The following is a 72,089-nucleotide window of genomic DNA, read 5'->3' as shown; positions in this document are numbered from 1 at the left end:
CTGGTGATAAAGCTGTATATAAAGTTAGTGATATGAAGTTGACAAATATAAAATGATGATCTTTCGTCCCATGAGGCAAAGGTACAAGATATGCAGAAGTAACTGGCAGATCCTCAGAAAGTTACTTTGAATTCTCTATGCCTAAACTGGTTTCTAATAATGAATTTAGAGTACTGAATATGGAAGACAATGAGTTCAAACCTGCTGCAGAATATGAAGATTCTGGCCAACCTATAGAAACTGACTATCTTGAGAATTACGGTACTTCCTCATTCAAACAGTCAGCTCTCAGACAACAGTCCATGTATCTGAACTTGTGCTGAGAGTCTTTGAAAAAGCCTTCTCCTGACAGCAGTGCCTTGGCCAGTAATGTGCTGCTACCGAGCTGTACAAAGTAATGGGAAAGGGGGCAGGGTACCGCACAGAACCATGTATTGTCAAAAAGTTGTACAAAGTTAAGGGGGAGCTGTATGAAGCCATGGAGAGAAATAAAGTACCAACCAATCAGCTCCTAACTCACTTTACATACTATTTGGTTGGTGTTTCTCTCCACTTTATACAAGGCTTCATACATTTCCCCCATGGTACTTAAAGAAAACAACTTGCCCTGTTGATCAATGTATTGGAAATAAAGAGAAAATGGACAGTATCAACCTCCTGGGAATACTTGCAGTCTCTGATGCTGCTTCTTTAGTTCCCGACATCACAACCAGTGTGTGTACTGCAGATCCTAGCCTCCAGACGTCTGATGTGGGTGAAATCATTGAGGATCATAAGTACGGCCAAAAAATGTGGATGCGGTTATAGAGAACATTGGGCTAGAGGCTCAAGAAAGAGAAGTGAAAGTTTAGAAATGGATGAAAAAGCACAAAAGACTTTATCTAGAAAATGTTAAAATGCAGGAAATTCTGGCTTAAGTTTTAAATCACAATCAAATAACTGCTGAAGAATTCACGTATACATACCAAGTTCTATAAGGTCTAAAAACAGGAAAGACACAGGAAGTTGGAGAACAAGACCACCAGGTGACAGTGGTGGATGGCCCTAATGAGGAAAGTGAAGAGGGACTTCACCATGGAAAAGCCTTGTCCTAATTCTCTCACCCCAAGGGTTGTGAGCTGGGGAGGGGGATATGTAGCAGAATGAGGCTAGGTGGTGTTGGAGAACCACTGACTCTATGCTATGAGGGTGGTATGATACCACATAAGTTTAAAAATGGATGAAACCACACTGACCCTGATAATCCACTCAGTGTGGATCACCCACTTGGCACCGTGCTAGGGAGAATTTGGATTTCCCCTGTTTCAGCACTGAAAGATCCTTGAAATATCTGCCAATATGTCAGCTGCTGCCAGATACAGATGTGTCCACATGCACCTCTCTTCATGTCACACCCACCAAACTTCTTACTCACATTACTAAAGTGACAGAGGTACTCTGAATACTTATGCTTCCATTTCATGCTCCTGACGGAGGTGCTAAGCAGCACAGAAACGCGTTGAACCCATTATGGAACTTCTCTAGCATCACATGTTGCAATAAATTCTGTGTATATAGCCTTCAGAGGATAAACTGCTATTTGTCCTAAAGCGAGTCCTATTGTGAGTATATCATTGCATTACATCAATCTACTCACCAGGGCTGTCTTAACAGCAGTGTGGGCCCTGGGCAAAGCAATGCACCGGGGTCCCTACCCACCCATTCATGGGAAAAAAAATGTACTGTCTGGGTAATTGATAGGCTACAGCTACCTAAAATGACATATATAAAACACAGGCGCTGGAGCGCTGGTGGTTGCTCCTGGTAACCAGGGGAGTGGAGTTGCAGTCAAATCATGTGATGTACCTACAATTTTTTTTATACACATACACACATATATATATATATATATATACATATGTACAGTATATACAAATATATATATATATATATATATATATATATATACATACATATATATATATATATTCACACACACACACACATATATATATAGATATACATATATACAGTATATACATATATATATATATATATATATATTTACACACACACATATATATATTGTGTACACACACACACATATATATATATTTATATATATTGTGTACACACACACACACATATATATATATATATATATATATATATACATATATATATATACTTTTTAGTCAATTCCGCACTCACTTTAGAAAGATAAATGCTGGGGTGCAACATCAGATTGTGGTTCAGGTAAATCCGAGAGACCACCGATAAATAGGGAGTTATTTAGGGGTGCACTCACCAGACTTCAAACAGGAGTTCAAAAGATCAGCTTTATTCCAAACAACGCTATTCCTACGTTTCGGTCCTCTTGGGACCTTTGTCAAGGTGTATTAATCAACTACATACAACATCCTTAAATACCCCTACACCCTCCCCCAAAGACAGTACACAAACATATATAAAAAACAAGACATGGACTCATTTAGAATTACAACAACCAGCATCCCCATAATAATAGTCTGCTTATCCACGGAATGTATCACCGTAGCTTACATCTCTCTGGGTCCAGCACAATTAGCCACAACCGACAGCTGAAAGCTGCGGGCGGCGTCTCCATAGCCCACGTGGTCTGCGCATAGGGCTGACGTCACATCCCGCGACCAGGGGCATGTAACATCTATAGCCAATCATAGTATCACACACAACGTATCACATAGCCCAGTGCATGGATCCAAACAGAGATTATGTAACCTAGCAACCCAGTGTGTCATTAAACAATCCCCAAACATCGTGGATACATAAGGCAGACATCTACAAAATATACATAGGGTATGTGTAGCTGCCGATCACAGTATTGTTTCTAAAACATAGCTATAACAAGCCAAATCTTTTAACAATTACAAACACGTGTAAATGCATGTATAAAACAGAACATGTGTGAATGCAAAAACCTCAGCAATTATCAATATTAATTGTCATAGGCACCAACTGTAGAAGAACCACTGTAGAAAAATAAAAAAAATAAAAAATATAATAATAAAAACTAATAACCGATATCCATATCCACAATAGTTCCCAATCCTCTGTATGTTGTTATTAGATTATTGAGGTTCAGTTCACTCCCATTTGTTATTCGAAGCCTATATCACATCACGTGATGATTTTCAGAGTGCACCCCTTATAGGAAGATGTTATAATGGATTGCTTCGTTCAACCCTCTGGGCCAGATGGTATCAAGTTTAAATATCCACATAGCTTCTTTACGTAGAAGTAGTTTTGCTCTATCACCTCCCCTTTGCAACGGTGGTATTCTATCGATAACCATACATCGTAGGGAGGAGAGTTGATGTTTACATTGTGAAAAATGACGGGCAACTGGTTTATCAGATACACCTGAATCTAATGCCAACCTTATGGTGGACCGATGGTTTGCAAATCGTTCTCTGAATGGACGGATAGTTTTGCCAACATAAACCAAGGAGCATGGACAGATCAATATATATATCACATAATCCGATGTACACGACAATCGATGTTTAATCGTGATTTTCTGCCCATTATGGGGGTGTGTAAAATATGTACCAACATTCATGCTCCTACATGTGATACAGTTCAAGCATCGAAAACACCCAATTTTAGTGGCATTCAGCCAACATTCCTTAGTCTTGTCCATCAGCATGTTAGGACGCATTAACATATCCCTCAGGTTGGGTCCCCTCCTATATGCAATGAGAGGTCTTTTTGGTAAAGCTTTATTCAAAGCGGGATCAGTCTTAACCAGTTCCCAGTTCTTCTGGATCACTGCCCTAGTGGCATAACTTCCAGTGTCAAAGGTTGTCAAAAACACAAAATATTTCTCATCATTAGTGTTCTTACGTGAATTACCATCTTTATAGAGGTTGCGAGCTCTTAGAAGGCATCTATTGATGACATTGGGATGGTAGCCTCTATCCAGAAATCTCTTCTGCATTTCAAATAGCTGTACCTCCATTGTTTCAGGGTTTGAATTATTCCTCATAACCCTGATAAATTGGGATATAGGCAAACTTTCTTTAAGAGGCTTTGGATGGTAACTATTATAGTCTAAAAGAGTGTTACGATCAGTGGCCTTCCTAAACAGTCGGTGCCCATAACCTGAGTTGGTAGCGAACACAGTCACATCCAAGTAATTAATCTGACATTTATCATATGACATAGTGAAACGGATAGGTGTCTCTAAGCTATTTAAACAATTAAGCATCTCCTGCATAGAACATATATCACCATGCCACAAAATGAACACATCATCTATGTAGCATTTATAATATGCGATGCTACCTCCAAACCTCGGGTAAATATATATCGCTTCTCATACTCGTCCATAGAGAGTGTTTGCATATGCAGGGGCGATGTTACTCCCATCACAGTACCAGAGGTTTGGAGGTAGCATCGATCGCCAAATCTAAAGTAATTACATGTGAGTGCTAACTCAAGTAGTTCCAGGAAAAATTCAATCGGAGGTAAGCCATGGTGATGTGACTCCAAAGCTCTCTTAACGGATTGTATACCTTCAGCATGTGGTATCACCGTATATAGTGAGCATACATCCATAGTTACAAGTAGATGGATATTAGTATCTATCACCAGGGACCTAAGGTCTTTAACAAAATCCCCGGTGTCCTTAATATAACTTTGTATATGCTTCACACACGGCTGCAAAAACGTGTCCAAAAATCGTACAACTGGTTGGAACAGAGACCCCCTTGCCGAAATAATAGGTCGGCCAGGGGGTCTCTGCACACACTTGTGCACTTTCGGCAATGTATAGATTATTGGGCAAATTGGAAAATCAACATGCAAATAATCGTAAACACTCTCTGAAATCCAAGATTGCTTCAATGCCCCCTCAAGTACACAATCCAATTTGTTTTTAAATTTTACAGTGGGATCAAAGTCAAGTAGTTCATATGTATTATCATCAGCTAGTTGATTCAGGATCTCCTCGTTATATGCAGAGGTGTCCTGAACAACCACGGCTCCCCCCTTATCTGCCGGTCTTATTGTAATAAATTTATTCGCCTTCAATTCATCTATCGCTTCTCTCTCCAATCTGCTAAGGTTATATTTGACCAATCGATTTTTTTGCAACATCTCCTTAACGGAAGTATCCATCATTCTAGAGAAAGTTTTAATATTATGATTGACAGATATAGGATCATAAGTATTACGTTTCTTAAAAGGAGTCTTATTCCCTACAGGGTTAACATCTCTAAATTTTTCAAGCAACCTCAATTTGCGAGCAGTACTGTAATTATCAACATTGTATCTTAATCTATCAAATTTAACAGTTGGTATAGAAGACAAACCTCTAGACAATACATTCTCTTGAGCATCAGTAAGTGCCATAGAGGAGATATTTAGGACTTTACTCGAGGGATCTTGGGCGGTTTTCTGGTATTTTTTGGTATTGCCCCTTCTTGGGTGCGGTCTCCTATGGTTACTAATCCCGGGTCTACCTGGGACCTGGTTGTAACCCGAGAAAAAGGTTGATATTTCCTCATCTGTGCGTCAGAGTTCTCCCTATCAGATGATGACACCGTAGAATAGTCATCATACTGACTGGGACCCCTTCTATTATAAAAATTTCTTGGTCTCCTTGTGGGTGTCTCAGTACCCACTAACCACCCATAGACTCTATGATCTTTATAGTCTTTGTCTACCTTGTCAAGTTTATTTATTTTAAAGTTGACCAGGTCATCCCTATAACGGTCACATTGTGTTTTCAATTTAAGCAGCCAATCCTCAGATTTATCACTCTGCAAAACAGGCTCAGTTTCAGCACGGGCCGCACTCAATTCATTCCTACCATTTTTAAGTTCAAGTCCTACCTCCTCTATAACAAGCAATAAGAGGTCAAATGAACACCATCGGCTGCAAAAGAAGTCCAGGAATGATGATGTTCGTCTATGTAAGATGACGTTTAGCCTCTTTCTGAGTTCCGTTTTTTTGGAGGGAAAAATCCGAACTCAACGTGCAAACTCGAACCTATCTGAGCCTGCACATCCCTAATATATATATATATATATATATATATATATATATATATATATATATATGTGTATATATATATATATATATATATATATAAATGATGACAGCACCCCCATTCCCTACCAGTCACTGGGAGGCTTGCTCACCTGCTCTTCTGCGTCTGCTTGGGTCATCTAGTCAAGCCACTCAGCCAGTCCTCTCACTCCCTGTTAGTGTCTCCTGCTGTAGTAGAGTGCTGGTCGAGCCAAGGGGGCAGACATGGCCACGCCCTCTTATGGGGGAAAAAAAACAAACACTTTCTGCAGCGTGGTGCGGCATGTCCCTGGGCTGCAGAGGTAACCATCTTTAGAGTGGCTGTGTGTTACGGAAGGGGGGGGGGTGGGGGGTTACGAATGGAATGCAGTACTTTTAGAAATAGCTGTGGCTGCAGGGCTCGGGTTGGCAGGCCCCTTGAAGTTTTGGGCCCTTGGGTAACTGGCCAACAAGTCCAATGGAAGAGATGGCCCTGCTACTCACTGCATACAGACAGCTGGTTAGCGGCTAGCAGCTAGCTACTGAGAACCGAGAGGAGCAGCAGTACCTCACTCATCTAGACCACTTTTCTCAGCACACAACCTATAGAATAGGAGCTCGGGAGGATCAACTTTGCATCTGTACAGATCATCTCACACTGACTGTGTTTCTTAATAGAGACGTGTAGTTACGGTACTACAAATACATTTGGAACGGAGCTCCGGAGCAGCGGTAAATAATTACCAACAGCAGCAGTTACACCAGCAGGGCTGTTTTTTAGACCGAACTGTGGATCTGCAAATACACTCGCAGCACAGTACTTGACCACTCAGGATAACTATCCAACTCTACTTTCCTGGTTAATAAGAACAACCACCAACACTTTAAACAGCACCTTTATCATACTGAAATCCTCTGATGACGGTAATAACATCTGTTCACACCGAAGCTTAGGTTCTGGATATTGGAACTCTGACTGTGTTTATATCTGATTTCTTTTATTGGAGAGTACGTTTTATTACTATGTTGCAAGACACAGCAAACATATAGCAACATAATTACTTATAGGTGTGTCAGACAATTTCAATCTTTTACATTGCATTTAGGTGTGAATTTTATGATTGATATATTTTATAGCATAGGCCAGTGGTTCCCAAACTTTTTTGAATCACGTATGAATAGAGTATCGGCATTGCTATCATGGCAACCCTAAGCCAAAGGTTTGTTACTGAGAAATTCAGAAAAAAATGTAGTAAAGTGAAGTAAATTGTGCTTACCTGTCATCCTTAGGGTCAGTTATGTGGTGGTGGACAGGTTTGTGCTTCTGTTTGTCCACATATTTACATTACATTGACCCTAAATAATTTGATTTGGTGCTGGACCACCAACCTGAGGCACCCCTGCAAGTGTCACGAAGCACCCCAGGGTGACACAGTGCACAGTTTGGGAATCACAGGCATATGCCTATTATACTGTTTTATTTAGTATGTGATAAGTGTTGTAATAAACATTGAATTGATTATACAGTAACGAATTGTTGGGTAATAATTATAGGTTTGCACAGCCCCTTTTTATAAACAGATATCCTTGAAGAATAATACACAATTTTTCTTTGTGGGCAGCTGCAACCAACTCATTACCCACACACAGAACACATGGTGAGCGCCAGGGTCAGCTTCATTTCTATCTATGTTACTTCCATTTCATGTAGCTTTTGTGTGCCACTTATATGGTGCACAATGCAATTCTATACTTCATTTTCAACTTATCCTAAGTACCTAGGACGCTGTAAGCAAATTTGTGTGTGCACAATTCAGGGAAAAGTATTAAATTACAGGAATCGCTACCCGTGGTGGAGCGTCTTAGTTGAACCATGAATCTTGCGCTATATGGTGCAAAAATGCTAGTGTACGAGGACGCATCTGTACAATATATATTAAATCTATAAGCGTTGGCAATAGGTGAAGACCAGAGACTGACCCCCCTTGGTTAAAAAAACATAAAGAAAACAAAACTAAACGTATCATAAACAAAAACACCCCATAAAATTTAGTCTCTCTATATTCAGGAGAACAAGCTGAATATTTTTTCTGATACGTACATGGCATTTCACTAACTGAGTTAAAGTAGCTCCAGAAGAGACAGGAGAAGAATTAAAATTTTCTTTGCTAAAGTTAACCTGATATTTTAAGCTGTACCTGTAATGACCAAATGAACAGAAACATATTTATTACTATTATTATTATTATTATTATTATTATTATTATTATTATAGCGCAGCATATTCCTTTGCGTTTTACAATTGGAAACAACAGTAATAGAACAAAACTGAGTAATAACAGACAGACATAGAGGTAGGAAGGCCCTGCTCGCAAGCTTACAATTTATAGGTAAATGGGCATTGATACACAAGGATAGGTGCTACCTATTGCATAATGAAGTGGTTTCCAAACTGGGTGCTGTGGCACCCTGGGGTGCCTTGGGGCTTTTGCAGGGGTGCCACAGGTTGGTGGTCCAAAACCAAATCAATTTATTTATGGTCCATGTGATAGGCAAAACCAGAGCTGGTGGCTGCCAATTATAAAATATATGGACAAACAGAGCACAACCCTGTCCACCATCACCTAACTCAACCTAAGGAAGGTATAGTAGCACAATTTACTTAAGTTAAATATTTTGCTAAATTTCTCAATAAAAAAACATTTGGCCTAGGGGTGCCATGAAAAAAATGTTGATACTCTAGAGCACAGGTATTTAAACTCGGTCCTCAGGACCCCAAACAGTGCATGTTTTCCAGGTCTCCTCACAGAATCACAAGTGAAATAATTAGCTCCACCTGTGGATCTTTTAAAATGTGTCAGTATTGACTGCTGGGTGAACTGGAAAACATGACCTAAGGACCGAGTTTGAGAACCACTGCTCTAGGGCACTGTGATTCAAGAAAGTTTGGGAACCACTGGCATAATGGTCCAGCCGGATTGCAAAGGTTCTTATTAATGGGCTATTTGATATAGTTACACAGGAATGTTGGTCAAGGGTCAGGAGGAAGTGAAAATGAAGAAAGAAAAAATATGTGAGGTTATGTGTGGACTGTAAGAGGGGATGTAGTTAGATAGGGAAGTTTATGGAGTTTATGTGGGTGGTTCTGGAATCTGATAAGCTTGTCTGAAGAGGTGAGTTTTCAGGAAACGCTTGAAGGTTTGGAGACTAGCGGAAAGTCTTTTGTGCATAGGAGGGCATTCCACAGAGTAGGTACAGTCAGAAAAAAGTCCTGTAACCGTGAATGGGAGCAAATAATGCATGTGGATGAGATACACAGATCTTGGGCAGAGCGGAGAAGTTGGGTTATATTTTGAGAAAAGCAAAGAGACCTATTTTGGTGTGGTTTGGTTTATAACTTTATGTGTAAGTAAAAGTGTTTTTTTTGCAATATATTTTTATTGATTTTATAACAAACATTGAACTAACAGCAGATGGAAGTCCGGTATCAGCAAAGTATCATCTTGAATAAGTACATACAGTCAGGTACAGAAATCAAAGTAGATGGTTACAACTAAATACCAAAGGTGGACTATACAATATACAGGAAAAAAAAAGAGAAACTATGGATAAAGACAGCACAAAACAAAAGGGGGAGAAGGGGGAAGGAAAAAAAAGGACAGGAAAGAGGAGAAGCATCATGGCTAATGTGCCAAGAACTCAAACCAATGAGCACCAGGTAGAACAAAGGCCCTCATTCAGAGCCGTTCGCTATTTGCGTTCGTTCGTTCAAAAACAAGGGGTGGCTATTCAAATGATCCGTTCGCACATTGCAGTCTGTTCACACCTCTAAGTCTGAACGAGCGAGCAAAACATACGCTCTTTTATTTCTTAAAAACGCCCCCTGGCCGCTCGCACCATACGTCATGTCCGCTATTTATTAGATTAATCGAGTACATCGAACAGGATATGAACTGCTCGCTATTCTTGTGGTTGGTTTTTTCAACCGCTATTTTGCGAGCAGTTCTGAGTTAAAAAAAACCAAATGATGTGGTCATTGACGCTGCTATATTAATTATGCACACCCATAAAACGCCCGTTTTGACCTTTAAGCACGCCTGCGTTCTGATCTCCACTCCCCGTTTTCAAGCACCTTCCCCTGTTACCACCCACATACGCCTCCTTCTGTCACTCAAAATAGCAGGCATTCGCTATATTGCATACAAACGATTTTCGGCCGCACTGACTGGTTCGCGCATGCGTACTAAAAACCGTACGCATGCGCAGATGTGCGAACATCCCTCGGAACGAGCGTACTTCCACTAGCGAGTGGCTCTGAATGAGGGCCAAAATTCCTTATTTTTCTCCACTCCGAGACGTAAATTCTCCATAAACATATATAAATCTATCCTGGTAAACAAATCCTTCAAAGAGGGTGAGGCCGTGGACTTCCAATGGCCTGTAATGCTGTAATGACTGCCTTTGCAGTGCTATGGAGGAATTTGAGCAAAGTCGCTAGGGGGCCAGGGTATAGATTTAGGAGCCAAAAGATAGGGTCAGGTGGGACAGCGCAAACAAGACTGATGCGGAGAGAGTAATAACTTTCTCTCAAAAGGGGCGCAGGGATAGGCACTCCCACCAGATGTGTAAAGGCGAGCCTTCCGCAAAGATGCAAAGCTAGCAGCTGTTTGGTACAGTAGGAAACATTTTTGCTAAAGTTTGGGGACACTTATACCAACGTGAAACCACCTTATATTGAGTTTCTATAACTGAGTAGCTAACAGAACTAGTAAAGGAGTTAACAAAAATCTTATGCCAAATCTGGGGGGTTAAAAGAGACCTGCAATCAGTGCTTAAAGTGGTCGTAGAGAAGTGGTGGAACTCACCGCCCCCCTTGTTGCTTTTTCAATAAAGGGACAGCACACGCCGCAGGCGCATGCCAGAAAAAAAGGACTTGGTCTCAAAAGAAAGGGGCATGGTCACACAATAGTATTTCCAATTCAAATTACGGCACACAGCACAATCTTGATTCACATTACACCACATAGTAGTGTCCCTTATTCATGTATGACACACAGCAGTGCCCCTTTTACACAATACCCACAATTGTGCCCCTTATACACAATGCCCACAGTAGTAGTGCCTCTTACACATAATGCCCACAGCAGTAGTGCCTCTTACACATAATGCCCACTGAAATGGTGCCCCTTATGCAGTGCCCTCAGTAGTGGTAGTGCCACTTATGCAGTGCCCACAGTGGTAGTGCCCCTTATGCAGAGCCCCCAGTAGTGGTAGTGCCCCTTATGCAGTGCCCCCAGTAATGGTAGTGCCCCTTATGCAGTACCCACAGTGGTAGTGCCCTTTATGCAGTGCCCACAGTGGTAGTGGTGCCCCTTATGCAGAGCCCACAGTGGTAGTGGTGCCCCTTATGCATAGCTTCCCTAATGCAGTGCCCCCAGGAGTGGTGCCCCTTATGCAGTGCCCCCAGTAGTGGTAGTGCCCCTTATGCAGTGCACACTGTGGTAGTGCCCCTTATGCAGAGCCCACAGTAGTGGTGCCCCTTATGCAGAGACCCACTAATGCAGTGCCCCCAGGAGTGGTGCCACTTATGCAGTGCCCCCTATGCAATGCCCCCCAATAGTAGTGCCCCTAGTAGCAATGCCACCTGTAGTAGTGCCCCCAATAGTAGTACCACCTGAGTAATGCCCCCAATCGTAATGCCCCCAGTAGAAGTGCCCCCTAAGTAGTGCCCCCAGTAGTAGTGCCCCCTCAGTAATGGCCCCAGTAGTAGTGTCCCCTAAATAATGCCCCCAACAGTAATGCCCCCAGTAATAGTGCCCCCTGAGTAATGCCCTCAATAGTAGTGCCCCCAGTAGTAGTGCCCCCTGAGTAATGCCCCAATAGTAAGTCCACTGAGTAATGCCCCCAGTGCCTCCTGAGTATTGCCCCCAGTAGTAATGCCCCCTATAGTGAAGCTACTTAATAAAAACCCCAAAAAACTAATATTTACCTTAAGCCCCGCTCCAGCATCCGCTGCCGTTTGGTCCGCGTGGCTGCTCCTCTAACCATGGGAGGTTCGTCATGACATCTATCCCATAGTGCACTGCGGGAGCCGATGTCTCTCCCATAGTGCACTGCAGGAGCCGACGTCTCTCCCATAGTGCACTGCGGGAGCCGGAAGCTGGAGCTCAGGAGTGAGCTCCAGCCTCCGGCTGCCACTAGCGCTGCGGGGAGGGAGCCGGGCACCCGCTGGTAACAAAATCTCAGCAGGCACCCTGCAAATGAAGCCTCCCTGCGGCGCCGGACTAAGGTGGGTCGGAGGAGGTGGAACTGGTTCCGTCTCCAAATAGAAGTGACGGAACCCAGCTCCGCCCCGTTCCGGCCCACTTTAACCCCTGCCTGCAAGTCACGTTCCCAGTCATCCAGAAACTTGGAGGGTTCAGAGTAAGCTTGTTCTATAAGTAATTTATAACATGTAGAGAGGAAATGTGATTAGCCAGGCATATGTCCTCAAAAAGAATCAATGGTCTACTGCAGGCTAATCGTATTTTACGGCTTATAACAAAATGTTTGAGTTGTAAATGACACCAAATCTCAGCATCCGGCAATGCCCATTTGGACTGTAGAGAACCGAAATGCAGCACCCTCCCAGAATCCACCACATGTCCGACCCGTAAAACACCCTGCTGTACCCAAGTATGAAATAGAGAGCTAGAGGTATCTGGGAGGAAGTTGGGGTTGCCAAAGTGCAGGGTCAGAGGTGAAAAGGAGAACAAATCCAGGGATGCCTACTCAGTTGTCCCACCTCACCAATGTAGGTCCTAGTGTGGGATGCGCTAGGATAGGCACCCCGGATCTCCACGGATATACCAAATGAGCAGTAGGCAGAATGGCCCTCCAACTTTACCCACTGTCTAGCATCCCCTGACGTTGTCCAGTCCATTATTCAACCAAGAATGATAACGTCATAATATGTGGGAAAGGGTGAGAGCTGAAGTCCCCCCCCTATTGCTTACATCTAAACAGGATGGCATGCTTCAAACAAGGTTTTCTACTCCCCAAATAAATTCCCTCACCAAATGATGTAGCTCATGAAACTGTTTGGGGACATGGATAGGTAGCAACTGCAGTAAATATAAAACTCTGGGCAGAATTTTCAAGATACTAACTCGTCCCAACCCAAAAAAAGGATTTTGCACCCCAATTCCCAAGTAAGGGTCTAAAGTTATCCGCAAACAACTCCAAGATACCTAAGGCTAGAGTCATGACAGGCAAAAGCAAATGATTGTTTCAGCATATACACAGAATGTGAGGGCGCTGTTGAGTTTACAGCAATCAATTTTTAATAGTTTACCTTAAAATTAGACAAAGCGCCGAACCTCTGAAATTCTGCTAAGAGATTTGGGACATAGACGACCATGTTGGAGAGAATCGCCAAAAAGTCATGTAAGTAGAAGTATTTTATATGGTACAAAACCAGTAACCAATAGAGGGACTGACAGAGCAGATCAACAGATGATGAACGTTTGGGAAGGAAGATCAGCCTCGCATCTGCATTCAAAATGGATTGTAGTGGTGAGAGTCTGTTTTTGGGAAGACCAGTATGGAGTCTATTGCAATAATCAATGTGGGAAACAATGAGTGCATGGTTTAGAGTTTTGCAGTGTCTTGTGTAAGATATGGTTGTATTTAGGATATGTTTTTTAGATGTATGTAACATGATTTGGAAACAGACTGAATGTGAGGAACAAAAGTCAGTTCAGAGTCAAGGATGACACCTAGGCAGCCGGCTTGTGGGGTGGGGTTGACTGTCAAGTTATCAACAGCGAAAGAGATATCAGGTTGGTAACAACTATAGGCCGGTGGAAATACATTCTGTTTTAGAAATGTTAAGTTTGTGGTGGCATGTTGACGTCCAAGATGTAATGGCAGAGAGACAATCAGTGACACGGACCAATACAGATGGTGACAAACCTGGGGAGGATAGGTTCATTTGAGTATCATTCGCCTACAGATGGTACTGAAATCCAAAAGAGCTGATAAGTTTAGCAAGATACGTGGTATAGATTGAGAGAAGCAGAGGACCTAAGACTGAGCCTTGCGGTAGTATTTCACTTTGATATAAAAGAAATATGTATTTTACTCTACCGCTAAAATACAACACAATCTGCCTTGAAAAAACAATGTAAAATTTAGTAGGTTACACAAAGCAGTGACTTTCTGATTAAGACAAACTGTGAAAGGTAATTAGGTCATGAACACTTAAAATATCCCTGGCCATGAAAGGTTAAGGTGTAATATACAAACTCAAAATCCATTATACAATAACAACCCAAGCTATACAATTAAATTACCTAGAGCCTGACCTAGAGAAGCTTCAGCACACACAGGGCTTGATCCCTTTGGGATAGGGATGGCCATCATCCATCAATGATTCTAAAACATCAATGGTATATAGTTGATGTTGAATACCTTTATCATCGATGGTGGAGAACCAGCCCTGTGCAGCCCCTGGCTCTTACACAGTGTATTTTGTTCCGGGAATGGAATGGCCCACCTCCTGGACAGACTCAGCTGTCCATCAAACCGCATTGCCAGCCTTTCTTTTGTGCATGCTCAAAAACACGAATGGTAAAACCATTAATGGCACTACAGAAAATAATTACCCATCGATGGTTTGTGCCACCATTGCCGTCGATGGAAGACACACCGATGGCCATCCCTAATGGGGAATAGAAGAAAGAGCAAGTAAAACCATCTTGCATTGCAGGTGGGGCAGATTTAAAATGTGCAGAAAGATGTAGATTTGGGAGGAGTGTGTCCAACCTGACATCTAAATTGCAGCGTAAAGATAAAGCTGCCCAGCATTTGTGGGCTACATGCAAAAGCAGCCAGTATTTACTCTGCATGCATGCTAAAAAATTATGAATTTGCAAACCTTGCATTGCAACATGGTTTGTCCAGGTACACAGTTATATGCTCTACTCTATTCCTAACTATGTATCAGACCCGATATGCTCGGAATGAAACATATGTGCTTTTGCAGTTATGCCCCAAAACATGAATTGTTTCTGTAACCCACAGGCTTCCTTCCACCTCCCATATGTTTGGCATCTTCCTCTAATCTATTTTGGAGCTTCTCTCTGCTATTTAGAATACTCCACTCTAATATCACTCTAATATCTTTGTACAGCTTGTACTACACATATACCAACACTCTCTTCCAGGTGTCTTCAAAATCCAACAATTAATGGGTAAAACTCTGTATCTTTCACTGAATAGTAAATGTCCCTCACTCCGATCACTGACGAGGATCCTAATAATAGGCTTCGGGTTTTTGGCTCACTAGTGTCTCAGGGGCCTAATCTTTATAATTTGTAGCCGCACCACAGAAATTAGGTATCTAACGTGCCCTGATTTGCAGCGGCAGACACCAATGCAATGGAGCAATTCAGTATTGATCCAGTGACCGGACAGCTTGCGAATTGCAAAATTACACTTATTATTAAAACCAATTCCTGTTCCTTATAGGGAGGAAGAATAAATTGTTCTTCTTTCTAATTGTAAAGCACTGTGGAATATGCTGGTGTTATGTAAATAACAATAATATCACAAATTGTTATTATCCCAGTAATGCAGTGCTAAGTGCACCCCGGAGAACATGGGAACCATCTACCAGTATGTTGCAATGTAGCACTGTAAGCCATGTCTTTTGTTATAGTTATTTATCTGTAGAGAAAATATATGTGTAGCTGCAATGCTCTCAGTGAGCCTCATGGAACCTGATCATTCTGACAGCTACACTTTTAGAGGTATATTTACTAAAGTGGGGTTGTTGTTTTTTAGAAATGGAGTTGTTGCCCATAGCAACCAATCTGATTGACACAGATTGCAAAAGTATATTTCCTGCACCTGCACACTTATATACATGTACTACACATAGAATGTACTGTATTATCAATAAACCAGGACCATAAAGGGGCTGTTTCTGAGTTGGAAGCAGCAACGATATCGGATGCAGCGGAGCAGTTTTCCATCTGCACGCGTGTCTGAGTAGCACCGCGCATGCGTCCTGATTTTGTACATACAGAGTCGCAGTACAGTTTTCGACGCAAAGTAGCAGAAATGTGAAGGTTCCTGGAAGGTGACTGGGAAGTAACAGTGGGGCAGCTAAAAAGATGCACAGAGATGTTGGGGTATATGTACTACAGTGCAGGTTTTTAAAAATGGAGATGTTGCCCATAGCAACCACTCAGATTCTACTTAACATTTATTTAGCACCCTATAGAAGATAATATCTAGAATCTGATTGGTTGCTATGGGCAACATCTCCATGGCTAAAAACCCGCACTTCAGTAAATATATCCCATTGTGTCTTATGGGAGTGTTGAAGGCGTGACGCGGAAATTGGTTGTGAACTAAGGCCTGTATTCGATTAGAAGCAAAAAGCCGAGATCCGTGAAAAAGTATCGCCGATTGCGAGTTTTCGCCGGGCGAAAACTTATCTCCATATTCAATTTCATCTGCTTTTTGACGTTCGTGAAAAGTCAATGCAATATAATAGGCGAAAAAGATTCACCTCTGAATAGCAGGAGAAAAGAAGTGCAAAATCTTTGTTTGGGGTGCAAAGGTGGGGAAACCACTCAGAACCCGTAGGACAGCCCCCCAAAGGATAACTACATCAAAAAATCCCTAAAAAAAGTGAGGGACACCCCCAAAAAATACTTTGAAATTGGGGGCGAGAAAGTTCAAAGTGGGGTACAAACATAAAAACTAGCAAATTAGATCTTAGGGGGTCTGCAAGTACGGGGGAGGTGTTCTTTGATTGCAGGGGTTTGCTGCCGGTGAGTTGTTTATGCTTCTTATAACTTCACTTTAGCCACTTTTAAATATGCTTGCACCCATTTACAGGTACCCCAAATTTGACAGGATTACTTATTTTCTCCTTACAATACTGCTTTATGCCATTATTCACCACTTGTGCAAAGACGCTAAATGGTGGCAATTGTGCGAACTTAAGTACCCCAAACAGTTTCATTAGGGTTAATCAGGCACTACTACATTGATCCCCAATGTTTCTGCATCTTTTTTGGGGGGGGGGTTCAGGCTGATTTCCCCGATTCTGACACCACTTTTCGCCTGTTCTGACTTCGCGTGTCTCCGTGTTCGCGTCTTTTGGAATTGAATAGGGCAAATTGTGGGTACGCGCACGATAAGTTTCTGCGGCTAAAATACACGATGTAGGTGAAAAGTCTGGCAGGTGAAACTTCATTGTGTACGCGAAACTAATTGAATACGGGCATGTGGGGTCTATTTACTAAGCAGTGTTAGGAAACAGAGTGAAAAGTGATAAGGTGCCAGCCAATCATCTCCCAACTGTCATTTTTCAAACACAGCCTGTGAGATGACAGTTGGGAGCTGATTGGCTTGCACCTTATCACTTTTCACTCTGTCTCCTAACACTGCTTAGTAACTAGACCCCTAGGTCGCTGAACCGCTCACATAGCAGCCATACTCAGCTGGAGAAACTGCACCTGCCATAGGGATGGGGCAACTTTTGATGGTGCAACCGATGGTGACGTCTAAAGAGGCACCAAACGGTATTTCAGCGCCTATGGAAACATCACAATATTCCTATCAGAACACCCAAACCAGAAGGGACAGATACTGTATGTCCACCAAGGCATCAAAGCAATGAAACACGCTAATCAGGAATGACCACAGGAGAACACTACTTACTCAGCTTATTTGGGAAAGGCGAACATCAAGAGCACTTTGAAGGTTCATTCATGTGTTTTCCATGAAGCAGCACTCACTAACTGACAATGAGGGGTATATTTACTAAAGTGCGGGTTTTTAGAAGTGGAATTGTTGCCCATAGCAACCAATCAGATTCTAGCTGTCATCTTCTAGAATCTAATAGGTTGCTATAGGCAACATCTCCACTTCTAAAAACCCGCATTTTAGTAAATATACCCCTGACACTATCGGTGGTCAGGTGTCAGAAACACAATTAAGGAAAGGAAGACTTCTCAAACCTAGAACATGGGAATTGGTTAGAGTTTAAAGTCAGCACACAGGACACAAATAATGTACATACCAGAGCTTTATTTCAAATATTTTGTACCTCCACAGTTTCTTCAGCCTGTAAATTCTAAATTTGTCTAAGTACCTGTAGGGCTTCCATAGTTTTGGTGTATTACCATGGCATTATTCGGCCCCCCCTCAAATTTTCATATGAGTTTCCAGCAACATGGTAGTCTAAAAGCTCTGATATGTTAATTTGTTACTGGACCTCATCAATGTCCACCCATGGTCCCAAGTGCAGCACCCTGTTCTTCTGAAAAATATATAAATAAATATAAGTAAACATTTCCTTGCTAGTTCCACCCATGATAAGGAGCACATATTTGTTTCTTATGCAATTGATGCCTTATCAACATGCTAATCGACATTTTAATGCATTCATTTCATACACAACCCACTTATTCTCACGGGAATGTGCTTTCTGCCACTGTTATGTCAATAGAGCTCAAGACCAGCAATACAATTATATTCATCACCGTAGATGGCAGAAGAATGTTATTCTAACGCATTGGTATTTTTTACAATAGGGTCATTCCATGTCAAGTGGACCAGGGGCCCCCACTTGACCATCTCCGATTTTGATGAAATTTTGCATGAAGGTTGGTATATATGTAGAACTAACTTTGGTAAAGTTTCTGGTCACAGTATGTAATAGTAGTGGAGTTGTGGCCCTGGCAGTGCAGGTAGGTGAAACTGTCACTGACTCCATGGTGCACAATCAGCGATGTTCAAGTAATTGCTGTGGCAGATCTATGAGAGCTAAAGTTGTGAAAGTGCACAGGCTTATACAACTTTTCATGCTGGTTTCCAAAATAGCTACCCCAAGGCTTACTTACTTACTGTGATAATGGGGCCTATTCATTAAACCTAAAAATTGTCTAGAGATAATTAGGTTTAGAACTCTCATGGAGTTCTAGCTAATTATAGGTGGAATCATCATTCCTCCTCTCCATAAGTATCTATTCCGAAAAGCTGTCATTTTGCGATGACAGCTTTTCGGGAAATAGATACTTTTTCCTGCCTACACTACCTTATCGCATCTGGAAACAGTGCTGCGCATGCGCTATTACATCTGTAGAACCAGCGCATGCGCAGCACTGCCTACAGATGCGTTAAGTTTGTGTACCCCCCCTGATCCCCCCCACCCCCCTACGCTCACCTCCCCCCCCCACGACTTACCTGTCCGCACAGCAGCCTCCGGCTCCGTCCTGCTGGTGTGTCATGTGGTTTCCCAGCAGACCACATGACAGATTAAAAAAAAAAACTTTTTTTTTTTCTAAACTTTCTTGTGCTCTGCTGGGGAGCACACATGTCCGACCAGCCTCCGGAGCCTGAGGACGGAGCAGAGTGCCAGAGGGACTCGTCGGGGGACCTGCACACGCGGATACAGGTAAGTCGATTCTGCTATTCGCCACCTCACAGTGGCGAATAGTAACTGCATCAAATTCCGAAAATTCATAATTTTCGGAATTTGATGAATACCATAATTTCCACATCCCCATACTAATGTATGGGGAGTGTGGAAATTAACGCAGGGAAACTTAGCAAGGAGATATCTGTGATATCTCCTGTGCTAAGTCTGTTCATGAATACCAAAATAACGTTATTTAAGGAAAATGTCCTTAAAAACGTTATTTTAGTGTTGATGAATAGGCCCCAATGTCATTTAAAATTGCTTTAACAAAATCGTGCGTTAAATTTTCTGCCATCTTTGAAGTCCAATAGCAAAAAAGAAGCATAACTGATTATCTTGAAACAGCAGTCATTAAAAAGAGCAGATTTTAATCTACAACATATATTTTTGCCTCTGAAGGGAGAAAGCGGGCTTTAAAGTTAGGTCACTTTCGTTTTACGTACTTAATATTATGGACAACGAGGAATGTTTAAATGGCTCTCACTATTGAGCGCACACACAGCACACACACACAGCACACACACACAGCACACACACACAGCACACACACACAGCACGCACACAGCACACACACAGCACACACACAGCACACACACACAGCACACACACACAGCACACACACAGCACACACACAGCACACACACAGCACACACACACAGCACACACACACAGCACACACACAGCACACACACAGCACACACACACAGCACACACACACAGCACACACACAGCACACACACAGCACACACACAGCACACACACACAGCACGCACACAGCACAGTTTGAATCTTGGAATTAGGCACAGCTATACAACTTTTAGTGCTCATTTTAAATATATTTATTCGGACTATTAAAGACTAATATTTTTTGTTAAACTAAGATGAAAGTTATAAAAAAAAAAAAATCGGCCACGACTACTTTTACAAGATTTAGGTTAAATTGTTTATTTGTAATAAAACTTTACTGTGACAATAACTTAGTGCAATCATAGCTTGATTTGTATTTGTTTGAATATTGTTGCATATACTGTTCATATTATTACATGTTGTGTCACTGATATGTTTGAATTAAATATTAATATTTGTGAAACTTCTGAAGAGCATCATGATGTATTAGTCAGTTTCATGCACCCTCATGGTCCAGCTCAATCATTTTACTGGCCACTGATTTCTGTTGGGTTGCAAATGAGCATATTATTGTTAATATTCCTGCACCTTCAGCAACGTCAATGGGACGACAATATAGACTGCTGTCAGAAAAATTGTTGAGCCTTGATAAAAAAAATTCTGCTGCTATGAATTAATCAAGCAATAGCTCTGGCTTGGGAACCATTAAGAAACCCAAAATCAGGCTTTGGATCCTTGGCAAAGGCACCCAATTTTAGACTTTGGATCCTATGGAAAAGAAACCCAATTTCAGCAGGCTTGGAATCCTCTGGTAAAGAAACCCAATTTTAGACTTATGATCCTGGGAAAGAGACCCATCATGTTGTTGCATGGCTTTCGGCATGGCCCCTAGGCGATGGGGTTACCATTTCTTTAGGAAAACCACCATGGACCAATGCAAAACATTAAAGTTTTATTGCAAATTAGCAATTAAAACAATATCTTGTAAAAGTTGTCATGACCGATTTTCTTGACAATCTTAATTTAACAAAAAATATATGTCTTTATTAGTCCAAATAAATATTTTTAAAATGAAAACTAAAACTTGTATAGCTGTGCCTAATTACAGAATTCAAACTCTCACTGCCTTATAGTGAGAGCCATTTAAACATGCCTCGTTGTCCATAATAATAGTACTGCATAACCCGAATGTGACCTAACTTTAAAGCCTATTTTCTCCCTTCTGAGGCAAAACGCCTATCCAGACAAAATATATGTTGTAGTTTAAAGTCTGCTCTTTTTAATGAAGGACTTCAAAGATGGAGGAAAATTGAAAGTGCGATTTGTGAAAGCAATTTTAGATGACATTATCACAGGAACTAAGTAACTTTAAAGTCTGTTATTTTATGATTATATGATGGTATCTACTTGGAGAGTTAGCTATACTAATGTCATCCTTTGGAGATATGGGCTACTGAATTCCAGGAAAAAATGTACACACTGGATTTTTTGGCCTACTTTGGCCTCATACTGTCAAAAAAGTACTTTTTTTGTAAGCCTTGAGGAGGCTATTTTGGAAATCAGCATGAAAAGTTGTATAAGCCTGTTCACGTTCACAACTTTAGCTCTCAAAGATCTACCACAGCAATTACTTGAATATTTCTGATTGTGCACCGCAGAGTCAGTGTCCATTTCAACTATCTCCACTACCAGGGCCACAACTCCACTACTATTGCATACTGTGACCTGAAACTTTACCAAAGTTAGTTCTACATATATACCAACCTTCATGCAAAAGTTCATCAAAATCGGAGATGGTCAAGTGGCCAAAAAGCATATACTCAGAACAGACAGTTCCAAATATTATAGCAAAAAATTTGATAAAGCCCCAGTTTGGAGGAGTGAAATGCGTCAGTGGACTTTCTGTTTTGGACCCGTTGATATTATCCTACTGCACTTGATCAATTAATTCCACATGTGCCCATTGAGACACGGGACCTGCGGTCACGCTGGACACTAGCCGGCTTTTTGGAGTAGAGGCAGGATTGAGACACGTCCAGACCAATTTACTGCTTCTGAATACAGAAGCTGCTACACTTCCGTCTCTCTGGAGCTGTCTCCATTGCTGGGATGCGGCAGGATCATCTTAATACAACTGACACCTAGGAGCGACTTTACTTCCGTCTCTTCAGAGCATCCTCCAATGCTGATACAGTCTCCATTTGTCCGGGTGTGAACCAAGCGACAGTAAGTTACTGTTTGCCAGGATATTGGATACATGCAACACAGTATCTGATAGTAACCATTCCTAGCAAACTTGGTGAGATTAAAGACTTCAAGTTACAGAAGTGGATAACATGGAACATTAGATACCCTATTATTCACATCTTTAGATCCACCTCCTCCAGCTATTTTATTTTATTCATCCATATTATTATATGAATTTAATCAATTTAGTTGATGTATTTACTATTAAATTGTGTATTTATAATTATTTTTTATATGTGATTATCTCTGTTGTTTAAGTTTTGACTGGTCATATTGGATTTATCAGTTTCAGTAAAAATATACTTTTATATTATTAATATTGTTCTAGTGTTGATTTGCTTATATCAATTCTCTTAGAAATTTATATTGTTTATCAGCGCAGGTATACACACTATATATCAAGTTCCAAATATTACCCCGGAAATTCCCTACAAAATCAAGCAACCACCTCCATATTATATATCCAGAAGGTGTAACCTCACATACTTACTCAACAACAGAATTATCATACCTAGACTGTAACCATCTGTGCCATATTCGGTCAAACTTAGATTCAGCCTTAGATTCAGCCTTTTTTCATGAGGTATTGTATTATGAACTAATGCAATCCATTTTTGGAACTCAGGACCAGTAGTAGCCATCCATGCTCTTGCAATACAAATTTTGCCAAGACACATAATTTAAGAATGTTTTGTCTAGTCTAGTGTATCTGTCAAACATATCCTCAGCCAAGGTAGCCAGAATACAAACCTCCAGAGTCAAGGCAGATAAAGGTATACTGGAAGAGGCAATAACTAAAATCACCTGACTCCAGAAACTATGCACCCTCGGACAAGACCACAGGAGATGCCAGAAGTCACCCTGACAATTTCCACATTCGTCTGCTCTACCACCAATTTTAAAAAGTTGTGTAGGGCTGAGATAAGGTTATGAAGTATAAATAGTTGAATTTGCTGGGATCTAATAGCTGCCGTAGATTCTCTTGGACTACCAAGGGCCATAGACCAATGCTCATCACACATGGGGCCAACTTCTTTTTCCCGCTTTTGTTTAAAGCCGGCTAGATTAAATGAGTGTTGGGCATTCATCAAATATGTATAAATACAATACTGACCTATGAGCACCAAGAGACATTAGAAACAATTTAAGCTCAGGGTCCTGAAAAGAAGGGGTTACAACCACAAATTGAGCATTCAACGCATGTCTAGGCGGCAGATATCCGTAGACTAATTTAGGGGGAGATTAAATTCACAGTGTATTTGTGTAAAAGATTTTAACATGGTAGCATCGTAAATTTGTCTCAGTGTATATCCCTCTACTACCCTAAACCAACCCAGCATCAAAGGAGGATTACTCCGGTAACGCCTTAGCATTCCATAAAGGGGTATCTGGATCAATAGCTATGAATCCCAACAATTTGTGAACCAATATCCACATTTTTACCGCTTAGTGAAGCAACTGGGGCCCCTGGTTAAGTATCCTACTGGCAAGAAGGGCCTGCAGGGGGGTATGTCTCTGTTATTTTTGTAATATTTTGAGTTGGAAACACGTTGTTGGAGAGCTAAGGGGAGCGGCAGTGAACTTTGGAGGACTCCTACATGCCTGGAGCCCGGGAGAGGAGCACACATTTACATATAATGTAGTAAGGCTCCTTACACCTCCATATTCGGTACGCCTCCCCACCAGCAACTGGTGCATTATATCTTTCCAACCTTTTTTTTTTTTTTTTTTGGAAGAACCCTTTTTAATATTACACTATAAGGAACTGCTCTATGTGTTTTGTTTGAGGACCCATGAGGTTCTAGGAGCCAAGGTAGAAGCGGCCCCATGGAGTTTATCTATATGCATCTACACAAGAGATTACATTTGTGAGTCACCTGCACTATGGGCCTGTTTCAGAGATGTACTCTATTAGCATTGTCTTTAGATGCAGCAGCAGTGCTAAAATATGAAGCATCTTGTGTAAATAGACACCTTCTGACAGCTTCTGTGATCCTCGGATGCAGCATCAGAGGATACAGCATCAGATCACTCTGCAAGACCATCGGTCATCTGAGTAACCTTCAGGATGGCCAGGTGTTTTCACTCACCTGAAGCCAGTGCAGCTGCATACTAGGACACAGCAACTGGCTTCAGCAACGGGGGCACCAAGAGTGGGGGGGAACGGGTACTAATTGCCCAGGCTTGCTAGATGGGCCCGGCGGGGGCCTGGTTTTGGCACCGCCCCCCTTCCCTCTTTCATCAAAGCAGCCCAGCACATGCTGCTGTGTACTGGGCTGCACTGGGAGAGTGCTCACGGCTGCTAACAGCCACAGCAGTCTCCTATGCCTGTGGGGAGAGCGATCACACTGATCGCGCCCCCCACTGGCTATGCGCTGGGCTGAGGGGCTCACAGCACCACTCTCCCCAGCATGCAGCAGCGCTCTGCATGCTGCAAAAATGTTTGTTTTTTTGTCTCCTAAGGGGGCGTGGTCACACCTCCCGCGATTAGGTCACACCCCCTTCCCCCTGGCTTGGCCCAGCTGTTGTCACCCCTGTTCAGCACACCCAGAAAATGTACTGCGTCCATGTACTGCGAGCGAGCAGAAGGAGATCATGTGCAGTACAGATCCTGTGCATGCGCAGACTTTCAAACTTAGAAGTTGTAAGCGAATCACCGGGTTTGACTACAAATCTGATGCAGCCCGTATGTTCCACTTCCCAGAGTGATAGCTGTCTACACATTGGAAGCCATGTAAGTTCCAGCCAATCAGCTCCTACAGTAACTATCATTTTTCTAACAGATGACAGTTGGGAGCTGATTGGCTGGAGCACCATTTATCATACACAGTGAAATCTATCACTCGTTTTGGTGATAAAACTCATTAATAAATGAGGCCCTTAATCATCGGAGGCCATACGGCCCCAATGTCACATTCAATACACTTTGTCTGAACTGAACTCTCTAAACCCCGAGTGTTAGCGCTGTGCCATATCTGCACTTTATTTTTACTATAATCAGGCCTGAAGTCTTAGCGTGACTTCTGCAGATAAACAGAAGGCAAAATTATCTGTGAGTCTCTCTTTTGTAGTGAGGAATCCTGTTCAAGCAAGCACTAAGCCGGCAGGGTCACCAAGAGGCTACAGAGCGCGCACTGGAACACATTATGCTGGGTGGATGCTGTCTGGAAAGCTGCCAGTTTTTCCTGTTTTTTTTTTTTTTAACTTTGATAGGCATTTCTTCAGAATTTGCATCTGTCTAATCATGGCATTACACTATCCTTCCGTAGCCTATAGAAGAATCACATCAAGGCTGTCAAACTAATTATGCAGAATTAGAATACTAGCGGAATGCATTATCTTGTGTAGTAAGACAATGCATTGCCTGTTAATGACTCCATTATGACTGACAAAGAGCGGGAGACAGTGAAGTATAGTTATTGTTTAGATAACACAGATGGAGTGATACAGGGTAGCTCTAGAATTGCAGTTCTGCAGGTACTATGGGATAACTATCTCTTTACACTATCACATAGGTGTATGTCAAAATACATGCAATACTAACAGCGCTTCCCACTAACCTCATTATAGGCGGGAGTGTCACACATCAACTTCACATCACAAAGACACTACATCAGTGCAGAAATGGTGGGTTGAGGTTTAGTTTCTTCACTATAACTAAATAACAACTATATTTTCTGTTTCTTTTTTCTTTCTCTCACTGTACTGGAATTACAGCAACTGATATAATTCATAAATGCCCACTTTTGTATGATATGTAGGGGCATCTTCACAGCGCTATATGCTATGGGCAAAGCAATGCACTGGGGCCCCTGCCCACCCATTCACGGGAATAAAAATTTAAACAATCAATAAAATTAACCTTTAGATTTACTGGTACTTTCAACAAAATCAATGTTTAAACATAAAAAACAATGATGTACAGCGAGGATTGCGGACTCCACCTCCCTCTTCTCCAGCTTGCAGTGCAGTTCCTAAACTGCTCTGCAGTTGTGATTAAAGTATTGGGAGCCCCCAGAGAGAGGGGGCTCGGCGGGACGCTCTCTGTTCCCCTCTGTATTCCGGCTCTGTGGCTGCAGACAGGGAGGCAGCCGGGGAGCATCTTTCCCTGCCTTCCTCTCAGCCAGTTGCCCTCTATAGGGAGCGAGCTGCCTGTCTCTTTCGGTCACCACCATGTATAATTCATTATTGATATTTTAAATAAAAAGACTGACCAGTTTTAGCACAACATCTGTGTCTGTGTGTTTATTTTAGATAAGTTAGTGATAAGTTTTAGCTGAATTGGGTATTAATGTATCTGCCATTTGCCCATAGGGCGTTTAAGGATTTTATAGAAAAAAATATTTATAGCTACTAAGTTGAATAATTATTTTGTATGTCTTGTTTTCCTACACTGTAAAGTTGCAGCAACTGACACTTTTGGGCCTAAACTTTTTTACGTCGATTCAATGACGAAACGGCACATGCAGTGGCGGGTTTCCCATTCAGCATGTGAGTCACATGCCTTGGGGCGCCACCTGCTGGGGACTGCACAGAAGGCCGCAAAAGAGCTGGGCAAATTTGCTGACCTGTTGGGTCTGTCCGGCGTAAGAGGTGGGTGGGTGAGTTTGGACCACTCTTAACATAAAGGGACAGAGCTGGCAGTGACGTGATGTGAAGGGGAAGGGGGGGAAGAGTGTGACCAATAATCTTGGACCTGATCTCTAAATCACCCTCTGGGCACCTGAACATTCCACATTTAGGTTTTGCAGATATCTCCTAAGCCAGGGGTGTCAGGAGAGGGGGGACCACTTCTTGGAGGGTCCCCACCTCCCCTGAGATCTGAGATCCCTGCTTTGGGCTGCCTGGCTTGGGGTGTGAATGCTTTAGCTGGGGAGACCTGGTGATAGGTCCCCTGGCTGTGGCATTACACCCCGGTTGGTTTGGGTCCGGTGCTGGTTTTAAATACAGGGGGACCCCTACACATGTTTTCCCCCCTATATTTAAAACAAGTACTGGCCCTGCAGCCAGGTGCTGGTTCCTAAATTACTGGGGAACCCTACACATTTTTTTCCCCGTAATTTGAGGAACCAGAACTGGCTGAGCAGCCTGGGGCTGGTTATACTTCTGGGGGGCGGGACCCTACATAATTTTTTTTAAAACATTTAACCCTTTTTTTACAGGTATAGCACAAGCAGCCTTTACATATCTCACTGATATGTGCAGGCTGCTTGTTCAGGAGAGTTAGGCAGAAACAAGACACTGCAATCTCGGGTGAGTAATCTCCCTCAAAACTTGCTACTCGGTGGAGAAATCTCGATCTGCTTCACCATCGGCCAACTCACTCTCAGCTAAACTCACTTATTAGTAAATTTGTGAGTTTCAGAAGCCTCAAATCACCCGAGTTTCGACGATGCTAATCGAGTTGAAAAAAAGAAAACTCGATCAGACTCGATTCTTAGTAAATTTACTCCTAAGACTCCTGCCCCTTATCCTATAAGAGTAGAAAAAACTGACACCCACACAATTGATTACAACTTAAAATTCAATATATAACTTCACAAATTTCTCCATACTTATACTGCATTCGATGAAGAAAATGTAAAAACACCTAGTTCTATTTGCTGTGTCTATAAAAAGATGCCCATTGTTGTCAGTGATGTGCGATGAGGTGAGGCAAGTTAGCAGAGCCTTTCCTGTCATACTTAGGTATACTCCAGAGTTTTGACTATAAAAATTCTAAGAAAAATGTAAAGAAAATATTATAAATATCTTCTTTATATTATTCTAATAATTTTTATAGTCAAAACTCTGGAGGACAAAGTGTATGGCAGGTGAAGCACTGCCTCCCCTGTCTATCTTTTCCGCACATCCCTGATCAAATCTCACCAAATTTCCAGCACTATATACTGCTGCACCTTTGTATAATGCCCACATGAACCCTCAGGCTCATATTTGTACATATAAATCTGGCTCTGATACTAGCCAGTGCCTCCCCAGCCATTGACCTCACCGCATGTCACTGATTGTTGTGCATCCTCAGACACTGCCATCTTGACGCACTAATCCAATTGCTTTTGAAAGTCAGTAGTGGAACTTTACCACCAACTAAAGGGGCACAGAGGGCCTGATTCAGAGCCGGACGCTCTGACCAGAGCGCTCGCTCTGAATCAGGGCCCTCCTACATGAAAATGGAGCGGCCTCTTGGATGCTCGCACAGCTGTGGGTGACCAACCACAGCTATAGCGAGCGTCCATGATGATGGCCGCGATGGTCAAGACCATCGCGACCAACGGGCTTGCGACGGAGACCCTGCGGTAGGGTCTCGCTGCCGCAAGCCCTGGAGTGATTTTGGCTCTATCAGAACCAAAGTCACTCCCACTGACATCACTACTGATGTCAGTGGGGCCGGCTTCAAATGGTAGGCATTCCCATGGGAACGCCTCCGTCTGGCAGCCACGCCCCTGGCATGCCAACCAAAGGGGGCGTGCTGTCAATCAACATCGACAGCACGCCCCCTTTGGTGCGAGACCCGGAGCGACGGCTATCCCGTCGCTAGCCGGGTCTCGCGCATGCGCACAACGGAGTTCCCTCCGTCGTGCGCATGCGCAGTAGGGCACCATCGACCCGCTTGCGAGCATCCTGCACTCGCGAGCGGGTCTGAATGACCCCCAGAGTCTCCTCTGAGACATCCCCTCCTAGAATTGAAGTGCTGCTGAGTGGGGACGCACAGTTTAAATGGCCCAGACTGCAAATACTGGATGCCTTCCCTGCTCTTGGCACTCCTGCTGGCCCCAATACCAGTCAGATTTGACCAGATTGCTGGATGTAGTCTTATTTGCCCTTTTACGTATGTTGTGAAATTGGACACTGATTCTGGGCTTCATTTAGCAAGGAACGCAACTGCTAATACGCACGCAATCGGACGATTGTTGTGTACTGCGAATGCATGTGTGAACCAGTCACTGCGTTCGGGACTGTGATTGCAGAGACTACACAGACCCATCACAGAGTGATTGACAGGAAGTACCATTTCAGGGTGGTGACAGGGGGGTGGTCGGAGAAACGCAGGCGTGCCAACGCATTTGAACGCGTTGCATGGGCGTGCATAAATTATCCACTGCAATGCCCTGAGGCCTGATAGCGTGCCATGAAGTTAACAATTTCTGAGTAAGGTCAGGGCTTGTGCAAGTGTGTGTGAGGCTGTGATGGTACTCGATGTTACCGATGTTTTTGCAGTCTTGCTAAACATTACGGATGTGTGTAAGGTAAGGTGGGCGTCCTTACGTTGTGCTGCGGCGGCATTGCAATCGCATTGGATTAGCATGCTATCGCAGTTGAACTACGTGCGTAATTGCTATTGCATTCGCAGTTGCGATCAGTAATGAATCAGACCCTCTGTCTCTTAGGTCAGCCCAAAGCGCCCATCTTTTAATTCTACCTTTGGTTTAATTCGAATAAATGTATGTCAGTGCCAAGTCAAACTTTCCATTGCATAACAGTAATGTTGTAGGTGGTTACTGTGCAGTTTGTTTTACAATTTGCCATGTAACAATTTGCCTGTTGTAATTTCTGCGTCTGGGATGAAGTCTTTGCATAACTCTGCTGTTTGGCCATTGTTTATTGTTACTAGCTGCAGGTCTGCAGAAAGCATAAACCTCTCCCGATGGTCTCATCTGAAACTTGTCTAAAGTGTCACACTGTCCCATAACAGGCGGGTGCTGCATATCAAAGATTTCCTGCTGTAACCCAGGGCAAAGCATCACAACATCAAAGGAGAAATAAAAGCATGTCAGAGCATTACTTTGTAGTCCATCTGGTGAGCTTGCTCAGCGTTAGCTATGTTACACTGGGCAGGCACCAGCCACTATTAGACATCAGGCATGTAGCCCGCACAGTCTCTATTGTCTCATGTCACATTTTGTTCCTAAACTTTGTAGCAATGGGTATAGCAGCTGTGTTACCAATTCTATGCCTGCTGAGGAAATAATGGACACATAGCAATTGCATGTAATGTAATTACTAGTGTAAACTGTAATCACTCCTAGGACTGGATTGTTTTCAATTTATCCTGCTTATTTCCTTATTTTTACTTGTGATTTTTCTCTATACCAGGATCATCTGAATGCCAACACTTTTATATTATCAATTCTAGTTAAACTGCACAGGTGACATAGAACATATATAAATTTAGTGCTATGAGGGCCTGATTCAGAGCCGGACGCTCTGACCAGAGCGCTCGCTCTGAATCAGGGCCGTCCTCCATGAAAATGGAGCGGCCTACTGGCCGCTCGTATAGCTGTGGGTGACCACCCACAGCATATGCGAGCGGCCAAAAAGATGGTCGCGATGGTCTTGACCATCGCGACCATCGGACTTGCGACGGAGACCCTGCGGTAGGGTCTCCCTGCTACAAGCCCTGGAGTGATTTTGGCTCTATCAGAGCCAAAATCACTCCCACTGACATCACTAGTGATGTCAGTTGGGCCGGCTTCAGACGGTAGGCGTTCCCATGGGAACGCCTCTGTCTGGCAGGCACGCCCCCGGCACGCCCACCAAAGGGGGCGTGCTCTCAATCAACATCGACAGCACGCCCCCTTTGGTGCGAGACCCGGAGCGATGGAAAGCCCGTCGCTCCCCGGGTCTCGCGCATGCGCAGTGGGGAACATCGACCCGCTTGCGAGCATACTGCTGCTCACGAGCGGGTCTGAATGACCCCCTGAGTCAGGATACAGAGGTAGAAGGGACACTAACCAACTCTCATATTACTTTTCTTTTTTGGGGGCAAGATGTCATTTCATCTTGGTGCCCCTAAATCCCTGATTGTTGCCCCCTCAGGGGCAGCTGGAGTAACCCTTCACACCACCTACCTGATGACAGAGATCATTAAGCCTGAGTGATCTTTGCTTTTGATGATTTGGCTTCTGTATGTGGACATCACTGCTTTTTCTCAGTCTACTCACTCACAGGTACAACACTGACACAACGCTACCACGCAGCTTGAGGGAACACATGCAGTCAGTAGCACGTCCCAAATGATCAAACCAGGGCAGGCGAGGGGGAGGACGGTTACCTGTGTGCTGCCGGGGGTTGTAGTTAGGTGTAGACTTAGGAGCTTATCTCTAGGTTGCACTGAGACTTCCTCTAGGACTACAGAGACCATCATGAAATGCGAAGCCGGTTGCTTTCCTTACTCTATGAAACCTGACAAATCAATGAAAGGCAGCCTCATAATAAAACCTATATGTCCGTCCCTGCACCAGCGTCGGATTAAGGGCCTGATTCAAAGATGTAGGCTAAATCCGATGTTTAGGGGTCTGCACAGGCTTCATTCCACACATGTGCAGAACAGGACCTGCGAGTTCACTCACCTGACCTCATTCAGAGTCGGTCGTTGTGGCCTCACGGTCGTACGCATACGATGTTTTTCTTTCTGCGTCTGCGCACGGCTAGCAGTGCGCATGTGCGTACGAGCTCTACCGATCAGAAATACTGTCGGTCATAGGGCTTCCGACACAGAAGTGGATTGCTAAAGTTGATTGACAGGTAAGACCGTTTGTGGGAGTATACGGGGGTGGTGGTCTGGAAATGGAGGCGTTCTTCAGCGTTTCCAGGCGTTTTAAGGGAGTGCATAAATTACCTGCTTCGTACGACCAAGAATTGTGGATGCATGACAACGTCACTCTACGAACAGGATGATCGTCCAGACTAAGGTAGGCAAGAAGCGTCCGTAAGCCACAACAGTACAATCATTAATCTGATGTTACCTGCAATGTTTCTATTTTGAACCACACAAACCAAGCAGCTAAGATTGCTGCATTGTAACTATTAACACTGCTAATTATCTTTTAACTCATATCACTTGCGTGTGCATTAGGCAATTCGTAACACAAATGTTTATTTGTGCTTTTTTAAAATTTTTTGGGGAAAACCGTTTTGAAAACATCTAGCATTGTGTTTTGCGTAGCAGCCTTTTCAGATACCATACTTTCTAAACCTTGTATACATTGATATAGTTAAAGATATACATTTTTGTTGTAAATTTTTTTTTTTATTTGAAATTTGCCTTTCAGCACAATTTAAATATTAATTGTGACCCCAACATTTGCATATAATTCAAATAAAAATAGTAAAAAAAATATATATATTTTTTAAAATAAATAAAAGAGCTTGAGACATTGGTGACAAGAAATATGGGGACTGGACAACAGGTGAGGGAGGAGATATCCAGGGCTATTTTCGCCGTTTGGGCCGTTTCAGAGGAAGAGGTAAGCTACGGACAGCCGACTGGCGTGTAACACGCCGACTGGCCTGGCCAGAGGTAGATGGGATTTCCTCTGGCCTAGGCATAGGGCTCTCCATACTTGCGGGGGTGGCTGTTGGGCTGCCAGAGGTGGTGGTCCTGGGAGGAAGGGAGTCTCGCCCCATCATGGCAGGTGGGTTGGCCTGCTCCTGGGTATTGGCCAAACGATCTAGGGCCCCAGCAATGGTCTCCAGGGCCATCGCCACCCTCACCTGAGTGGTCTCCATCCTCAGAAGAACACATTTGTTCTCCTGAGTTTGGGAGACCAACCTGGTGAGGAGAGGCACTGCTCGGTCTGATGGTTGCCCTGGAGTAGACTCCACAGGGTCCCCAGATGGAGTACTTGGATCCTCCCCTGCAGAGTCTCCATCTGTGCTGGACCCAGACCTGACCTCAGGAGCAGGTACTACCTCCTCTGAGTCTGGAATATAATTTTTTTTTTTTTATTTGTTTTCATTAAAAAAAAATTGCATAGACATTTGAGCTTTATACTTTTTGGCTACCAAAAAAAAATTACCTTCTTGCACATGTGGAGCGTTGAAGTCGGCCATGTCAGTGTCCATAGTGGACACGCTTACTATCTACTCTTCCGTCACACATCCCTGAGCCAACGTCTCCAACCTCGTCAAGGCCAGCTCCTCAGGGATGGGACCACCACCTGTCCCTTCAGCATGGTCCACCCTACTCCGTAGCTTCCTCTTCAGTTGGTACTTGAAATCCGTCCATCTGTCAATGTGATTTTGGAAATTTTAAGGTTTAGTTTATATAAATAAGATCAAGCTTTGGACTTCAGTACACTCACAATATCATTTTCTTACCGTTTTTTAACGACTTTCATGGTTCTGTAGGTTGTCCCCACAGCATTAACAGCCCTGGATATCTCCTCCCAAATCCTGTCTTTGGCTCCAGCCCCCATATTTCTTGGGGCATTGACAAGGTTCTCCATTGTCATGGTCACCAATATCTCAAGCTCGATCCGTGAAAACGGAGGTTTTCTTGGCCTTGGCCTGCTTGGGCCCGCCTCCTCCTCCTCTACTGGTGGAATTTGATTCCCAGCACCTACAACATTGTTTAAATTAGATAAAATTATAAACATTTTTTAAGGGAAATATGAACAGTTCTTGTGTTGTCGAAAAAATGTGATTCGCACTTACCTGCCTCAGTTGGCCTCTGCTCACCATGCTCCTCGCTTGACATTTTGCTAACCTGTGAGAGAGCATGAAGAATACTGCTTGTGCAGACTTTTTAATAGATGTGAGCACATCCCTGGATTGGTTACCCGTGCATCCCTATTTGCCTAACTACAAATGCACACCTTTCCTGCATTCCGTAATTACTGCGTGGGTTGTGCTAGATGTGAGCGCATCCCTGGATTGGTTACCCGTGCATCCTTATTTACCTAACTACAAATGCACACCTTTACTGCATTCCATAATTACTGCGTGGGTTGTGCTAGATGTGAGCGCATCCCTGGATTGGTTACCCGTGCATCCCTATTTGCTTAACTACAAATGCACACCTTTCCTGCATTCCGTAATCACTGCGTGGGTTGTGCTAGATGTGAACGCATCCCTGGATTGGTTACCTGTGCATCCTTATTTACCTAACTACAAATGCACACCTTTCCTGCATTCCGTAATTACTGCGTGGGTTGTGCTAGATGTGAGCGCATCCCTGGATTGGTTACCCGTGCATCCTTATTTACCTAACTACAAATGCACACCTTTCCTGCATGATTCAATAATTGGGGTTTTATTTCTTTATTTAAGGCAAAGCCAAATGTTCCCTTACTTGTGGGTTGTAGTTGGAGTGATTTGTGGTGCAGGAAGGGATTGTTAGTGGTTACATTGTTTGGAGTTGTTTGAGTGTTGCTTGTGTGAGTTGTTTGAGAAGTGCTTGTGTGAGTTGTTTGAGAGGTGCTTGTGTGAGTTGTTTGAGAGGTGCTTGTGTGAGTTGTTTGAGTGTTGCTTGTGTGAGTTGTTTGAGAGGTGCTTGTGTGAGTTGTTTGAGAGGTGCTTGTGTGAGTTTGAGAGGTGCTTGTGTAAGTTGTTTGAGTGTTGCTTGTGTGAGTTAATTGAGAGGTGCTTGTGTGAGTTGTTTGAGAGGTGCTTGTGTGAGTTGTTTGAGAGGTGCTTGTGCGAGTTGTTTGAGAGTTGTTTGTGTGTGTTTTTGGTGTGTTGCTTGTGTGTGTTGTTTGTGTGTTGGTTGTGTCTTGTTTTTTTTTGGTTGTGGGTGTTTTTTTGTTACTTTATTTTTGGTGGTGGTTTTTTGTGTTCCTTTATTTTTGGTGGGTGTTTTTTGTGTTCCTTTATTTTTGGTGGGTTTTTTTTTGTTCCTTTATTTTTGGTGCTGGTTTTTTTGTTCCTTTATTTTTGGTGGTGGTTTTTTTAGTGTTATTTTTTTGGTGGTGGTTTTTGGTTTTCAAATTTGTTTGGTGCAGACATTTACAAAACCCCGTTACTTGTTGTGTTTGAGCCGGTTACTTGTTCTGTTTGGGTGGCCGGGCTTTTATAGCCTTAAAAAAACAACATTATTAGAAGACTCAAGTAAGTGTGCCAGCCTACTGCATTTTTTGTTTATATTCTTTTTGTTCTACAATCCTAAAAAAATTACATTTTTTGTTACTAATTTTTTTTGTATTTTAAAATTTATTAAAGGTGTTTAACAGTCCATTTTGTACTTGAATCAGGTAAGTGTCTATTTATTCAAACCTACAATTATGTTTATTTTTTTATTTTTTTTTATTTTTATATTTTTTTCTTTTAATAATGTTTTTTTTTCTATCTGGTAAATGTAAATTCGTACTTTTAACAACAATTCATATTGCCCAATTTAAAAGTTAAGCTTTGTTTTAACAATAATAGTAGTAATATTGGTTTGGACTAAAAAAACAAACATTTTTTTGTCTTCCCTAAAAAAAACAACCGTACAACAAATACACATGTAGGGATTTCCGAAGATGGCACTGCCCGACCCTGTAAGAATATGCACCATTATTATAAAGCTAAGTATTTTTGAACAAATAATCCAAAAACACTCTGTAGAACCAATTTTAAATATAAATGTAACTTTACAGAGCGATGTTGGACAGCTAATAGTGGCCATGTTGCCCCCCACCAATCTTTCTCAGCCTCCTCCTGGGTGTAGGCATAGGAGGCGTGCAAGGGCCAAGATATATAGAACACGTGTCACCCTTTTTGGAATGCCTGATGATGTGGTTGTAACTACTTATTGCCTGCCTCCAAATATTATCCTAGACACTCTTTCAATAGTAAAGAATGATCTAGAAAGTCAGATTCACATTCCAACAGCAATCTCACCACTTACACAGTTGTTGGCGGTGTTACATTTCTGCACCTCAGGGTCCTTCCAAACCACTGTGGGGCTGTTGGGTGGCCTCTCCCAGCCCTCATTTTCACGGATCCTGAGGCATGTGCTAGATGCATTTTTCAATCATCTAGTACATTTTATTAGTATGCCTTTGGATACGGAAGCCCTTGATGTGGTAAAGCAGAAGTTTTTTAAATTGCAGGCTTTCCACACGTCATAGGGGTAGTGGATGGCACTCACATAGCACTTCAGCCCCCTGCATGCAGGGAACAAATATATAGGAACCGAAAACATTTCCATTCCCTAAATGTAATGGTGCTATGTGATGCCTCCCTCCAGATCCTCTCCCTGAATACCAAATTCCCAGGCTGCAGCCATGATGCGTACGTGATCCAGCATTCAGGGATTTGGCCAAAATTAAGCACACTGCAAGCTGGTGACGCATGGATTATTGGTAAGTAAAAATCCAGTATGTATCTTTTGGTGTCCCAATTCCATCAGGTGACAGTGGATATCCTTGCACGCTCTGGCTGCTGACTCCTTATTTGACTCCCACACCAGGGCCCCAAACTCACTATATAGCCGCGTTTACTGCAACCAGGCAGGTGGTGGAGCGCTGTATCGGCCTTTTAAAGGGCCAGTTCCAGTGTCTCCATCACTCTGGTGGTGCACTCATGTACTCGCCGGATATGGTTTCTCGCATTGTGGTCCTGTGTGGGATTTTACACAACATTGCAATAAGGAGTCGAGTACCCATGCAGCCAGAGGAGGCCTTGCCAGAGGATAGCCCCCTGGAGGAAGGTGTTGTGATGCTGTCGGGGGGGGCCAGATGCGATTATGTTGTTTCACGTTTTTTTAGGTAGGAATATTTACTTGTTTTTCTTAGCAAAACACTTATTGCAAATGTATTTTAATGTGTACCTTTTTATTTTGTTTTCTTTTCCTACCAACCAAATCACAACACTTTCCAAAACCTGCAAAAATAATGGAACCCATTGGCAATACCCTGTATGTTTTTGGACAACTAACACATTTAGCACGGATATACCCCAACATGTTTAGTTAATTTGCCTTTTGTTTTATTAATTTGTATGTTTTCCATTCAAAAATCTGTTTGGTTTTTACTATAGTTGTTTATGTCTGACTAAGCCAGATGTTTTCTTTGGCCAAACCCTGAGGACATTTGTTATGTGTGAATCTGTTATGAAATTCTTTTTACGAGTAAAAGCCTGTTGGCAACATGTTTATTTGATAAATTTTTTCAAATAAATACAAATGGTGTTTTTTTTTTAAAATGAAAGCCATTTTGAGGTGGCTAATGTATGCCAACCCCTAAAAAAATTATACAACATTACTGCAAATGTTCTTAAGGTTTACTAATACATTTTTTGCAGTTCTTACACTATGGAAAGGCACCCATCTTTGTTCATAAAGTTTTTAAAATGCAGAATTACACCCTTTAAAATGTGGCAAAAAAGAGGACAAATGTTTGAACCACAAAAACTTTATTGTAATATTTTTTTTTAATGAAAAATGGAAAAATATGAAAACAAAATAACTATAAATCCTCCAAACTCCCCACAATTCTTTGGAGGCAGCAGTAGGCCTGCATTAAATAGCCACTTGTGTCTCGTAGCTCCTCCCTTATTTGCCTCAGGATGTGGGTTAGATCTGTGGACAGAAACATTTTTTTTTGGATTAAATACTTCATTAAAATTACAAACATTTGAACATTACACATTATTCAATGTACCAAAAAGTGTTTAAACACAATGATGTTACGGTGTGTTTGAAAGTATCAGCCACACAACATTATTAATAGGTTTATACTTTTATGTTGTAAAAATAATTGGAGACCCTAACTATGTGGCATAAGTCAAAAACCACTATGATGATGTTAAAAATAATGGGAGGTGTATTCTTAAGTCATGATGGCCATATCCTTAAAACACAATGCACGTATTCACTTCTACAATGTTCTTGATAATCCTAAAATACAATGTGTTTGTTTGCTATGGCAAACATTACTTTTCCTAATGAAGTTACATCTTAGTACATTTTAAACACAGTGTACACAACATCAACAAGGGTAGTCTGGTTCCTAGCACCTTGCCAAGTTGTGTGACATGTTTTTTTACATTGTAAAATACTAATCCTAATGTAAACATTATTTCCTAAAAATACAAAACATTTTTTAAAGGCCAAAAAACCTATATTTTTGTGGCCCACAATAAAAAAAGGCCCAGGCACAAAACCTAAGGTCGCAATTGTGAAAAACAGCATTACTGTGCAATGTTTATGACACCCACACTGAAATTACACCAAAAAGAACAACAGTAATAAATTTGTACAAATACATGGATAACAACAACACCCAAAAAAACAAACAAAAAAAACCCCACATACCCTCAGAGTGGTCGGGCACAACCACAGATGTCGCCGGAGATGCCTCCGGAGAAGGGGAATACTCTGGAGTTGGGGGAATGGTGGAAGGGGAAATAGAGCAGGAAAGATCCAAGGGAGGGGATATTTGGGAAATTTGGGATGAGTGGGCAGGGGAAGGAGGAATACTCGGGGAGGATTGGAAGAGGGAGGGAGGGTTACTGGGGGAGTATGGTGGTGGGGAGGGAGGGCTGGATTGAGGAGATGGTGAAGGTGAGGGCTGCAGGTTGGCACCTGCATTTCTTCGCATTCTGCGTGCCCTTCTCTGTCTCCGCTCTGCTTCTAAAATGTAAACATAAAAAAAAAATAGATTAGTTTTGAATTTCGGCTACACAATACAAGTACACTTTACACATTCAGGACAATAGGGACAACATACAGGAGGGTTTTATAACATTGACTAAAATAATTGGCAAAGGAACATACATTTTTAACAGTCCACTAATTATTACTTTTAAACAAACGCACACTTACGTCTGCGTAGTTGCGCCCGCAAATTCATCAGGAGTACAGGCGACCGGCGACGCAGGTCAGACCAACGCCTCTCTAATTGCACAATATTGCGCCTGTATCCCGCACATCTCAGGGCTCGCCTCACTTCCGCATAGGCCGCCTGCTTTATGCGGTTCTAAATGGGCGGCACAGCGTTCGTAATCCGCCTGTCCAGGATATTCACCAGGACCAGCAATTCTCTCCTGGTAAAGGCCGCGGCTCTCATGATGGCAATTAGCCGAATTTTCAGAAAACATGAAATATACATGGGGTACAAAAAAGATGATTGGCTAAAATATTTACAGTTTCCAAAAAAAAACACTATTGGCCAATCCTTTAATCATGTGGCCCGAAAAATAAGGTCACATTTGAGTGGCTACAACACGCAGTGTGCAACTGCAAACATAAGAGTGCAAATGATCCTAACGCAAAATGCACATGTATTTTTAAAGATAACACACTTATCAACAGTACATTCACAGATAATAAATCTTACTTTGTTTTTTAATTTGTGTGAAAAAAAAAGAACGGAGAAAACAACCACGAAATTAACAATAAAGTTTATTGACACATGATAAAAAACTCGTTTTAAAGAACAGCAAGAGTTAAACACTATTAATTAGATAATTGACAACAAGCTCATAACAAGCTGATCGATAGCCCATGAAAACATGACATGTGACCATAAAATCAACACATACAGCCGCAAACATCAGAACATAATTAGCATACAACGAATGACAGCGCCTGACTACGGTTGTTTCGTTCGTTCGATCAGATCAGTCGGTAGCTAGAGGAGGTGCAGTGCTAACGAATGGGCGTCACTTTGTTTACGATGGACCTGCCGTACGATCGGAATTTGCGGTCGTTGACCGTACGAACGTATTCACATATTATTAATGGTGGATAAATGATAGCAAGCTAGTGTTTTTCAGCAAATTAAAGTCTTTCCAGTATTTTAGGGTATAGAAAAATGTCTGCAGAGTAATGTTTCATTGTTTTTATACAAGTCTGTAAAAAGTTGGAAGTTCAAAAAATTAGACACCTCCACATACCTGTCCTACATCACTTCTACCTCCACATACCTGTCCTACATCACTTCTACCTCCACATACCTGTCCTACATCACTTACACCTCCACATATCTGTGCTACATCATCTACACCTCCATATACCTGTCCTACATCATTTATACCTCAACATACCTGTCCTACATCATTTACACCACCACATACCTATCCTACATCACTTACACCTCCACATACCTGTCCTACATCACTTACACCTCCACATACCTGTCCTACATCGTTTACACCTCCACATACCTGTCCTACATCATTTATACCGCAACATACCTGTCTCACATCATTTACACCTCCACATAACTGTCCCACATCATTTGCACCTCTACATACCTGTCCCACATCATTTACACCTCCACATACCTGTCCCACATCATTTACACCTCCCCTGTTCCACATCATTTACACATCCAGATATATTATTTAAGCCATTATTGACCTTTTTAGGGAAATTCACCTAAAACTGACATGTCTTTATTGGTCAAATTATGCTATTTAAATCCCTCCAAGTGTTTGATTAGGGATTGGGAGGTGTGTACCAGTGGTCCTGCACACTGGGCCTGATTCAGAGATGGACACTGACTCAATGTATGCTGCGTATATCGCCGATGGTGATTGGTCTGTGCATGCACTGTACCCATTCTGTGCATGTGCAGAATGGGCCCTGCGATCTTGCCCGCAGACCCTCCCAAGCCACAGCATGATTGACATGTCGGTGGACACTGATTTCTTGGCCTCGCAAGCTGCCAGGCTGTGGGTAAGCTTCAGCTACTGCAGCTTGGCTAAAGGGGCAACCATCAAGACCGATGGTTGCGAGGATGCGATGGTGATCCCAGGCTGAGACCTCACTCGCAGCCCTTGGATCGCAGATGCAGCACAGAGGTGTTTGTTTCCTACAGACACCTCTTGCTGAATTTTAATTTTAGATGGACGGAATTGCACAGTCGCTTGTGTGCGACTCTTGTGTAAGTCTCTCCATCTCTGAATCAGGCCTTATGTTATATATACAGTAGGTACCGGCAGTGGCACAAATTCATCCCAGACGCCTGGAGGCAAGTTATAATTTGCTGCCTCCCCCCGCGTCACAGCCGCTGACACTGTAATTTAGCAATTCGCATGCAGACAGGTGTGCCCTCCTGGACTAAGGGGCCTGTTTTCCCCGCACAACCTGCCTCCATTGTAGATACACCCCTGCTCACTGCTTCCATTCATTAGAGGGAGCTCCATTCTTCCAAAAAATCACAGCCCTCAGCATTCAGCAAAGGTTACCCAGGTCCAGCAGGCACTGCCTCGCTCTAATTAATCCCTCCCATTAAGCAGCTATTGATCTCTTCCAGGCATCAGAGAAGCATGTAATGAGCTCCACCAATCAGAGCTCAGCGCACAGAAGAGCCGATGGCCAGATGGGCTGGTTTGGTGTTAAATCCTGGCCAAGCAGCTCCGCCTCCTGGCATTCTGCTCGGCTGGGATACTGATAGACACGGGCATGCCACGAGGTCAGTCCCCCATGACTCGCGGCATGCCCCCGTGAGACGTAACCATGCCCCTTTTCAGATGAGACCACGCCCCTATTGTGTGTGCCCCCTGTCAGGACTGGTCACCAGCCATAGTCTGTCCCTGTACTGGGGGCACTGTAGGGCATACTACTAATACTGGAAGCATTGTGTGGCACAGAAGGTGTCACACTTGTGTTTGTTTGTGGAACCGGACTGGTCTACTAGTTGGAATGGGTTCTGCAGCACAAGTTTGAAAACTGGATGGTTTTATACAGTTGTGGCTCATGAGATTTAGTATGTGGTTGGATAAAGCTGACCAGTACTGGGAAATTGTCTGAGACCCAAATCAGAAGAGTAGAGTCTAACACATCGATGGTTTTCACCGACCCTCGCAAGAGGATTTGGGCTTAGCTGCACCCAATGTGCAGGTCACGGTCCTCTACCTGTGTTTCCCTGGGCTGGCAGTTAACTAATGAATATCAGAAGCAGACTGGACTGGATGGCACCGGGATGGAACAGGACTGGATAGCACCAAGATGGAACTGGACTGGATAGCACCATCATGGAACCAGACTGGATAACACTAGGATGGAACCATACTGGATAACATTGGGATGGAACCAGACTGGATAGCGCTGGGACAGAACCAGACAAAAGGAGCCAGCGGTACAGTAAGATGACAATCTGCACTGAGTATCAATCACAGGAATATTCTGTTGGAGCTCAGAAGCAATCACCAGCAAGGCTGAGGACAGCATTGCACTGGCAACTGGGTCAGTGCTGGAAGATTCATTAAATACCCCCTGGCTAGTCAGAGATTGGATGCTGGAATCAGGTGATGGCAGCTTGGAACTCTATTGGCTGTAGAAAGGTCACCTGACTTGAGCCAACATGGCTGCGCCCAGAGACTGGAACTGGCGGGAGTACCTCCACGTGGAACGCTTGTCTTAAGAGGCACAGCCACCAGAGGAAACAGGATGATAATAGCGGGGGAGCTGAAAGCAGCACCAGTCCATGCCTCTGCACCTGAAAGTGTATTCTGAAGGGGCACTGTGGGATATAATATTTAATACTAGGGGCACTGTGGGGCATAATATTAATATTGGGGGTATTGTATGACATACTGAGGGGAATTTTGTGGCATTATAATAATATTGGGGGGCATTGTGTGGCATACTGGGGGAGAATTGTGTGGCATATTAATATTGGGGCATTGTGTGGCATACTGTGGGCACTGTGTGACATACTGGGTCCACTGTATGGCATTATGTTTGCATCGGGGCACTGTGGCATAATAGGGCACTGAGTGGCATAATGGCAGGGGGGTGAGCGTAGAAATTTTGCAATGGGGTCCCCATATGTCTAGCTACACTCCTGTCAGCACATGCCTTTTGTGTTAATTCTCTTGGGACTTACATTTACTGCAGCATTTTTCATTTCCTACATGTTTCTGCTGTGCCCCATTAACCACTGAGATATCGGTAGCCTGATCAAGCTGTGGCTCTGTATGTCGGTGGCAGACAGGTACGTGCGAGCTTACGACCGCACGGCCGCCTCGATGTTTTGCCAGTGCGCATGCACACGAGGGAGCCGGCTCCCTCGTGCGCATGCGTGAGACCCGCTACAACCGACAGCGCTGGTCGTAGTGGGTCTCTTTCCAAAGGGGGCGAGTTTTCGATGTTGATTGACAGCTCGCCCCGTTTGGAAGGCGGGCCGGGGGGGGTGGCAGCCCAAACGGAGGCGTTCCTATGGGAACGCCTGCCGTTTGGGGAAGGCCCCACTGACATCACTAGTGATGTCAGTGGAGAGCTTCCGGCTCAGACAGAGCCAGAAGCTCTCCGGGGCTTACGACAAGTGAGACCCTACCCTAGGGTATCGTCGTAAGCCCCGATGGTCGCGATGGTCTCTGACCATCGCGACCATCACCCGAGCGGTCGTTAGAGCTGTGGGTGTTAACCCACAGCCTAACGACCGCAACAGAGGCGGGCGGTCAGGATGGAAGTGGCCGCCCAGTTTCTGAGCGACCGCTTGCATCCTCCGACCGCCTCTGAATGAGGCCCTGGGTCTCCTAGGTAATCTACCTCTTCCCTGCATTTATTGGCGCCTCTCTCAAATGTTGGGATGTGAGCCACCCCTTGTCAAACCCCCCGATCCCTGCCCCTCTTCCCTGGTGCCTGTGACCCTACTAATAAGAAAGAACCCTCGGAAAATGCTTAGGTTCGGCTAATGGTCATGCTGATCCTGTGAAGAGTTTTGTTCAATACAATATATTTCTCTATAGATTGTAAACTAGCGAGCAGGGCACTCATACCTCTTTGTTTCATTTTATGACTGTATTGTTGCCAATCCTAAAGAGCAACAGAATATGCTGGAGTTCTATACTTAACTGTTATTACATAAATAAAAATATATGACATGTTCTTTAAAAGGACACTATATTTCTCATAATCGGTGAAGTTTATGAATCCAGATTACCAATTTTGTGACCTGACTTATCCTTGTTTCTTAACAGAGGTGTATCTAAGGAGGGGCAAGCACGGCACATGCCCTGGGTACTGTGGCTGGCCCAAATGAGGGGATGCCGCCGGCCAGGGCAGTGCACCTGGTGGAGTGTCCGATGGTGGACATTCTGCTGGGTATTAATTGAATGAATGTTCTCCCTCCCCCCCCTGGAGTTTGGAACTGGGTAGCCAAGCCCACCCCTCAATGTCAGTTGCTGCCACCAATAGGTGTAAGATGGGTGGGAATGAGGAGAAGCCGGAGGCCTGGGTAGTGTCACTCACTTTGCGAGTGATTCCTATGTATGAGAGTAATCGCAATGCAATCATTGCATCTGTCTAGTGTGGCATTCACATAGTGGCGTCACAAGGGGGGTGTGGGCCACACCAGGGTGTCACCCACCGAGGGGTGACTCCAAGGAGCAGACTCCCCCTCAGTGACAGGAGCAGAGTAGTGCATTGTAGTATTAAATGCAGCACTCGGCTCCTGACACTGTGAGGGAGACAGGATACTACACACAACGCAGTCCACATCTCCTGCACCCCTCCCTCTCCCGGTAAGAAACACGGAGGTTCGGGCAGTGAGTCCACGCCCCTACCAGCATGACCACTCCCCTGCCTCTGAGGCAACCCTACCTTTCTGGCGGTGTGCTGCTACAAGGTGCACACATCTTCCCTCCCTGCACCGGGCGACACCGTGGGTATGGACGCCACTGTGTTCACGCATGCGCAGAAGCAAACAATCGGTTGTTCTGCGAAATCAGAGCACTGTTGTGAAGGGGGCTGCAATGATGTTATTAACAGCACAACGCCCCCACACCTGCCATCAGGACCTCCCCTCTGGGTAATTAGAATGTCAGCGAGTGTGCAATAAAGATATTATACCCTATCCAGGAACATTTCTATGAGAAATTTGAAAACAACAATTTCTGTCCGTTAGCCATCTGATGCTTTTGGTAATTAAAATTTAGCTCAGTCACTTTTAAAATAGCAAAATGTAAATTTTGAGAAGGAAACTGTAAGATGTGGCTCCTCAGTCTATGCCTAGCGACTCATTACATCTTTATGTTTTCAAATAAAAATATAATGGGGCCGCAAATAATTTGGATCTCCGCTAAACACACAGTTGTGGAAATGCTGCGTTTAGCTTACTCTGATTATGGTCCCGGAATTGGCTTTCTTCAATTCATTTTTGTTGTGTACTTGGCTCGTTCCCAGGGCCAGATCTTCCATCTGCAGTCTGCACCTGCGTTTTACAAGACACGACTGAAACAAAATAAAAAATAAAAAAAGTTGCTATGTTGAAAAGGTGACTCTGTGCCAAGACTATAGTGTGAGTTTAAAAGATGAAAAAGAAGAGAGAGCTGTGCAAGTTGTGAAGACCTTCGCAGATATAATTTTACTTTGCAACTGAGTAAATGGTGGTTTTGTTAGTGAAAACCAGATCAGTATTGGCACAAGGCCATTTTTCTGAGGCAGACAAGCAGCGAGGGTTGTGAAGGACATTCTGTGTCTCTGAATTCCTGAGCTCAGCTGCCAAATCTTGCTTACTTAACATTTCTTCTTAGATTTAGCTATAAGACGGATTTGGGTATCCACTTTATTATCCCATGATTACTGCTTTTTATCACTTATAAAATGTAACATTTCCTTTAATTACACAGTAAATGGTTTAGAGAAGGCTTCTATTTTAGCGTTGGTTGTCAGACTTGGTTTTCGTACCAAAACAACATTGTAAGCAGCTAATTGGGTACAAAAAACCCCCCAAAGAAACAGCAATACTTCCTTAACTGGTGTGCTTCTAATTGACTATTGACAAATATGTAACTTACTGAACCCGATGCACTGTGCAGCCCCTTCCTCTCCCTGCATCTTGCAGATAATGCCTGGGGTCATGTTTCTGATGCGTATGATGTCAGTACATGGTAATATAATGCATTTGACTCAGCAACTGTTGCCCTGAATTGTTATTTTGCATTTGGCCCAAGATTATTGCATAATTTAATTCATTCCTGCATCTACCTTTCTCTATTTAATGTACCTACTTGCCTAACTAGTCTGTTTTCTCCAACCTTAACCTTGGCTAATTACATTTGCCTTAGGTCTCTGAGATTTTTACCTTGTCTAAAGTTTCTGAGAAACCTACCTTGTCTGAGGTCTCTGAGATACCTAACTTGCCTGAGCTCTCAGTGTCACCAACCTTGTCTGTGGTTTCTGAGCTATCCACCTTTCCTGTGGTCTTTGAGATGCCTACCTTGCCTAAGGTCTCTAAGACACCAATTTTGACTAAGATTTTTACCTTGCCTGAGTTCTCTGAGACACTACCTTGCCTGAGGTCTCTGAGACAACTATCGTGAATTAGGTCTCTGAGATGTCTACTGTGCCTGAGGTTTCTGAAACGCCTACCTTGCCTGAAGTCTCTCAGATGTCTACTGTTCCTGAGGTCTCTGAAATGCTTACCTTGCCTGAGGTTGCTGAGATGTCTACTGCTCCTGAGGTCTCTGAGATGCTTACCTTACCTAAAAACTCTGAGATGTCTATCTTACCTGAGGTTTCTGAAATGCCTACTGTGTCTGAGGTCTCTGAGACACCTACCTTGTCTGAGGTCTCTGAGATGCCTACTTTGCCTGAGGTACCTTCCTTACCTGAAAACCACCTGAAATCCTGGCCTCTGGGCCTGATGATAAGAACATGGACTGATTTGATGCATCAGAACACAATGCAAAATCTTGAAGAGTTTTTCATGTATTTAACATTTTAGAAAGACGTTTAGAAAAAGAGCTTGTGACAATCACATCAAAATTGTACATACACGTTTTATGCTATTTTCATACCTTAATACACCTGTGCATTGCCATTTCCAAGAATTCGTAGACACATACATATGAGAATTTAAATAGTGTTATAATAGGTGCAAACACCCTAGCAGAAAAATATTCCATTATAATAATTTATTTGAGGTAGAAGGCTTTGGGGGCAGATTTACTTATATTACAAAAATGAAAAGCGGTGCTGTTACTATAGCAACCGATCAGATTCTGGGTGGGATGTACGAACATTGAGCAGTACATCCTGACAGACATCGCATCCCTACTAATCGCATATGTACTAACATATGCGATCAGTACCGCAAAGGACAGCTCTTCCGATAAGAGCTGTCCTTTGCAATCAGCACTGCACCCTGGGCTTCCTGGTTTATGACGCGGGTGTCCATCTTCCCATGCGCAGAGTGATGCGGCGGGTGCGGGGCATGGTGGGAAGGATCCGATCGGATCCCTTATACCAGCGCGATGCGGTAGAAACACATAATCTTTTATAGCGTAACGCCAGCAAATGCTGGCGTTACCCTCCACGTCGGGGCCCTGGCAGCCAAACAATAGTACATATGGAAAATGCGGTAAAAGCCTGAAAATAGGGTTTTATTGCATTTTCCATTTAGTACATCCCGCACTCTGGGCCTGATTCAGACCCGCTCGCGAGCGCTGAGCGTGCGCATGCGCGAGAGCCGCATAGCGACGGCAAGCCGTCGCTATGGGTCTCGCTACAAAGGGGGCGTGCTGTCGATTTTGAGTGACAAATGATGTCACTCAACATGATGATAGAGCCAAAGCACTACAGGGCTTGCGGCAGACGAGACCCTACCACAAGGGTTTCGTCGCAAGCCCGATGGTCGCGATGGTCTTGACCATCGCGACCATCTTTTTGGCCGCTCGCTATAGTTGTGGGTGGTGACCCACAGCTATGCGAGCGGCCAGGAGGCCGCTCTAAAAAAAGAGTGGGAGGGCACTGATTCAGAGCGAGCGCTCTGAAAGAGCGCCCGGCTCTGAATCAGGCCCAGAGGCCAGAGTAAATCCATCCCTTAGCATATAAGTGGAATGCTAATGAATCCTTTAAATTATATAAAATATGCAAAATAAATACATTTACAACATAACACTGTATATAGTTTGCAAACTTTGCAGCACTGCAATAGATTCATTTTCTGTCTCTTGCACAGGGAAAAGTTTTCCTTTAATGTAAATATAATCCCCAGCACATTGCATTATTTATTTTTGTGTCGCTAACGACGCCACATACCTTGTACATAAACAATTGTGAATTTGTGGGTGTTTATAACCAAAGTACACAAATAGATGACGGGAGAGCTTATATTACTTTTCTTGAGTCCTTAAGCTTGGAAAAATACCGCTTTCTGGAAGTGATTTTTTTTTCTCAATGATATAAAAATAATTGGAACTCTACCAGACAGCTGCAAGAAAATGCCTGTAGGAAGTATACTGTTTAAAAGAAAAACATAATCTACAAAAAAAGAATAATAAAGACCTTTTAAAAAAAAGAAATATTTTTGGATATCAAGCCATAAAGCTTGCACTCAGATAAATGAACTGCAGTTGGGGTGCTACCACAAAAAAAATGAAGCAGATCCATCCATCCTCAATGTTATAAGTATTTTTGCCATAACCAGTGCACTCACCAACTCAGTAAAATATGCTACTGTCTGCCACCGCTCAGCCAGCATAGAGACACCCAGTATCGCTTTCTCACATCCGTAATACCTTGGAGTTCTGCGTATACAGCGGTAAGCACATCGGCCTGTCGCACAATTACAGCAGGTCTGACCTGTCGCAGAAACTGCAAGTCTCGTTGCGCGTGGTGAGCACTCAAGCTGCGTAGGCAATCGCAGTGGCTAATTTATGCACGCCCATTCAACGGCGTTTCAACGGACAGACACCTGCGTTTCTCCAACCACTTCCCCCGTCACCACCTCCAAATGCTCACGGCCTGTCACTCACTCTGCGATGGCTTCCTACGTGCGTGCGTAATTGCAGTGCGATCGCAGTGCATGCGCAGTGCGGTGCATATGCATTTGCAGTTATGAACAATTGGCCGATCTGCGCACGTAATTGCTGAAACAGGCCCATAGTCCCATAAGAGTTGGAATGAGCAAAAACTTTGAGTTGATTCCAACTCTTATGGGACTATCGGTGTTGTGGTCTTGAGGGGATGTAGTTCATTTACCAGCGTTGAAATCCCGACGCCTATCTTTATCCCAATGCTGAAATCCCAACAGCCGCCATCTTGAACGAAGGTAAGTGAGGGTTGTTAACTGTTCGCCGCGGTGGGGTGGGGGGGTTAGATTTAGGGAACCCCGGGAGGGTTAGGCTACGACAAGGGGGGTTAGGGTTAGGCACCCACACCCACGGGGGAGGTTAGGGTTAAACACCCCCCTCGGGAGGGTTAGGTTTAGTATGAGGGAAGGGGGGGTTAGGTTTAGGCACCACAGGGGGGAGCTTAGGGTTAGACACAACCGGGAGGAGGTTAGGGTTAGGCACCACTAAGAGAGTGTTAGGGTTAGGGGGGGAGAAGGGGAGGGTTAGGGTACTTACCACCCCTGTCGGGATCTAGTCAACCACAGTATTTCATACCCAACCTGTCTTGAGAAAAGTCCACCAGGGGACTGAAACGTCGTCAGACAATGCTGATGTGATATTAGTCTGGAACACTGGGGTTATAATAAAAACTATTCATTTCATAGATACTCAATAAAATTTGAAAGATTCAGATAATTACTGTATATTTAACATCAAAACAATATTGTATTCTCCAGTCACTTTTTTTACGAATGTGTATGTGACTTGTTGGCTTTACCTACTGCTGTAGCTTACTATATACTATAGATACATCACAAATAACATAAAATGGATATATTGCTTAAAGTGTTCTTTACTTTGGAGTATTGTTTTCTTCATCCAACTTTAAATAATAAAATCAATGCAATATTACATCTATTGTTACAAATAATTTATACTAATAATCAAACGATTGCTACCAAGCCTAAATTCAGAGTGTAGCTGACATGTGCCATGGCACTATTGTCACTGCTGACCATGATCTGATGATCTATGGTGAGCTTACCAATAAAAAGTTAATGCTTAAAGACCAACAATCAGGGCTGTACTGAGAATGGCGTGACTGGTGGTGCTGGAAAGGGCGCAAGGCCACAGGGGCGGTATGGTTGCTGCCCAGGCAGAATCTGTCTCCAATTTGTGGGGTGCATGATTGGGCACCCTGCTGCCCATGGAGGTCCCCCCGTCAGGTCATTAGGTCACACCGAGTAGGTTTGATTGATCTGACCGTCTCCAAAATGTATCTGTACTGTGGGCCTTCAAATTGGCCACAAATCTCTCCCTCCATGGATTAATAGGGCAATCAGCCCAAAGCTGTTGTGATGATGTATAAGCCCTAAATACTGTAAAAACTTCAGAAGTTTATTATTTACACATCATTACATTTAATGCTTATTTAGATTAATATTTACTTAGACTTGTTCATCCCCTGGGCCATTCCCCAAAACTGTCATGGTTTCCCCTCACCCTTCCTCTTCCTGCATCTTGCAGATACCTTCTGGGGTCATGTTTCTGATGCGTATGATCTCAGTACATGGTAATATAATGCATTTGTCTCAGTAACTGTTGCCCTGAATTGTTTTATATTTGGCCCAGGATTATTACATCATTTAATTTATTCCTACACCTACATTTCTCTATTTAATGTACCTCTACTCGCCTAACTATTCTGTTTTCTCCAACCTTACCCTTAACTGACTGTTATGATCTCATGATAAATCGCACAGTAGGATCAGTCCCAGGAGACCAGGAATAGCGACAGTAGTGTTGGCATACAGTTAAGAATCTGGGACTTCTGACTAAAGCAATAGTTCTGAGGATTATATGAAGTGATGGGGTCAACTAAAAAGGAAGTCCTTGTCTAAGGTTGGCCCAGTGGCCTAGTTGCAGTCTTGTGGGATGATATGAACTTGGCAGGTTGCAGCCCTGTGGGCTGATATGAACTTGGCTGGTTGCAGCCTTGTGGGCTGAAGTGCACTTGGCTGATTGCAGCCTTGTGGGCTGAAGTATAGCAGAGACTGCTGCGATGCTATTAGCAAAAAGTCCACACAGATGCTGAGATGCAGCAAAGACCGCTATGGTGTTATAAGTAAGTTGTCCACACAGACAGTGAAATGCAGCAAAGAGTGCTATGGTGTTACAAGCAGGTTTTCCACATAGACGCTAAAGTGCGGCAAAGACCGCTATCGTGTTACAAGCGGGTTGTTCACATGGATGCTGAAATGCAGCAAAGACTGCTATGGTGTTACAAGCGGGTTGTCCACACAGACGTTGAAGTGCAGCAAAGACCGCTATGGTGTTACAAGCAGGTCATCCATAGAGACGTTGAAATGCAGCAGAGATAGCTGAGATACATGCTGGACTCGAAGGGCTGGAACACACAGGAGCATGAATTCACTCACAGGAAACCGGAAGCTACGTACTGAACGCTATAGCCGGCACCGCAGCAGAGAACCAGCAGGAGTAATTAGGAGAAGAATCCAATAGGAGCGAGGCTGAGGTGACGGAGCAGTGAGGTGGTAGATCTCATGGAGAAGCATCCCAGCGTCCTTGTCTCCTAGCAACAGACGGACGAGGACTGCTCAGAATACAGGTGTTCAACAAAGTGCCACGGTGACTTGTAACAGTACCCCCTCCCTAGAACCAGTTTTATCAGGAAACTTATCAAAAAACTTTAAAAAAAAAACAAAAACAGGCACATGTAGCAATTTCTCAGAAACCCAGGAATGCTCCGGTCCGTACCCCTTCCAATGTACTAAAAATTGTAATGCTCCTCGTGAAAACCTGGAATCCAAAATTCTTTCAATGATGAATTCCTGATGGTCTTGAACAAGAACGGGAGAAGGTCTAGGAGGATGTCTGGAACTGAATCTAGTGGAAGAAAAAAACGGTTTGAGTAAGGAACAGTGGAATGTAGTATTGATTCTGAGTGTGGTAATTTAAGCCAAAAGGCAACAGGATTGATCTGAGAAATGATTCGGAATGGACCAATGTATCTAGGACCCAGCTTCTGTGAATGTTGGCAAAGACTGATGTTCTTTGAAGACAGCCAGACCAAATCTCCAACGTTGAACCTGCACGGTTTGCAGTGTCTATCAGCCCATGTCTTAGAGTGAAATAAAGATTTCAGAAGACAATGACGAACCTTCCTTCAGATGAAACAGAGCTTAGAGACAGAGGTTGAAGAAGAAGAACTTTGAGGATTAGTTTCAAAGGAGTTAACTCTTAGATGCAGACCGGAGTTACAGAAAAAAGGAGACACTGTGGAAGATGAATGACAGGAGTTATTAAAAGCGAATTCTGCCAAGGGTAAATGGGTGACCCAGTCATTTTGATATGTAGAAACATAGCACCAGAGATACTGCTCCAAAGACTGATTCACCCGTTTAGTCTGTCCGTTGGACTTGGGATGGTATCCAGAATAGAGACTGGGGCTGATGCCTAAAGATGAACAAAAGATCTTCCAAAAATGGGCAATAAACTGTGTTCCAAGGTACAACACAATGTCCACTGGTAAACCATGAAGACGGAATATATGTTGGATAAATATAACAGACAATTCTTTGGCAGATGGAAGTTTGGTAAGAGGTATGAAATGTGCCATTTTGCTAAAAAGGTCAACCACAATCCAAATGACGGAGCATCGTGAAGAAGAAGGAAGGTCAACAATAAAATCTATCGCAATATGAGTCCAGGGCCTAGACAGAGTAGAAAGAGGAAGCAGGAGACCAGGAGGAGAAACACGAGGGACTTATTTTGGGCACAGATGTCACAGGCCAAGATGAATTCTCAAGCATCCCGATGCAAAGTTGGCCACCATACTGAGTGAGTGAGTAGTTCAGAGGTTTTTGAAATGCCAGGATGGCATATAGCCTTACATGAATGGAAGTCTGTCAACACCACTTTCCTCAATCTCTCGGGTAAAAAAAGTAAGATGGATGGTCTTCCTGAAGGTGCTTCCGATTGGCAGGCTTGAAGGGTGTCAGCTAAATTACGAGTCAATGCCAAATGGATATAAGAACCAGAAATGATGGTCTCCTCAGATGCAGTGGTTAGTTGGATGGGCTGAAAAATTTGTGAAAGAGCATCCCCTTTCAGATTCCTGGAGCCAAGCCGAAAAGAAATAATGTAATTAAAGCAGGTAAAAATAGGGCCCACCACGCTTGTCTCGAATTTAATCTTTTAGCTGTCTCAATATAAGATAAGTTATTATGATCAGTAAGAACAGTGATCCGGTGTTTTGCTCCTCCCAACCAGTGCCTCCAGTCCTTGAATGCCCATTTAATAGCAAATAACTCCCGATTACCGACATCATAGTTCCTCTCAGTGTCAGCAAATTTATGGGAGAAGAAGGCGCAGGGATGGAATTTATTGTCCTGAAGATCTTTTTGGGACAGGATGGTGCCAACTCCTACTTCTGAAGCATCCACCTCAAATACAAACAGAAGAACTGGGTTCGGATGACGAAGGACAGGAGCAGTGGTAAAGGCTGACTTGAGAGAATCAAAAGCCTGTATAGGTTTATTGTGCCAGTTTACTGTGTCAGCCCCTTTTTGGTCAACTCTACAATGGGTGCCACAATGGAAGAAAAAGACTTGATGAACCTCCTATAATAGTTGGATAGCTTTAAGTGTGGTAGGTTGAACTCAGTCCAAGATGGCTTTGACTTTACTCGTGTCCATAGAAAATCCCTGGGAGGAGATGACATATCCCAAAAAGGAAACTTCCTTGACCTCGAACTCGCACTTCTCGAGCTTAGCATAGAGTTGATTCTCCAGGAGATTTAGCAATACCTTTCTGACATGCTGCCAATGTTGTTCTAAAAACTTTGAGTAAATGAGTATATCATCCAGGTATACAATGACAAAAACCTCTAGGAACTCTCGAAGCACGTCATTGATGAGATCTTGAAAGACAGCCGGGGCATTAGAAAGTCCAAAGGGCATGACAAGGTATTCGTAGTGGCCGGAATGAGTATTGAAGGCCGTTTTCCACTCATCTCCCTCTTTGATCTGGATCAGATTAAAGGTCCTCCGCAGATCGATTTTTAGAAAAGATAGTTGCTTCACAGAGTTGATCGAACATAACGGAAATTAATGGCAATGGGTATGAATTTTTAACAGTGATCTCATTTAATCTCTGGTAAGCAATGCATGGGCGAAGAGACCCATCTTTCTTCTGGACGAAGAAGAATCCTGCACCAACGGGAGACCTAGAAGGTTGGCTGAATCCCTTTAGTAACCCTTCCTGGATATATTCCTGCATTGATTCGCTTTCTGGGATTGACAAATCGTATAACCTGCAATTGGGTAACTTGGCTCCAGGTAATAGGTCGATAGCACAGTCATAGGCAAGATGAGGTGGAAGAGTATTGGCTTTTCTTTTCGGAGAAGACCTAAGAAAGATCACGCTAAGGGGCAGGAATAGCTGAAGATGAGTCTAAGTTGATGGTCAGGACACTTCGTTCAGGAAGAGTAAGACATCTAGAAGAACACGTGGACCCCCATCGAAGGACCTCGCCAGTCTGCCAGTTAATCACCGGATTATGGTTTCTAAACCAAGGTAACCCCAGGATTATTGGAGCCAGAGGACAATGTAGTAAGAGAAAACATATGTTTTCCGAGTGTAGAACTCCAATGGAGAGTCGGTCAAGTGGAGAACGGGAACTAACCATTCCATTGGACATTGGACTGCCATCTAAGCCAACAATGGAAATAGGATGAGGCAGGAGTTCAGAGGACTCTTTTAAAGAGTTGAAGAAAGAGATGTCCATAAAATTATCTGCCGCACCACTATCCAGGAAAGCGGTAGTGGATGCCTCCCTACCAGGAACTTTAATTACTGTGGGAATAAGGATTGAATTACTGGGAGAGACTGAGGCCAGGCCTAGATGTAGCACCCCTGTACATCTAGACCTTGCCTTTTCCCGACTTGACTGGGCAAACTAAGGCTGTATGTCCCTTACCACCACAGTAAAGACACAGACCTACAGATCGTCTCCTGTGTTTCGCCACTGAAAACAGATGGAATTCTCCTAGCTCCATAGGTTCTTCTTGATCAGAAAATGACACCCAAAAAGGAGATCGAGGAGAAGTGGTAGGAAGTTCTTTCTCTAGTCTACATTCCCGGAGCCGTCGATTAACACGAATAGCCAATTGCATTAGTTCATACAGGCTTTCGGGAATTGAATGCTGAACAAGGATATCCTTAATCTGGTCTGAAAGACCCATGCGAAATTGGCGCTGGGTCATTCCACCCGCAGTCAACTGACCATTTGCGGAATTCTGTGCCGTAATCTTTCACTGCCTTACGTTCCTGTCTTAAAGATCGGAGACTAACTTCAGCCATAGCTGCCTTATCCGGATCATCGTATAGGAGACCAAGGGCTGTAAATTAGGCATCCACAGAGTGAAGTGCTGTATGGGTAGTGGGCAACCCGAACGCCCAGGTTTGAGGGTCACCCTGCATTAGGGAAATGATTATACCTACACGTTGGGTTTCTGAACCAGAGGGTAAAGGTCATAGTTTGAAATAAAGTTTACAAATTTCTCTGAAATTAACAAAATCTTTACGATTCCCAGAGAAACGATCTGGAAGATTTATTTTCGGCTTGAATGGAGGAACAACGAAAATCCTCAACCCGGAGAGAAAGTTCTTGAACCATTTGGGTCAAGGCTTGTATCTGGGCTGCAAAGATTTGAGCAAGATTCTGAGTGGGATCCATGATTGTCACTAATTTTTATGAGCTTTTGGGCCAGCTATAATGTTATGATCTCCTGATAAATCACACAGAAGGATCAGTCCAGGAGACCAGAAATAGCGACAGTCAGGGCCGGCTCTAGGGGTCGCACACCAGGGCCGGCACCAGTGCGGTCGCACCACCCGCAGAGGGCACACCCCTCTCCAGCATCCCAATTTCAGTGGCCCGCGGGTGGTCAGATCAGGAGGTTGGGGACCCCCACCGCCGCAACTGTGCGGTGGTGCTGGACCCCCAGAGTGTGAATGGATGATGCGCGCATGCGCACGGCATCCATTCACTGACGGGAGAGGGCTTGGTGAAGTCCTGCCAGTGACGGAGGGCTGGGCATTACCCCCAGCCTGACGTTAATAGTAGGCGTGCCATGCGGGCACACCTCCAAATAACGTCACGTAGGGGACGTGACCTATGGTAATTAGGTCACGCCCCCAATTTTGATCGCCCGCGGCGATGTAAGGGCGCCTTGTTAAGGGCTGGTACAGGGTGCTCCAACCCCTGGAGCTGGCCCTGGCGACAGTAGTGTTGGCATGCAGTCAGGCTCGGTGACAGGTGGGTACAACGGGTACACCTGTGCCGGGCCCCAAAGTTCAGAGGGGCCCCGAGGTTCAGGGACACAAAATGGGGCCTTGCCACATAATAGTTATATAGACACTGAATGGTCCGTCTGCCCGTCCAAATAGGCAAAAATAAAAAAAATATTAAGCCGCCCAACACCCCCCCTTACCTCTGTCACTTGGTCTGGTCCGGCAGTCTTGTACTGGCCTGGGCTTATGACTGGCGTGTGACGCGCAACGTCATCACGCTGCTCCAGGCACCGGCTCTTCCCTGCTGTCGCGGCCTGAGAAGAGCAACACTGTGACTGCAGTCCGCAGCCAGGGCAGTGAGCACGAAGTAACTGGTTCCCGCGTGTACTGTCAGTTACAGCACAGCAACTGCAGGCCTGCAGCACCACCACCTTTCCCACTACAAACACCCTCCCTTGCAGTCCCACTGGCAATGTAGCAACCAACAGACAGTGTGGTAAGTCAGTTTATTTTTCCTTTTGCTGCTACTTCCAATTATATACTATATAAAAATGAGCATAAGCAGAGTGGATGTTATATATATATATATATATATATATGTATTTGTATATATGTGTGTACATACGTGTGTGTGTGTGTATATATATATATATAAAAATATATATATATGTACATATATGTACATATGCTTGTGCGTGTGTGTATATATATATATATATATATATATATATATATATAAAACTATTTTTTTATGCCACCCACAGGGGTCGGGTTGATGGGGGAGAGGAGGTAAGGGATGATTGGGATGGGAGGCCCCCAGAGATATCAGTGAACCGGGCCCCAACATTTCTTTTGCCGGCCCTGCATACAGTTAAGGTTCCGGGATAAGATTCACCTCTGACTAAATGCAGAATTTATCATGTAACATTTATTGAGTAAGGAAATGTTATAATAAAATTGTGTTAATTGATTCTAGCAGGTTTTTTTTTATTATTTTTGTTTTTGTCACTCATGCAATAACTTAATAATTAAACATGGTCTTGGTTTTGTAGTGAAACTACACGCCATGTATACTCAACACCAAAACCCAAGGTGTGTACTGGATGTTTTGATGATGTCTAAGCCCTAAATACTGTAAAAACTTCAGAAGTTTATTATTTACACATCATTACATTTAATGCTTATTTAGATTAATATTTGTTTACTTAGACTTGTTCATCCCCTGGCCCATTCCCCAAAACTGTCATGTTTTCCACTCATCCTTCCTCTTCCTGCATCTTGCAGATAACTCCTGGGGGTAAATTTACTAAAGTGAGAGATTTAAAAATGGAGATGTTGCCCATAGCAACCAATCAGATTCTAGCTATTATCTTCTAGAAGGTGCTAGCTAAATGTTAAGTAGAATCTGATTGGTTGCTATGGGCAACATCTCCACGTCTAAAAACTCTCACTTTAGTAAATATACCCCCTGGGGTCATGTTTCTGATTCGTATGATGAAAGTACATGGTAATTTAATGCATTTGTCTCAGTAACTGTTGCCCTAAATTGTTTTATATTTGGCCCAGGATTATTACATTGTTTGATTAATTCTTGCACCTACATTTCTCTATTTAATGTACCTGTACTTGCCTAACTATTCTGTTTTCTCCAACCTTAATCTTGGCTAGTGACCTTGCCTGAGGTCTTTGAGATATCTACCTTGTCTGAGATCTCTGAGAAACCTACCTTGTCTGAGGTTTCTGAGATGTCTTACCTTGACTGAGAGCTATGAGATGTCTACCATGCCTGAGGTCTCTGAGATTTTGACCTTGACTGTGGTCTCTGATATACCTATCTTGTGTGAGGTTTCTGCGATATCCACCTTCATGAGGTCTCTGAGATGTCTACCTTGCCTGAGGTCTCTGAAATGTCTACCTTGCCTAAGGTCTCTGAGATGTCTACCTTGCTTGAGGTATCTGAGATGTCTACCTTCTACCTTGTCTGAGGTCTCTGAGATGTCTACCTTGCCCAAGGGATCTGAGATGGTCTACCTTGCCTGAGGTCTCTGAGATGTCTTCCTTGCTTTTGGTCTCTAAGATGTCTACCTTGCCTGTGGTTTCTAAGATGTCTACCTTGCCTGTGGTCTCTGAGATGTCTACCTTGCCGGAGGTCTCTGAGATGTGTACCTTGTCTGGGGTCTCTGAGATATCTACCTTGTCTGGGGTCTCTGAGACAGCTACAGTAACTTGAATTAGGTCTCTGAGATTTCCAATGTGGCTGAGTTTTCTTAGGGATTTAAAAAATGTATATTTATAAAATGCCAATTAAGATATTTATTAATTGTGATCAAATGCGGATTTTATCATGTAACATTTATTGAGTAAGGAAATGTTATAATAAAATTGTGTTAATTGATTTTCTAGCTTTTTTATCATTTTTGTTTTTGTCACTCATGCAATAACTTAATAATTAACCATGGTCTTGTTTTTGTAGTGAAACCTCACGCCATGTAGGCTCAACACCAAAACCCAAGGTGTGTACTGGATGCAAATGTACACATTGGTTGTGAAAGGGTGGGGGACATCCTATACTTCACACTGAGCACAGCTACACATGTACTCCGCCCAAATGTACAGATAATGATAAAAGTGCAAACCAATGGTGTGGTTACATACTTCAATGTTTATATTAGGTTATAGTAACCAAAATAATACTAACACTGTAACACTTTCGAACTGCTGCCTACAGCCCATGTTATAACAATAAAACTGTTTATTGTTAGGCTGTAGATGCTATAAAAAAAAGAAAAATCTCAATAGAATATTGACACCAGACTCTCCCCTCAGATCATTTTACATAAATTGCTGTGGAATGCTTCAGGACGCAGTCAGTGTTGCACTTGATCTGACAGCAATTGTACTTATACCGTGGTGTAAATATTTTGAATGTGTTTGTGTGTGCCTCCTGTCCCTATATATAATATATATTTAAAAAATAGACTGGCACCAAGAAATTTAAGAACAATGAGAGATGAATGTTGGTTGAGTAAAGTGGAAGGGTTTTTCCCATGCAATAAATGTAAGGTCTGTAAGTTTGCAGATAACAATAACAAGGAATTTTATGATTCAAAGAACATTACATCATGGAAGATTAAAGGTAAACTAGCTGGACAAGCACACATGTTATATATCTATTGGAGTGTTGATGTGGGAAACGCTACGTAGGCAAAACTAAACGTCAGCTGAAACTGTGTATTTTAGAGCATATGCGTAACATCTTAAACAATGTAAAAAATCATAATGTTCCACGTCATTTCTCTAACTGTTGTAACTGTAAATTGGATTGCTTTTCCTTTAAAGCTACAGAACAAATAAAATTGGATGATAGAAAAAACACCCTTATTCGCCGCGGCGAATCTATCATTGCTCCGGCACGGTGGCAGCTGATGTGAAATCAGCTGCCCCCGTGAGCGGCTTCACTGCCCCTTTCGGAGCAGTGACAGCGGTGCGCATGCGTGACCTACAGGTCACGCATGCGCACAAGAGCGCCGATGTTCGGCGGAAGGATCCGGACAGGGGCGGAGGGATCCGAAAGGATCCCTTCCTGCAAGCCGGACCCTCTTCCCATAGGGAAGAGCAGGCGGTGAAGAACAAAGGGGGTATTCGCCATCTGAAGACAGCGAATGCCCTCGCAGTCAAGCTTCGAAAATATTATATTTTTGGAGCTTGATGAAGTCTGTCCCCATACAGGTGTATGGGGACAGCGGGCCATTCCGCATACAGAAGGTAAGTAGGAGATATCTGTGATATCTCCTGCTTCACTTTCTTTATGAATGGCCCGAATACTTAATTTTACCAATTGCAGGTGAAAATGTGCTTTTTCACCTGCTTTTGTCAAAATTAAGTGATGATGAATAGGCCCCTAAGTGGTTTAAATGGAGGTTGTGACATCACCCCTTTTTTGCACAATTAATGTGACTAATGTTGTTCTGTTGTGTCCTGCCCGTTGTCGGAATTTTTACCCAGTCGAGGGGCTTATAGGGAACAACAGAGGTTACATAGTGTGCAAATATCAGATGTCCAGAACATTGGTATTTTTTTAAAAGACATGGGTTTTATATATAAATTTATAAAATATAATATATAGGATAGAATTGGATAATGTTTATGCTTTGCTATCTGTCAGAGGATGGCTTTTATTATATGGATTGTGCACACTGAGGGGTACATTTACTAAAGTGAGAGTTTTTAGAAGTGAGTTTTAAAAGTGATGTTGCCCATAGCAACCTATCAGATTCTATTATCTTCAGGAAGGTGCTGGTTAAATGTTAAGTAGAATCTGCTTGGTTGCTATGGGCAACATCACTTTTAAAACTCACTTCTAAAAACTCTCACTTTAGTAAATTTACCCCTGAATGAGAATTTTAATAAATCTTGTACAAAGGTGAAAGTCACTGTCTGAAGTCTGTTATATGTGTTACAAACCAGCCACCATAATGGAGATTGTTAGTATGGATATTAAGAACACCTGCTATATACAGTAGCTCATTGGGCTCAGACAGGGATCTTCAACCTTTCATTTATGCCATTATATATAAATGTATGTTTTTATATTGTATAAAATTGTATTATTATGACTGTTATATATATATGTATGATTATTTGTATATGATTATAGTGTGAGTTCAATGAGAATTATGCATGTTATCAGTCAATAAGGTAACAATGAATTGATTGATATGGGTATTTAAACTGATGCCAGGGGAAGATGACCACACCTCCTGATTGAATGCCAAAACATGCTGAGGCATGGCTTGTGACATGGATGCTGTGACAAGATCTGCCTGTGTCCAGAGCGTAAATCGTGGAAGAGGTCTCATTCCTGGAGCTGCTATCTGCCAGGGACTGGGTGACCGTTGAAATTTCATGCTTGCTCTTTTAAACTTTAATGTATGTAGATATTTACACAAGTAAAAAGTGTGTTTTATTTTATTACTGAGTGTGCTCTCCTGTATCCATTTATTTCAGAATCTTTCTACCCTGGTGGCAAGGAGTTTCTGGATTGAGCTGCACTATGATTGTTTATCTATGATCTGGACCAAGGATTCCAAAGTGTGCGTACTGGGTGGTGATGAAGATTGTTTTACGTGTTTTTTTGGAATATTTAAGGATTGAAAAAGTTTTTTCAGTGTTTGAAAGAGTGCCCTCTTTTTTGCGGTCTTATTAAATTAGACTGGCTTTTGAGTGAGCACCTTTTTTGTTGAGAAGATAACGGAGGAGTGCAGATGATATATATAGTGGAAAAGGGAAGGGTGCAGCTTTAAAAACTTGAGCTTGTGCATACCAAATGTAAAAGATAAAATTCCTGTCGGAAGATAGCAGCAAAGTACAAGCATGCCAACATAATTCCGGAGACTTTGTTTAGAAGAGAAACAATTTCATACAGGATCCACTGCCACTTACCCAGGAAAATGTAGAATTATACTGACGCATTTCATTAAAGGGATTTCATCAGAGGGTTGCTTAGTGCTGGGCTTAAGTTGTAAAAGGTCCTCCAATCATTTACAGAAGGGCATGTGACTCTTATCCAACAGTTTGACGCTTTCGTTTAACCAATTACAACTCAGTAGTTGTCTAGAACTCCCTCATTCAGACAGGGTAAAATAATAGCAAAATATACTCAATCAATTTACAAATGTTTACACATATATATTTTAAGTAACATGTAAAGGTGCGTACACACTAGGCGATCAGGAAAGACAGTATGATTACGACATCGTAATCGTACCGTCGTTCCTGATCCCCTAGTGTCTGCACTGAACGATCAGTCGTTCAGTGCAGGCACTGTCCATCATTCCAGAACATGGACAATCTGTCGTTATCGTCAGATTGTGCTGCATGTTCAGGCGATGGACAATGTCGGAAACGACCAGCGGAAGTGCACTATTTCGTTTCCGACATACAAGTGCACTATTTGTGCACGATTACTGAGCGATTGCACGATTGTAATCGTGCAGTCGCTCAGTGATATCGCCCAGTGTGTACCCACCATAAGGGTTTCATATCCTTCAAATATTTTCCTTTAAACATCTATTTTTATGATGTTTAGCTTTTTAGATAAAAAAACCTAAACATTCTGTAATTGCATACCTCATTTATATGAATCAATCTAAATAGTTGTAACTTGTTATCATATTTTCTGCATTTCATATACCACATGCATACCCAGTAAAACTAGAGATGTGCGGGTTCGGTATTTTATTCGGTTCTTATCGCCAAATTATCGCAAGTTCGGATTTCTCTTATTGACTATCCAAAACATGTGACAGCCGGATAGCCAATATGATGCCGTTTTTGAGATCCGAACATCTCTAGGTAACACACATCCCCATATTGCAGTAAAAACTTATTTAATCTTGTTAACACTTGGCCAATCACTTTCTAGTCAGCATTTATCAACTGGCCGGCTACAGAAACTATTTCTTGTAACATGGGAAAGCAGTATCAAGTGGCGTTACTGACACAGATACTGTACATATAGACAGTGTTCAAGAATTCAGATAATCACTGCACAACAATGAAAATGTTTCCGATGTGAAAATAGTTACTTCTAATTGAAGTAACTATTAAAAAATCTATTAAAGTAGCTATGAAGTAACTATTAAAAAATACACTTTAAAAAATCTGACAGATAATCTGACAGAAAATCGTTCATAAAATCGTTGGTAACAAAATTGTTGTGTGTGTATGCAGCTTAAGAAAAAAAATTATAATATTATTGATTATATTCCACGAATAAATTATTTCCACTGTAAGGTGCTTTGTCGCAGCTTGAGTCCTTGATGACTGACATACCTCTCTAAACACAAATAGCAATACTTTGGTATTTTTTTTTTTACTAAGGACTTATGGCCCTGCATAATATTAGCGGTCTGGCTATAGCACAATGCATGGGCGTAACTACCATAGGTGCAAACGGTGCAGCTACTATGGGGCCCAGAGCTGAGGGGGGCCCATCTTCCTTGTAAAAGTTACATGTGTTATATACATTTTTCACCATTGGGTGGTACATAGGGGCCCTTACAATGGGGCCTTTAAATACCCAGTTACGCCCCTGGCGCAGTGGTCCCATAACTGTAAAACCAGGACCGATCTGTACATTTTATAATACAGTGCTTCACTTCTTTGTTCTGCAATATGAAGTATTTTACAGTAGTACTGCCTTAGGAGAGCTGGTACACATGGGAGCCCCTGTATAGTAGTTTATGTGGGTGAGGATCTTTGCAGGCAAAATTATGTATTTCAATTAAAGTCAGAATATCTTTCAAACTAAGAGAACGTAACATGTCTGCTCACTTAGCGGAGATACAGTTGTCAAAGTCTACTCACATAAACAACTGTTCACATTAAGTATTGCTGAAGGGAACAATCCACATTCCTCTGAGTACTAGTGTGACTTAAAAATCTATTTGTTTAAAAAATGGAGTAATTGAAGTCCTTTTAGGCTTACATTATGTATAGCTTAGTTTATATTGAATTTTCAATAATGTTGTATTAGCACTCAGCTGTATTCTATGCGGTGCCCATGAGTCATGGGTGACACCCCCCTTCCCCCCGATACTTGCTGCCGGTGGCACCATCTTTCCTGTAAGGTCTTCAGAAAGAAGGCACACCTTTTTGCAATTGTACTATGGCACCACTAGGGTTGGTGATACCCAGTGTGGCAAGTAAATCCCAAAAAGGGGGGCATGGCACTCTGGGGGTATGCTCAGCACTCCTAGTAATGCAGGGCTAGCCCCAGAGACTTAACTGGCACTGCCGGCTCAACCTCAGTTACCCGGAGCCGGGCGCTGCACAATAACATCACATTGCAGCACCCGGCTCCTGGTCACTGAGGAGGAGCCGGCATTTTGGTGTCACCGCCTCGGAGGGTGACATCCATTGCGGTCTGCACCCTCCTAGTGACTCAATTGTATCTAGTTATGTTGTTTGTTTACATGCTTAGTTTGACCTTGATACTTAAGGTATATGTAAGTAAAGATATTTTTTACAATTTTTGAGACATTACATATCACTGCTAGTGCTCCAAACAGAAAAAGAGTACTTTCCTTTTCTCAATCTGGACTTTATATTACTCTAAGGGAGCACCACCACACCTTCCTGGTTTCATATGTTCTCTTTATGCGTTTCGGCAGTTACTATTCCATTTACTGAACACTTTTCCAGCGCAGGAACCAATTCCCTTTTTTCTTTTTCCCTATATGGGCTTACATTGCAGCGCACTAGCTTGTTCTAGTCCCACCCACAATGGGGATGCAGCTAACATCCATCACCACTGCAGCTGATGTTAGACCCTCTGACCTCCTTCTGACGGAAGGCTGACGTCAGCTGGGGACAGGGCGTAAGTCTGGCAGCCGCTGGTGCTACACTAATGCCACATTAATAATTTTCAAAATGTTGAATTATGGAAAGTACAAGTGTTAAGTCCCTAATTACTACAATCTGCATTTAAAAGTGTTATATTTTCAACTAAATTTGCATTAGAATTTAGGAAATATCACATGTATATACTAACATCCGCATGCAGGGACAGAGTTCTGTCCCTTCCAATCCAGTCCGCACTGTTCTCGCTGTGTTTTTTTTGGAAAAAATACATGTAGAATGTGTCTGCACATGCTGACTACCACTTCTTCCCTCCCGTGACCCTAACCCTCCACCCCCCACCCCTCCGCCCCCCCGCTCGGCTTACACTTACCTCGGTGATCTGTCTTCCGGTGTGGTCCTCTCTCTGGGGCTCTGGTCAGCTGGTCTCCAGGCTCCTGCACTGTGACCACGGTCAGCTGCTCTATGCAGCAGCTGACCACAGTCACAGTGCAGGAGTCCGGAGACAAGCTGACCGGAGCCTCAGAGAGAGGACCTCACCCGAGCACCGATCACTGTTCCCCATATTCAAGTAAGTGTTGTTTTTTTTTTAAAGTGACCAGCTTGTGGTTTTTTTAGACCAGAAAGCTGATAACAGGGGGCCGGGTCCAGGTCTGCTCTGCCTGTTATATCTCCCCGGTATTTTTTCACATGATATTTTGAATAAATCTGGGCAGATCAAATTTCCCATTACAAGTATGGGAAATGCGATCTGTTACTATAAATATGTGAATTGAAGGGACTAGAGTAATTTTTTTTTTACAAAAACTACTCTAATTGGCCTTAAATAAATTTATGTGATGCTAAAATCATGTGAAAAGAGTGTGAAAACACCAATTTTCACACTATTTTAGTAAAAATAATGTTAATAAATATGCCCCTTAGTGAGGACAAAACACACCTTACTATGATTACTCAGCTACTGTATGCAGTAAAATAGTTAATATACATATAACATATACATACAAAACGGCTTTATAATTGGTGAGCTTTTATCATAATAACTGATAAAAAAAGAAATTACACAGAAGTTAAACTATATATTATTGTCTTATACTTACAGTGTAAGATCACAGAATCCCCATCCTATTCCCATGTACTATTATCCTGACCTGTTGATCCATTCTGGTGTTCCACTAGCAGCTGGAATAAAAGAGCCGGTGTACTGTTTTGCGGTGTACAGTGCTACCAGCAGGGCCGTAGAGAGCAGTGATGGTCATGCATGAAGGGGGAGGCATGGGCAAATTATGCAGGCATAGTCATGCATGCCCCAAATATGCAAAAATAATTAAATGACTTTGTGCACTGCGGGGAGCATTCTCCCCCCTGCGCTGCTGTCCTAGGCCCTTCCCAGGCCCCTTATACCAGCCCGAGTAAATTAATACTACCCCCTCTTTTAGCAATGGCAACCAATGCTGTATACCAAGGTCCACCCCAATTCTGCACAGGTGTTGATGTGGACAGATGCCTCATTTACCATATTTACCTTGCCAAATATTTATAGGTATTCCTATACCTGAGTAAAATTTAGCCCACCTGAAAAATGCCTAGGGGTATATTTAGGTCGATTTTAATCACTTTTGATCGATTTAAAATTGATGTTGTGTGTCACACATTTACTAATACTTAAAAAAAAAAAAAGATCAAAAATTGTCTGTTAGTAAATGTGTGATTTAGAAACTCCACATCGATGTTGATAGTTCTTCAGCAATTTTAAATCGATCAAAATCGACCCCCAGAGTGAGATGTATGAAACCTTTGACAGAGATAAAGTGGAGAAGTTGCCCATAGCAAGCTTCTAGCTATCTAGCACGCTTTTTAAAATGACAAAATCTGATTGGTTTTTATGGGTAACTTTTTCACTTTATCTCTCTCAAAGGTTTGATAAATCTTTCCCTGGGGAGCAGGAATTCTGAAACCTCGGTCCGTAATAACAGGAATAAAACACTCACCCGTCACAAGGTCTCAGACATGTGAAATCTACAGAACAGTATGCCTGTAAATTGAACACTTAATTGGTACAACTGATGAGAAAAGAGCCATATATATATATATATATATATATATATATATATACCATGTATACTTCTTAATATAAATACTTACAGAGCACTGGCCAGCCTATGTATTACTAATCGCAGCAGTAGCACAATTATTATCAGTCCATACCCAGAAGCACCCGGGTGGTACTAATCACCCCCGCTTGTTGGATGGGCCTGGCTGGTGCCCGGGTCTGCTGCAGACCCCCCTCCCTCTTACCTGTCAGCAGCCCAGCACATGCTGATGTGTGCTGGGCTGCAGTGGGAGGCCAAGGCGACTGCTTGCTGCATTGCTGCAGCGGCCCTCCCCCCCTTTCCTGCGCGCAGTGGTGCTTCGCAAATAGGTTTTGTTTTTTTCCCTACGGGGCTGTGGCCTAATAGTGGGAGGTAATGGTAACAGTAGTAATGGGGCCCTGTCCATATCGCAACAGACTGTTTCATTTATAGCAAAACTATCCCCTCTATGTAGTAAAATGAACTTTCAGAGACAGCAGTAGCGATAATAACCTCTGTCCCTGCAGGATACATCCCAGGAACCCTCCCATTTTCAAATGACTCCTCCAAAGAATCTGACACTGCGCATGTGCACCATGTAAGTTCCCCAGCTGGACGGAGGCTGCAGGAGAGGGATCATAGGATCCTTCTTTGTGTGACAAAGTCTCACTAGGCATAAAGTGATTTACACAATCTAAGGATGATGTACCTCAAAGGGGGCCAACTCCAAAAAGCTTCACTTTTTGGAGTTTGGTACATAGGGGTCAGGCCGTAGTCCCCTTTGAAACAAAGGGGACTGCAGTCTTCTGCAGGAATTTTCTGTGAAATCAGCACATAGCAACAATACATACAATTATGCAGAAACTGCAGTTTCTACATACAGTAAGTGTATGAAAAAAACCTTAATACATAGAATAGAAGACAGGGCCTGATTCAGCATTCTCAGCTGCTGTGCAATAATATGCTAATGCTGTAGCCAGATGGAAATGTACAGTATTGAGCCACAATCTGTTTCACAGATCAAAGCAAGTGCATACAAACACTCAGCCGCAGATCATTCCATAATCGGCCATCTGAATAGCCTTAAGGCATACTTGCCGACATCCAGCTACATAATTCTATGAGGGGGCAGCCAAGCTTCTTTGGCAGGGGGGGGCGTGGCATAAGGGGGGCGTGATGGGGAGATGATGTAGTGATGGGTTCGAAGCAGGAGCGTGACTGCATTATTGCGTCATTGTGGCCCCGCCCCCTCTTCACGATCCCAAGATTAATAGCATTGTGAAGCAGGGGCGGGGCCACGATGATGTGATACAGCGTGAATCGCAATATTGGCCCCTCCTGCTGCAGTGGACATGCATGGGGATGCGGGGGGGGGGGGGGGGCAAGGGGATGGCGGCCGGCCGGGGAATTTACCTACTTTTCCGGGTGGGCTGGAGCACCACTCGTTTTTCAGGAGCCTCCTGCCCGTCCCAGGAGAGTAGACATGTATGCCCTAAGGTCACGCAGAATGGCCTTCTGGACTGAGATGTCGGAACCACCTCATTTGCATACAGGATCGCAGACACAGCCTGGAGCATGCCCCGAAAATATTCGACACAAGCCTGCGTTTTTTTGCAGCCACTCCCCGTTACCTCCCGCAAACAATCCTTGAGTGTCAATCACTTTGCAAAGTATTGCTCACTGCGAGTGGCATCACAAAGGTACCTTGGTGCACGCGCAATGCAACCGTGATTCACGCATTGTCAACCGATTATCGCTCAACAGTGTAAATATTGGAATAGCGAACATCTCTGAATCAGGCCCACACTCATAAATTGCAGTCTGTATTTTTAGGCAATTTACATTTTTTTTCATTTGGGTCAGTGCTCTTTATCAGAACTGTATAGTCTTTCATATAAAAGCAAGTATTAATGTATACTATTAAAGACGTTTCTTTATGTGAATAATAATAAGAATTCAATCATTTTGGTAACTAGATACAGGAGTCCATGCATAACAAGTTGCTATAATATAACCAGCAATGTAGAAATGACCAACTTTACTACTTTTTTAAATATATTTCCTACATATAACAATGAAGTCCCTGCCTTAGGTCACAATCCACCGCAGAACACAGCTGCCTCACTATTAATTCCTTATGTACAAATACTGTCACAACTTTCCTGCTGATCCTGGTGAATTTTAACCCAGAAGTGATGCTGGTTACTGGATACAGTGCCTTTTGTCTGTTCAGAAGAGGGACAGTTACAGAAGGAGAGAAAATAAACAATTCTTTTGTGGCATACTGGTGTTATGCTGGACACTTGGAGGATGGCTCTGTCTGCAGGTAATCCTTGGAGGGAGATAAAGTGAAGAAGTTGAACCATACATGTCTACTCTCCCGATTTGCCGGGAGCCTCAAGAAAATCGCAGCTGATGACTCGATTCGCACTGAATCGCATTATCATGACCCCGTCCTTAGCAATGTGTAGCGGGGACGGGGCCAAAAAGATGCGATCATGTGGCCACACCCCCAGCACTGCATCTAAACCCTGTGTAATGTTCCCGCCCCCCTGCTAAGCCGACCTGGCTGCTCCCTCCCGGAGGGGGCATCCGGGATGTTGGCAAGTATGAGTTGAACAAAGCAACCAATCAGCAGCTGTCATTAGTCTAGCACAGTCTATAAAATCACAATAAGATGCTCATTGGCTGCTCTACTTTGTCAACTCTCCAAGGCTTGATACACCTCCCCTAAGGTCTGAAACTCTTTCTTTGACCACATGACTTATTTCAAGGGGTTGAGTACAGGATCCTGACAATCAGAATCCAAACAGATTAATGTAAATCTTCTAACCCTCCCCTTCCACAATCTAACCCTAACCCTCCACTCCCGCAGCCTACTTCCTTACCCCTCAGTACCTAACCCTAACCTTCCCATCCACAGCCTAACCCTCCCCTCCCGCAGTCTACGTCCTTACCTCCCTATACCTAACCCTCCCATTCACAGCCTAACTCTAACCCTCCCCTCCTACAGCCTACGTCCTTACCCCCCAGTACCTAACCCTAATCCTCCCCTCCTACAGCCTACGTCCTTACCCCCCAGTACCTAACCCTTCCATCCACAACCTAACCCTAACCCTCCCCTCCCGCAGTCTACGTCCTTACCCCCAGTACCTAACCCTCCCATCCACAGCCTAACTCTAACCCTCCCCTCCCGCAGCCTATGCCCTAACCCTCCCCCAGTACCTAACCCTAAATCTAACCCCAAACCCTAACCCTGATACCTACTGTCGGGATTCCGGAGCCAGTATTCTAATGATCGTCCAGAGCTGGCATTTTGACTGTCAGCATCCTGAGGGTTGGGATGCTGACTACATCCCATTTCAAGTTAAACAGATAATATTTCAGTGTCAAATGATAACAGCAATTTGTTCACGTAACAGGCATCTGCATTTCTTGCACAGCAGGTCTTTGGACTGGGGACAGCCAAGACTTCCTGTAATTCTTATGAATGAACTGATAAAGCTGCAAACACCTGCATTCTAACAGCTTAAAGTGGATGTGAAGACAGAAAGTACATCCAGAAATAGGAAGTGCTCAAGAGGATTTTCAGCTGTCACCACCAATTTCAGCCTTATCAGGGCTCTTGGGACAAGGCCTCAAATGTCCATTCTTCCTGTTATTACCACTTACTCTTGGCTTATGAAGCTAAGGAGTACATACTGAGGAAATGTAACACTGAGGATTTGTTAGGCTGCCAATAAAGTATCATATGGGATAAAAAAAAACAAAAAAACAGTAACTTTGTTTATAAAGCCAGGGCCATAATAATATATATAACACTTTTGAGAGACTGGAAAACAATGGAAAATAGATATGAAAAATGGTGCATAGGAAAAGAATACAATAACCCATAACAACTGATTAGATGTTTAATCATTTTAAAACTGCAATTTCAGCTGGTTATTTTAAGTTATTGCCCCCTTTCCATATGCTACAGGTTTTTTTTTTTCTTAAATGCACCGTTATCTACCATTGTTACCTCAGGTTTATCCAGCAGATTGTAGACTATTAACCATAGTTGCCTACCTTTGCTGTCTCTTCCCAGGGAGAAGCCCTGAGAGGAGAGGCAGGTGGTTGGCAATGGGGGTGGGCCTGATGATTCTTATCATTAAGCCCGGCCCCCTCACGATAAAATGTCCGTGATGGGCTTAAATTTAAATAGGGGGAGGAGTCAAATGATGCAAATCGCATCATCAAGTCCTGCCCCCTCCACGGACACCTGATATCGCCGCAGAAATTCTCCTAATTCTGCCCACTTCACTGGGAAGTGGGCAGAATGCGGGATAAATGCCTACCCTTCCAGGGGTGCGGGGGGTTACCCGAAAAATTGGGAGCCTCCCGCGAAAACCGGGAGGGTAGGCATGTCTGTTATTAACAGGGCCGTAACTAGGGTAGTGCGACCAGTGCCATGGCACAGGGCACCGCAGAGCAGGGGGCGCTGTTTGGGCCTGTCACTTTTTCTGTTTATTATCATTCTCACTTGTAACTTCCTTTTCTTTTATCTCCAGCATCTCCTGGCCTCCCCTATCTCTTCCCAGGCCCTTCCGCATGAGGCCATGGCCCTTTTTCAGGTGCGCTATCTTATGTCCCTATTTAAAAAGGGGAGGGGGTGGGCACCGATGCGCTCTCTGGCACAGGGAACCAAAAGTCTAGTTACGGCTCTGACTATTAATATAGTTTCCAGGACAACAGTTTGGCTTGGTTTAATTAGCAGGGACCACACACACTACACATCAACTGCCCATTCCGGAAGTCCCCACCCAGCTTTCGAGATAACCAATATCGATAACACTGCCCTGAAAGTTTATTTTTTAAATCTACATTGTGCCTCCATCCTCAACTCTGGAGATTCTCAGCTTACTCAGGACGGGACGCATCAAGTATCACATTTTGTATATACTGCCACTGTTCGCCGTTGGCCAGCACATGCACGTGGGACTGGGAGAGGGGTCCTATTGGATCCTTCTTTGGGAAAGCAGCGAAGAGGTCCACAGGCTTCTATTAGACAACGCCTTCTATAGACGGCGTTGCCAGAAAGTTTCGCTTTCCGGAGCCTGCCGCATATGGGGATTGCGGTCAATCCTCAGAAAACTTAAGTGCTCTGAGTTTTGACCGCATTTTGGGCCCTTCCTGAAACACTGCTATACAACAGGTAACCTTTTTCATTCACACCAGTTTGTTTACCAGGAAAACACATTTGTTATGTCCTGTAGAAGTAAAGATGGTGGAGCACAGGCAGAAAATTTGTCTCCCAGGTTCTCTGTTTGGTGACTGTGCTCCAGTTTATCAGGTTGCAAATAGTTCAGATTAATAATCACTGGTGGCTGGCAAAATGTAGCCAAGAGTCTGGCATTGTGTTTTTTAATATTTGTATTTGCCTTGCACAGCAAGTGTAGTGTGACTATGCGAGGAAAAGCAAA

This window comes from Taudactylus pleione, unplaced genomic scaffold (assembly GCF_031769625.1).
Source record: "Taudactylus pleione unplaced genomic scaffold, aTauple2 ptg000302l, whole genome shotgun sequence".
In the NCBI taxonomy this organism is placed as follows: Eukaryota; Metazoa; Chordata; class Amphibia; order Anura; family Myobatrachidae; genus Taudactylus; species Taudactylus pleione.
The sequence above is the reverse complement of the archived record's forward strand: the minus strand, read 5'-3'. Positions refer to the sequence as shown.